The sequence below is a fragment of the Sparus aurata genome, chromosome 11, assembly GCF_900880675.1.
Source record: "Sparus aurata chromosome 11, fSpaAur1.1, whole genome shotgun sequence".
Classification (NCBI taxonomy): domain Eukaryota; kingdom Metazoa; phylum Chordata; class Actinopteri; order Spariformes; family Sparidae; genus Sparus; species Sparus aurata.
In genome coordinates this window covers 2,317,820-2,378,627 of record NC_044197.1, presented here as the reverse complement: position 1 = coordinate 2,378,627, position 60,808 = coordinate 2,317,820, and the positions used below count along the sequence as shown (strand labels likewise).

General features: G+C 41.7%; 3 protein-coding genes across 5 annotated transcripts; 1 reads left to right on the top strand and 2 right to left on the bottom strand.

The window, feature by feature from the left end:
• Positions 1 to 759: 759 nt before the first annotated feature.
• LOC115591659 (uncharacterized) lies at positions 760 to 9,466 on the bottom strand. The gene is made up of 3 exons (XM_030433835.1): positions 8,953 to 9,466; positions 6,468 to 6,521; positions 760 to 2,344 (listed from the first exon to the last, which is right to left on the bottom strand). The coding sequence occupies exons 1-3, from the start codon at positions 9,350 to 9,352 to the stop codon at positions 2,112 to 2,114; spliced, it is 687 nt and encodes a 228-aa protein (XP_030289695.1). The 5' UTR covers positions 9,353 to 9,466; the 3' UTR covers positions 760 to 2,111.
• Positions 9,467 to 9,729: 263 nt separating this feature from the next.
• LOC115591658 (uncharacterized protein C1orf87-like) lies at positions 9,730 to 42,307 on the top strand. Its single transcript, XM_030433834.1, has 7 exons — positions 9,730 to 10,010; positions 38,128 to 38,254; positions 38,363 to 38,525; positions 39,257 to 39,376; positions 39,960 to 40,205; positions 41,106 to 41,177; positions 41,258 to 42,307. The coding sequence occupies exons 1-7, from the start codon at positions 9,758 to 9,760 to the stop codon at positions 41,270 to 41,272; spliced, it is 996 nt and encodes a 331-aa protein (XP_030289694.1). The 5' UTR covers positions 9,730 to 9,757; the 3' UTR covers positions 41,273 to 42,307.
• Positions 41,873 to 59,955, bottom strand: tut4 (terminal uridylyl transferase 4). Of its 3 annotated transcripts, none has more exons than XM_030433831.1 (30): positions 59,886 to 59,955; positions 57,152 to 57,705; positions 56,915 to 57,066; positions 56,282 to 56,398; positions 56,001 to 56,178; positions 55,680 to 55,768; positions 55,494 to 55,545; positions 55,100 to 55,169; positions 54,132 to 54,258; positions 53,538 to 53,657; positions 50,395 to 50,589; positions 50,100 to 50,274; positions 49,434 to 50,005; positions 48,768 to 48,918; positions 48,314 to 48,400; positions 47,893 to 47,996; positions 47,726 to 47,783; positions 47,533 to 47,636; positions 47,335 to 47,424; positions 47,136 to 47,249; positions 46,941 to 47,018; positions 46,637 to 46,814; positions 46,492 to 46,539; positions 45,905 to 45,987; positions 45,680 to 45,795; positions 44,698 to 44,852; positions 44,403 to 44,500; positions 42,971 to 43,538; positions 42,498 to 42,668; positions 41,873 to 42,393 (listed from the first exon to the last, which is right to left on the bottom strand). In XM_030433831.1, the coding sequence occupies exons 2-30, from the start codon at positions 57,624 to 57,626 to the stop codon at positions 42,305 to 42,307; spliced, it is 4,614 nt and encodes a 1,537-aa protein (XP_030289691.1). In that variant the 5' UTR covers positions 57,627 to 57,705; positions 59,886 to 59,955; the 3' UTR covers positions 41,873 to 42,304. The 3 variants fall into 3 exon arrangements, with proteins under 3 accessions (XP_030289691.1, XP_030289693.1, XP_030289692.1); XM_030433833.1 differs by having other exon boundaries at positions 43,358 to 43,538; XM_030433832.1 differs by lacking the exon at positions 59,886 to 59,955 and adding an exon at positions 59,597 to 59,708.
• Positions 59,956 to 60,808: the final 853 nt, after the last annotated feature.

Genomic DNA, 60,808 nt, shown 5'->3' with positions numbered 1-60,808 from the left:
CTGAGACACAGCAAATAAGACAAAGTAGACAAATCGTATTCATTGTTTGTCTACTGAATTTACTAAATGTATCATGATAAATTTGATTTTTGTTGCTGTGCCTGAGCTGAATGATTACTTCAATCAATACTGATTTGTAGGTAAGTTTTACTGATTTCAATTCAAAATGTTGACCGACTGTAAAACTAAAGAGCAATCAGCAAATGTTATGTGTACACTGTAGCTGTAACATATAATTACAGGTATATCCCGTAATAATCTCACACCATGTCTGTCAGGACTTTGAAGCCAAACAAATTATCACTTCCTGGAGAAAGATTATTGATTGGTGAGTTTTGTTCCCAGGTCGTCAGTTACCGGCTTTTGGGTTGATGTACGCCACAAGCCGCCAACCCAAACCAACCTCAGCATCTGAGTATCAACTATCTTTCTCCAGGAAAGTCACATGTTCTTGCTTTAACTGGTAAACAAATGAAACCATCATTAAACATTGTAAGGTCAGATTAATCAAAATCCATAAATGTGTCTGATGATTTATTATTCTTTGAAAACAGAGCGCTTCTTACTGGTCCACTTAAGATCTTTTGCAGAAGTTTTCAGTCAGTCTCTGTTGTGTTTGTCGCTCATGTGGCGACGGCTCAGACCGAGTGTGAGGCTGACACTTATCTCCATGACAACAGAAGACGTGCCTGTACCCAGAGGTCAAAATCAGTAATGGATATGAAAATAACAAACAAGTAATTAACAGTAACACGTTCATCTATGAATATTTATTAGGTGACTTGATAAGGAATACAGTGATCAAGGTGGTGAAAATTAAAATTAGGGGGTTTTTTTGCAGGTTCAGATTCTGAGTCTTTACACTTAACGTCTGGGAAATGATCACTGCTGCAGAGTGAAACACCATTTTACAATACTGCCCTTAAATAAGTCCCATCTGTATTCCAGCACCGCTTTACTCTACTTCACCTCGAACGTGTGCACGAGTGTACAAATGTCTGGTTCGTACGTCAGTAGCAGTGTACAGAGGTTGTAATGATCACAGCATGCACAGAAAGATAAGCCCCGTCAGTCGTAGCTCCGGGTTGGTGTCACGGACCCTTCAGCAGCAGTACGTAGCCCTTAACAGTGAGGTAATAACGGTAAACAAAGGCTTTGATTGAAAAAAAGCCGTTTCACATGAAATATTAAACATTAGAAAAATGAACAAGCAATGAGCAGTTTTTGCTTCAGAGGTGACGTCATGTGGGGACATTAAACCAGAACACCGACAAATTACAAACTTTCCACGACTGAATTAACTCGGCTTAATATCTTTTACATAACAACGATGGCTTTCATACTTTTGTGTTAGATTTTTTGCAATCAGGTGTAACCAGAGCTCTTAAAGGTGATTTAGCACTTGTTCATATCAAGCTAGTAACATGAAACTACAAAACACTTTGATTTGATCACTGTGTTGTCAATTTTTTTTTTTTTTTGCCTCCAGTAACTATAACAGCATTATTACAGAAAGAGAACGAGGTGTGAACATCTGCAGCCTCTCGGTCATTGAAGGTGCTTCATACACATTTTACAACAATTACAACAAAAAGAAAATGTTCTCACTGCAGCGAGGAAAACCAAAAGTCGTCGATTTGATTGTTTTTATAAAGGTGACGTGTTTAACTTTGCTAGCAGCAATATTACAATAAGCACTGACAGGCGTGTGTTGTATATTCAGAGTGATTACATACTGTTTGTGGTTACAGTGAACTGCATGAGTCACATTAACAGTTTTCACAAAGGGGTCACTTAGAAAAAAGGAAGTGGGGGAAGGACAATGAGGACGAAAATGAAAAATAACAAGATTTTCCCCAAAAAAACCAAAGCTGCAGCCGTCCTCTGTCCTCAGCTCCACAGAGAGGAGTCCAGTCTGATCCAAACACCAGCGTCTGACGCCTCCAATGTTCCAGCACAGGCCCAACATTACACAGGTATGACGGCCCACCTGCAGGTGATAAAACAGTGGATAGAGCTTTGATTCATGAAAGACTTTTAAATCCACTTGAACAAGAAACGCGAGCAAACACGCTGCTGTATTTCTCCCAGAGAAGGTCGGCAGGTCACGGTTAAGTCCCAGAGTGCGTGTCGGGAGGTCGCTGCTGCAACGTCTCGTCCACGGTGACCACCACCTCCTCCGGCCTGCTGGGGCTCAGGCAGTTGGTGTGGTTCAGGGATATGTAGCTCATGTCCACCGGCCGAGGCCTCTCGCTCAGCTCGCTCATCTCGTTCATGTTGTTGGTGATGCAGTTAACCTCGGTCTTGTTGCGGTTGTTAAGTCGACGGGAGCTGTACACCCACTCTGCAGGGAGACAAAGTGATAACAGTGCTGTTACTCTGGAGGTCAGTGCTGATGGAGACGTTAAAGTGAAGCTCTCGCCAAAATGCAACTTAGGCTTTTTTTGTGAATGTACACGAGTCAAACCTTCATGTAAAAGCATAAGTACGACGAAAGAGGCACTTTTAAAATGTACCGTATTTTCGTTTTCGGGTCAAACTCATTTTCAATGGGAGTGCTACGGGCACTTTTACGATAGCATCAGAATCTCTATTTTTAAAACACTAAGAAGTCTCGACACAACATGAAACTTTGCTCGTAGTATCACCAGGGTCTCTACACATGAACACGAGCATTGAGAACATTGTTTGTGTACACAGACTTTACTAAAAAGAAGGTTTTTCTAACAACTCACGTTAGCAGATGTTTTCTCCACTAATTGCCGTCCTGCCAGTGGAGAAGTGTCGATCTCAGAATGTGACGTAACCTGGAGGACAGTTAAGGTGGAACGCTCCTAAAGCTTAGTTCTATATAAATGCAGGATAATTAGTTGTTTCGTTTTTAGCGGAAAACAATTTTGACCTTGAAGCTGAAAAAGGAGCCTCATATAAGAAACAATACTAAAGTCAAAAGCCGGAAAAAACACGTGAGATATCGCGTGGATAGTTGTTGCTGGAAGACAGTAGTTCATGTTGTGTCGAGCCTTCTTAGTGTTTTAAAAATAGAGATTTTGATGCTATCGTAAAAGTGCCCGTAGCACTCCCATTGTAAATGAGTTTGACCTGAAAACGAGAATACGTTAAATCTTAAAAGTGCCTCTTTCATTGTAATTATGCTTTTACACAAAGTTTTGACTCGGGTACATCCACAAAAAAGCCTTGGTTGTATTTTGGCGAGTTTCACTTTAATAAAGGCATTTCTTTCTTTGGTTCTTTCTCTTCAAAGGTTGATCAGTCGTGCTTAGTTTAGTTTACCTGTACCTGTCCTGAACCTTGTACCATATGACATGTGTACAAAATGTTACACAGCAACTTTATTGTGCATGTTTATAACCTGACTTTCATATCAGGAGGTGGAGGGGACGGTGGTGGAGTTACAGGCAACAAGACTGCCAAGCCAGTGACCGCAGTTCAAGTCTGTGTTTCAGCATTTATAAGCGTGGAACCGCTGGATGTTTCTAAGGAAATCTCCAGCTGTGTATGTGGTGACCAACACTGTTATTTTAAGCCAAAACATGATGTTTTCCAAACTTAAACAAGTGGAATCTGTGCCCAGTGCATGATGGTGGTGATTGGGTTGTGTTCACTCATTTATCCCTTCTTATCATCTTCTGCACCTCTTAAAGTCTCTCCATCGCCTCCAATTCATAGCAGCACGGCTCTCAACTGCTTTTAAAAATTGTGATCATTTCACTCCTTTTTAGTGTCTTTATATTGTCTTCAGGTGCCTTTGGGAATAGTTTTTAAAACTTTAAATCACTGTCTGGATTCCCTGATATCTCTGGAGCTGTTCTTTTCCACTTTTGGATAAATGCACGACCGAAGATCCTCAACAAAGCTCCCACAGCTGATTCAAAGTCAAGCGAAAAAAGCTAAAGGTGAATAATAAATTAAATTATATGCTTTATTTTAATTGTACTTATTTTCATCACCATGTTTTATTCATTCTGTTGTCCTTACAATTTTACAATCTTTACAATTCTTACTTTCACTGTTTTGCTTTGCTTTACGTAAATGTTCTTAAAACAGTTGCATAAATAAAGACATTATTTATTTTCCTCTTTTCCTGTTTCCTTCCTTTTCTAAAAGTATTTCACTTTCTTTCTACTCTAACTTTCTCTCGCTCTTCCTTCCTTTTCCCTTTTTTTTAAAAAATAAAATCTATTTATTTCTCAGGAATCACAATTATTGTCTTTATTTTGTCAGTTCAACAGTTCGAAACCTTGACAGGAAGCTATTACTGGTTAATATTTGGCAATTTTCACTTGCAGTGCTTCTCAAATGATGAATCTTTTACTAAAATAATTCAGTCTGAAATAGTTGCTGATGAGTTTTCTGTCTGTCGATGGATCAGTAAATTGCCTGACTTAGTTTTAGATTAAGTTTTAGCTTGTTGCCACTTTTCGTCTGCAGTCCCTGGGCAGGTAAACACAAACGCTGCAAAATATTGTTCTTCTTTCTGTCTTATTGGTCTAATAACCTGAAAATCCCCAGAACTCAAATGCAAAGAGTGTTTTTACCTCGTCTCTTGACAAACTTTTACTGCTAAAAAGACTTTTTATGGGCGGAGCGGCATCACAGAGGAACTGAGTGCTGGAACATTCACGTTCACGTTGGCAATAAACAAACAAGCTGAATGTTTAGAACGTGCAAAGAACAAGGCAGCAAACTTCATCTGACAGAAAGTTATGATGGGTTCAGCCTCTGTAATTCCATTAGAGGCAAAGCACCATAAAATTGTTTCTGGGTGAGGTCTCTGCCGCGCCGCAGCCCCGTCATGTGTGGTGGAGCCTGTTTGAATTGGGACACATCAATCATTGTTCTGTCAGATGAGGAGCTGAGATTGAGGCCGACAGTCGACAGTGTGAAGAACAGACGGATGGCAGAACGAGCGGGGTTCCTCAGACCCACACAGCTGATACCTGACCACCATTTGGACCCGGGGATCCCGCATTTGTCTCCTCACTCACATGGTTTCAGGTCTCTGAACATCAGACACTTTCTTTTCCTGCATTCTGGTGATTGTGCACAAATCTGTGCTTTTACAGTAGGAATGTCTTTATTCACGTTAAGGAAAACACAACGCCAGGTGAATTCATCGCAGGAAGTCTCTCAGGCAAGCAGCCCGTCAAAATAAATGTCCTCTGCTTCATTCATGTTTTGACTTGGGGGTGATAGACAATGCACATTCTCAAGTTCAACATGATGCAGCCTGACAATCAGTTTGCAAACTACAGTTTTTGCATTCTAAAATATTCTATATCTTAATTCACAGTTAATTATGCCTTAAACTGAACATCAGTCCAACAAATGATAGTAAAGCAAGTTATTTTGTCGATACAGATGCAAATAGATCAAAATAAAATCCTCAGGTGTGCATACAGAAATCTAAACTTATTTAATGTAGAATTATAATCAACTCTTCGTGATGATTACCGCCACCACAACTGCTATTACCATAATAATGATGCTGATAATACCTGCATAATGTGATTTTAATCAGTCGGTTTGATTTGTTGCAACCTGGATCTTATTTTCACAGATTTTGCAATTGTCTCAATCGGTAATGATACTGTAAACATCAAATGAACCGCTGGGATTGCAATTGTTGCATATTGACAATCAATAGTTGAAGCAGATTATAAAAAAACTATTTTAAAGGACGTAAAATTGAAAGTAAGCAGACCTGAAATACTGGTAATGATTCCTCGTTGCACAGGAAAACTTTGTGCTCATGTTCCCAGATTTCAGCAATAAATTTAATGACTGGGGTTTTTATTTCTGACAGAAATGAGAACTGAAACTATAATTTAATTTATCCTTTAACATCAGTTTGTAAATCTGAAATCTCCTCTGTGTGTCAAAAATCTAATCCATGGGTATTAATGTGAGATTTCATATGTGACGAATAAAGTTTCATGTGATTTCAGGTGCGATGTTGTATTTCCACACATGACAATCCTAATCTACAAGTCAAACAAATGAGTCAACATGCAAAAAATAGACAATCACATGAGAAAATATTGAATTAAAGGAAAAGGTAAAGCATCTATTTGTCCCAGACCACATTTCCTGTACATTATCTGTGGACGTGTCTACAACAGGCTGTTCTGCCGTCTGGACGTCGCACCGTGTCAGAAGAGGGAAGCTTCTCGCTCTGAGCAGTGACTTGACAGCGACCTCCCTCTGCTGAGAAGCCGCCACATTTACACCTCAGCCAAAAGCCCGGGAGAGCACACACTGTGTCAGCTGTGTGTTTGCGTAAACGTGTATGTGTGAGTTGTCATATAAAGGTGAGAAGGTCAGGTGAGGCGCAGGTAGGCCGACAGATAAGCTCTCACTGCTGAGCAGCTCTAAGGGGGTCGGCGTGTCTCTTTGGCAAAGCGAAGTGCTGCAGACTGCGACCCATGTGAAATTTGTTTCTTTACCTGGTTCACTGGCTTCACCTCCGTCACCCTCGGCAACGATCGACCTGCCTCCACCTACATGTGATCAGCAAGAGAACAGGCGTGTTAGTGACTCTGCACACAGACTCCTTCTGTGTCTTCTGATGTGATGAAGGCGGAAACAGAAGTCATACGAATGAGAGGGCAGGTGTGATGATGTGACTGACAAGAGAGAAAGCAAATAGTACTCAGTGATACAGAAACACCGAGCAGAGCAGAGCAGAGCAGAGCAGGCACAAAGCTTTCTCAGGCTCTGTGCACCGTCTTAACGACACCAGTGACAATTCAAACCCGGCTGCAGTGTGCGCAGGTTTGATTCCAGCAGCTCACATCACATGAAAACCACTATCATTGCATCATGTTTGAGGTGCACCCGAAAATAAATCCCCTGTTTTTGTTACATAGTCCGGAATCTTTATAGTTGCCATAACAATAACAATTTGTTAATCTGACTGTCAGAGCATCCCCCTAAATTTGATATTTCTTGATAAACCCCCAGAAATTCTATAAAATCCCCCAAATTTTGTGTCATGATGACACATTTTTTTGGGTGAAAGCCAAACCACTAAATTTCGTATAATAACTGAAACATTTGTTGTAATAATCACAAGTTTTATTGTTGCACTCCAGTTAAAGAAATGTCCGCAATCTGTTTTTATCCCAAATTTGCAAATTTGTTAAAAGTTCCCAAATGTTTTTGATGATAAAATCCCCAAATTCAATTTAAAAGTGCCCCCAAAACCAAACATTTGTGATGCAGTGATGTCCCACAGACTCGTGATTGCAACCTCAAAATACGTTGTGTACCCAAATTCCTGAAATCTCAAACATTATAACAAAACTATATATTTGTGCGTCCACTCAGCATCAATTTTCTGACCAGGTCACAAAAGAAAATGCCACAAAAGATTCACTAAATATGTGACGTATTTGGTTTGCAAACTGTAGTGAGATCATTCCCCAAATTATATCATGATACCAAAATTAGTTGTTCAACCCCAAAATCCTCAAATCCGGTATAAAGTCCCACGGAATAGTTCTCATTGTCATATCTCCAATTGTTCTACCAAAAATGTAAAAATTTGTTCTGAACATTTTACAATTTTGTCATAACGTCAACAATTTTGTTGCCGTTATTCCAAAATGTAATTTAGTGTCGTAAAATCCTGGAACATCCAAAATACAAAAATGCCCGAAAAATTACCAAAGTCCAAATTTTGTGTATGTCACCAATTTTTTGCCAGAACACAAAAAAAAAATGTTGAGACGCCTCTAAATCATACAGCGTGGTATCTGATGTCATAATTCTAAAATCTTAATTCAACGTATTGGTCATTAATCTGTTGTAGAGTGAAGAAACCTGTAAACTGTCTAAAAATGTTGATCATTGTCTCTAAATTTGTTTGTTACAAGAGTTTTTTTGTGGTGCCCCGAATCAAAACACATATTATAAGTAACCACAAACATGTCGCTGTTACAACGTTTGTTGTGCGCAAATCATTAACCACAAACATTAACTCTGGTGTCATGAGTCTAAAATGTTGGTAATTCTAAAGATTGTGAATATTTCTTCTCCGAGACACCTGGAAATGTGCGGGTTTGGTTACAAATTCAAGGACTGTGTCTTTAAAAACTTGGGGGAGTACATTTCCATTAATTAAGGGGCCCCTGGTGGTTGTGGCCCCTCTGAGGCTGCACAGTTAACGTGCCCCTGTCCTGATCATTGACACATTAATGAGTGAAATTTACATTTTTTCTCTAAATCAGATGATATGATGAGCTGAGGACCAGGTCAGGTCAGCAGTCTGAGAGGACACGGGGCCTAAAAATAGACTCATTGTTTCATTCATTATGTATCGCTCACAGGACTCTTCTGAAATAGAGAAACAGCCGAACTCCTCTCCATGTCTCACACGGACACTTGCTGATAATGTAGCCTGTCAGGACGTCTGCCTCGCAAGGTCATCGTCTGATCCGAGGCTGCACGGAGCTCCAGAACATCTGCAGGAGAATTACTTCTGATTTTGTTTGGTAGAGCTGATAAAATGTCATCCTACATGTTCTATTAATTAATAATACGTCTGCTGCTATTTCAAGGAATCCCCAGATCACTTCATTCATCTATTAGTGATGATGTTTGTGTTTTTCTTTGTGTGTGTGTGTGTGTTTCAGGCAGATTGTTCTGTTTTAATGGGCTCCAGGACGGGTTCTTGTGTGGCATCCAGGGGGCCAAATGCAAAACTGGGAAAATATAAATTTCACTTACGTTTTACTTCAAGTTCCTGCAATGTAAAAAGTGTCTGAATGATCTTAAAATGAATCACTGCTTATATCTTTAAACCACCATATATTTCCTTTTGGTGATCCCAGTGGGAATGTATGCACACACACACACACACACACACACACACACACACACACACACACACACACACACACACACACACAGAGACTTGAGGTCACATACCGACAAAGTCATTAACCACATCCTTGACCAGGTGTCCAACTATCGCGTACGCCACCGCCACCACCACCAGCGCCGCCATCACCAGGTACAGAACCGCTTTGGGCAGCGGGATGGAGTCTCGTGCCGGGGTCCGGTAGTCCGTGTACAGCAGGTCGCTCTCCGAGTACGAGTACTGGAAGACGTGCTCCATGCCCGAGGTATGGTTGGAGTTGAGAGGCGGGTTACTCGCGCTCATGGCGCTGTCCGGCTGCAGAGCCGTCACCATGGTGGTCGTCACGTCCTCCGCTTTGTTCATGTTCACCAAGCCGCTAGTTTTATTCATCAGAGGCAAAATCTGAGAGAGGAAGTAGCTCCAGTCCTTAATGGCACTCGTGTTGCATAAAAACATTGTTCCGACCATGTAATCACCACAGAAAGGGCTTCGGGATCACAAAGGCGCAAAAAAACAAAAAAACAAACCGAACAAAAAATCCGCTGAAGACGCGCCGGACTCTCCAAAACTTATCGCCCCTAAAAGTGACAGATTGAGGTTTTTATAATCCAACAGGTTCACTCAGATGCCCAAAGTCTCCGCCTGACAGGAGCCAACAGCGCGTCTGAAAACTTACCCAGCTCTCACTGACGAAACGCACAACGCGTCACTCATTGACGAGCTTTTACGCACGAATGAAGAAGGACTTTTACGCGTCGATTATTTTTGGTGTACGTCCAAAAGTGAAATCAAAACGACACAGCTGCAGAGTACAACAGCCTAAACCGTCCTGGTAGATGTGTCCTCCCGACATTACAGGCGCGTAAATGTTGGATGAAGGAACCAAGAATCGGTGACTGTGCCGTGGTGATGATGATGATGATGACGAGGAGGAGGATGGTGATGATGATTAGAGACGGAAAACACGATCCGGACGGTCCTGTGAGCCTGCAGGAGCCTCGACGTCTCCCCCGCTGCTCTCACAGCCGTCCGGAGCTGAGATGTGGCAATGAGGGAGAGCGGAGCACTTGTTCGCCCTCCCGTCGACTTCACATGGACCGATGTTCTTCAGACTCTGCAGCCGGAGGTGAGTTCATGTCTTTTCTTCCACTGGCTGATGTTTCTGACCTCGCTGGGTTGATTTTGTGCTCAGAGAAGGGAGAAATCCAACGATGACTGTTGATGTAGAAATGAGACCAGGTGGAGTGAGAGGAGAGAGATGGCGCTCTGTTCTCTCAACTGAAACTAGATACAGTGTCGATACTGACACAAAGGTTCAGACCAAACTTAGTAAAACAGATTAAACCCTCATCACGAAGGCAAATCAATAGAAAATAATAACACAATGTCATTAATTTAACCAAATCAATAAAGCAGAGGAGGAATGCAGCTCAATAATTGGAATAAAGTAGTTGGAGAGGTTATAATTCAGCCCTTTCCTGCAGTCACATGATTGATTATGTGAAAGTATACTGATAAAATATTAGTTTTTAAAAATATATATATATGTTGCTGTATCGAAACAAACAGTAAGATAATAAATTCAACCAGTTTCCTAAAAGAAAAACAAGAAAATACGGCAACCAAAAAGGAAACAACAGCTGCTGATGTTTCTGACCGTCAGGTTGAGATGAACTTTGTGAAATCAGTTAAAGTTTCATGTAGTCCACGCTGAGTTGGTTAGATTCATGCAGATGTCTTGGAACACTTGGATAGCACAAAACATCATGCGTTAGCTTCGAGAAAATTTGGCGGCTCATCATCAAAAAGTCTCAAAAGTTTAAATTACAGGCCGAGTTACTGAACACCAGAAGCAAACATGAACGTCTGAGCAAAATGTCTTGACGGTCTCTCCAATACGTCGGAAGACATTTCACTCAAAACCACGAATGTCAACCGCCTGGTTGCGCTCAACAAAAGGCTCAGGGGAGCATCACTGTCAGCAGGATACACTGTCAGGGAGCATGAATGTCTGGACCACATTGTTTGTGATGTGGAGATATTTCAGTGAAGGAGGAAAAAACTTTGGCCTGCAGGTGGCGCTAAAGAGGAGTCAGGATCTCACCAAACTCATTAGGAGTCATCCTCTGGAGACGATGATTGTCTCAGATTTCAGAATTTTTCATGTCAATCCATTCAGGAGTCTTTGCAATGTTTCCGTCTCAGCCAAAGAGGCGGACTGATCGTCATCCTGAGGTCACCGCTGCTGGCACGGCCTGGATACGTATATGTACGTAATCACCTGCTGCACGCATAATTAATTAATTACTTGTCTTGTCATATGTTGTGTATTCAAACAGTGGATCAGACAGTATAGGCGTCATTCACGTCTAATGTTGTTGTCAGGTGAGGTCTCCAAGTGATGCTTCTTAATCTCACAACAGGAGAACAACGTTGTCGTTTGCCAACCGAGAAGAAAAAGAGGACGCCGTGTTCAGTGAAACATTAGAAAACCATCTGAACCGACTTCTGTCTGCTGCCACGCAGCTCTGTGATTCTCCCTGTTACCTCTGTGGATCTGAACACTGTGTCTTTCTCCTTTCCTTCTCTGGGAAGATGAACTAGACTCAATTAAGATCACATCAGCCGTTCAAAGATCGGCTCAGAGGAAATGTATTGGACTTACTGACCCTTAAATCAATCACGGCATCCAGTGAGTCACTCTGGACGCCACCGTGGCCTTCAGAGGGTTTAGTCGTCACAGCTGGGGAGAAAATATTCTCAAGATTTTCAGCTTCGTCGGTCGACAGTCTCAAGATGGAGGTCGTCTCATTGTGGCTGTGCTTTTCCACACAAAGCTGCAATACAGAGTGAACCATGTCAAGCATTAACACATCTATGAATTATGTTGATGTTCACAACGATCAGACTACGTGAATTTAATGTATCCGTCACCGCGTGAGATCAGGTGATCATGGCGCCTGCTGAGACATGTTCAACCCCCGACTGATCGCAGCTCAGGATCTTTCACGACTGAAGGTAATCAGGGAGGAGCCGGCAGAGACAAACCAAAAAAGTACTTATTAAAAAATACAAAATCTGCTATGAACCATCGTCAATAAGCAGAAGAAGCTGCTCATACTTTGACTTCTTTGTCCTTTACACAGTAAGACAGACTCAGAGTGTTCAGTTACAGGATGTTTGCTGCTGAAGTTATTTTAGTCTGATAATCCATCTGGGACTGTGACTCTGGTTTATGGAGAAATATATAAGTATATTTATAACAAAGTCCCCTGAAGAGTTTGCTAATTTGTCCCGGGGGCTTTGTGTACTTCTGGCTGCTGTGTGCTCAGATATTTTATTTATTTATAGAAGAGAGATGAGCTTCTGTGTATATTTTTATTCATGAAACAGAATATATCATTTTAGGGCATTTACAAAGGTGCTCATGGTAAATTTTAGGGACAGTCCAGGATAAGGTTGTAGTCGATCATCCCTCCAGTTAATCACTGTAACCAAGGCTGTCGTCAAGGCGACTGTGAGACAAGTGGAGCAGGTTCAGGATGGAGACAGTCAGTACAGTCTTACTCTAAAGTATCTCCCCGCACATTTGCATCAAACCACATGCCTAGAATTATTTTTCATAACGTAGCAAACAAAACAGTGAAGAAAATATTAAATAACATCCTCTTGTTCCTCTCGAGACAACGACCGCACGAGTCGTCGAGCTCAAGCTTCCTCATTCATTCAGTTGAATTAATTATCATGTATAAATGGAAAAAATGTGTTCTTTCATTCACTTTTAATTTAGAGGCGAGAAGTAATTTGATTACCTGATAACCGGACTGAACCGCTACTCCATTCAGTCTGACAATGGAGCCGCCGCATACATCCAAACTCTCATATCCGATATAGAAACACTGTGAATGTAATGAATCAATACTTTACATCAGAGTCCTTGATTGTGATTTGACGAGCCTGATTATGAAACAACAGATGTTTTCCGTTCTTCGCACAAAATATATCATCATAGATATCGATACAATATGTGTTTTTATATCATTTATAATTAGCTAATGTCATTTTCACTTGACACAGAAGATGTGAAAGCAACGGTTCTGATGTGTAGTGAATATTTTGATTTAAACACAGAATGTAATTTCTGCCACTTTGGGGTTTTTGCCGAGCAGCTCTGGCGGAGAGTTTGATGCAGATCCAGACCTCCTGGAGGAATAAACACCCAGAATCTCATCAGATTCTGCTCCGACCCGGAGCTGTTAACTGACGGGATGAGAGCTCAGAGACGACTTTATAACATTTCAGATTAAAAAGTGGGTTTATCTTCACTCCTGTTTATCAGCCTGACTGCAGCAGTGATGGAGGTGACCTCCACTGGTTCTGTTCTGTAATGTTGACTGCTGAGTGGAGCTGGAAGGTAACGTGACAGAGAGGAGAGAGAGAACCAGAACCAGAACCAGAACCAGAGTCTCTGCTGAGTGCTGAGATTGAGCTTGTCGCATTACCTGTAAAGTTGCTAGTTTACAGCTAATGTACAGTGAAGTAATCTGGCTAGTGAATGAACACGGCCCAAACATGTTTAAATAGATATATTTGTGCCTTCACTCTGAACACTTCTGTACTGACACAGCGATGTTTCCACTCTGACGAGTTAATGTTTCTCCAACCCGGTAAACAAAACCACAAAATGCAACATTGGACTCGTTTTATTTTATTTAAATCACCGATAGAATCTTTAACATGAGTCCGAGTTTAAGAACTTTCCTGTGAATTTGATGGTGGGGTATAAATTATGAATTTGTGTAAGAGAGAGTTGAGTAAATCACGGGTAAAAATTACTAAATGGAGAGAAGAAAATAGCTACGGTGAGCAGACAAATCAATTTCAAAGAATTATTCCCAGTTTGAGGGAACGATTTATCAGAAATGTCTCCCTCCGACGCCGACCAGGCTCTGTGTGATGAAGAGAGACACGAGGGAGACTGGAGGAGAGAAACGAGGGGTGAGGGGGGGAGGGTGTGGAAAGAGAAATTGGAAAAGAGCATCCTCTCTGTGTTAATCAGCCGGGATTGTGACGGCAGCGGAGGACACGCGGCCGTGATCGAGTCCTGCTGAATAACAAAGAATCTCTGTCTGTGCAGCTCGGGCTTATCTGGCTGCCTGATGAAAATTACCCCTCATACTGGACTCATATACTTTAATCAGATATGACCCAAGCCAGACAAATGCTCAATTCCACCTCTTCGCTCATCCATTCTCTGTCCCCTCCCTCCCTCCCTCCCTCCTCCATCCTGCAGGCTGAATTAAGCTCTCTTGTGTCACTCGGCGGCCCTCATCCTCACAGCCGGCCGCCATGAAAAAAGTTATTTTCTCGCACTAAAAGCACCAAGGTCACCCTCTCCCTCTCGTGTCAGGTCCTGATCCTCAGAAAACCCTGAGGTGAGTCGGGTCTCAGGAAGTGGATTCACTTTCAGTAACACACTCTCCGTGATCATTATCCTCAAACCTTTGGCCCCTTTCCCTGACATTTCCTCTGAAAATGAACTTCTCCGGCCTCAGTAGATCTGCCGTTTTTATTCATTTTTCTTCTTGAATTTAATGTTCCAACACACGTGCGGCTCTGGTTGCTTTTCATTTACACCTGGACTGTGTGAATAAAAACAGGCGTGGCCTCGTGAAGCAGACTGTTCATCCATCCATCTGTGAGACCATCGCAGGTAATTAATTGCAGCGACCTGTGTTCATCTTAATTATAGCGAGAGTGTGTGCACGTCGCCTGAGGCTGCTCGTAAGAGATAGATCGGGTCACAAAAGGATCAAAATTTGGTGAAATCTGAGGACAGAAAACAGATGAAACAACTGAGGACGGAAAGCGGCGGTCGACTCGTGAAACTGTTTGGTTAAGTTTAGGAAAAGAAATCAACATTGACCTCAGGTGGGAGTCAGAAACGCAAAAAAAAAACGGGACACAGTGTTGTCGAGGTGGAGCCCGCATTCATTCCTATTGATAGTGATGTGCGGTATTAGAAATGAAGAAGGAGAAGAAGAGGAGGAGAAGAAGAAGAAGACAGTATATTCTGTACATATGAGAAGGTCCAAAGTTGTTGCATCTCACCAGACTTGTTGTCAGTAACTCTCAAATTTAAACCTTGTCATATTCTTACATCTCGTCAGCCGTCTTGTGGCTCGCAGCCTTCCTGAGTGGCCTGCAGGACGTCAGTGTGATCATGTCAGGAGCAGGTCAACTTCATCTGCTCCTCCATCCCTCCTGGAGAGTCTGCAGGTAAATAGGACACTGGGCCATATTGATTTTTCCCACCAATGAAATGAAATTGGTTTGATGTATTTCGAGTCTCTCTGTCAAGATCTACAGCATCCTCTTCAAACTGGAGGTCAAAGGGACATCTGTCCGCTAACTCGTGTTTACATTGAAGCCCGTTCCTGTAATTTGATCAGTGAAATGCACGAGCACACCAGAATAAAGCCGAACACCCAGGGTGACGTTTTTATGAATTTTTATGTGCTGGGTTTTATGTTTTTTTCTTTTTTTTTTGTAGTTTAGCATCAGAGTCCAGGTTCCCACCGACTCCTGATGTCTGCTGGTGTGCTGCTGGCAGATACACTAAACAGACTCACACAGAACAAGAAATCATGGTGTGATTCAAGACTGTAAATTAAAGTGCGCTCGGAGGATCAGACCTCATCATCAGCCTCTTTTCAGTCACTCAGCGACTGAACACACAACTTATTAAACTCACAGAGCCTTTATTAATGTGGTCGCGTTGGTGCGGACAGGTTCTTAAAAAAACAACAACAAACGTTTCCCTTCGGTCAGTAATGCAGATTGTAACACGTTAGGTGACGTAACTGTAGTAAAACATTACTGACATATTATTAGTAACGTGATATATTACTCAGTGACCACTAAAAGAAATATATTACAAGCCCTTTTTAGATAGAAAAGGCGGCACATTTGCTCCAAGGTAATGAGGGCAATGTGCCGGCCTGTCTTTCTAAAACCGAGGCGTAATATTCCTCCTTTTCCAAAAGCCGCCTCTGAGGTAGGCGTAAACATGTGACGTGACGTGAAGCTCGAAGTTGGGCTGTGACCAGTGACGACAAATTTGTCTTCAAAATAAAAGCTTTACATTGCACCCTATTGGAGTTTAGAACTGGGTTCTTAGCGGGGGGCTTTTAATTTGAAAGTAGCGACCGTTCCTAGCTTACCAACACAACAACAAGCTAACACAACCAAACAGCTACAGAGACAGAGGAGGCGCTAGCTTCTCCTGGATCTCAGCGGCTGTCCAGTTGCTCATCTTGATGTCTGTGGATGAAGTGATGGACTGACTGCTGTGATCAGCTGTTTCCTGGTTTTAAAACTCCCCGGCTGTGGGTCGCACAACAGTGCAGGTCATCGACACCTCCGCCCACCTCACGCAGAGGCCGGCACATTGCCGCCTCGTTTTTAGATAGCAGGCGAGGCGGAAATAAGTGTACTCTCCGAGGCGGGAAATTGGCGGACCAAAACAGACCCCCAATTTTCCGGCCTCTGTCTAAAAAAACGCGGACCGAGCTGCCAAAAGGACGGGCAAATGGTGGCTTGGTGCTCTGTCTAAAAACGGCTAATGTAACACTTTGCTTTTGTAACATGTTACCACCAACACTGATGAATTCATCGTGGTTTGGAGCGATAGAAAACCACAAACTGGTTTGTCCACTATGTTCAGCTCTAACATTATTCTGTTTTTTAACCCTTGTTGTACCTTTAAGTTCTCTTTCTGCCATCCGGAGCTCATCTGGTTTGAGCCCAGTTGATGTGTGACACCTTGCAGCCTCTCATTCTAGAGGAGAATTTGCAGTAAATGACGGTTGTCAGGGCGTGAAGCCAAATGATCTGTGGATCTGTACAAATCAGGATTTCATAGTCTTACAATGGCTCCGCCGTCAGTGCTGGAAATAATGTTTCAAGTCGAGAATGGTACTGGATCGGGACCTGAAAACCAAGAGTCAGATCTTATTGTGGGTTTGGAGAATCGTGACAGCCGCCGGCCTGCATCAGCCGATCGTAAAATGAAAGATGTCAGCTGACATTCAGGCTTCATGTGGCTGCGGAGGGACGAGGCAGGCGACCTGAGAACACTGTGAGATTATACAACAGTTCTGCTTCCTTATAAGTATAACATCATTTACATCCAGACCCTCATTCTGATTCACATTCTGTAAGCATGTCCGTAAATAATGACAGTAGCTGTTTGTGTCTGTGTGGCAGCACGTGTCGGATCTGAAGCTACAGATGACACAAAATCTGGATTATGATCATTATTATCCTCTGATATGACAAGCGGCAGCTACTGCCATCGCATTAATCACATCAAACAGGAGATTAATTTAAAAAATGGACATCGCTGTTTGTATTGTGATCTTAATATTTAAAATGGAAAAAGAAAGGTGAGCATGAATTTAGGAAGTGAATGAAAGCTCGGGTTAGTGGATTGTTTTTCTCTGTAAGGCCGTTTGTGTTTCAGTCGAGGTATTTCAGCGCTCGGTACATTCTCGTCCCTCTGTCCTGCTTTCACCTGGTCCAGGTGGTCGTTTTATGTGGAGGAGAAGAAGCTGACATGTGGCGAAGTCTAACTCTCTGTTCACCTTTGAACCTTTGTATCGCTGCGAACACCTTCGACCTCGCAGCAGCTGCAGCGGCGGCACGCTGAGGGCTCCGATGAAAGGAGCAGATGAAGGGCCTTAACTGATTCTGTGTTCAAGCTATTAAACATTCACTATCTGTGATATAATATACACACATTAAAAGGGCACGGCCACAGATTTAGTTTCAAACTTTGAAAGAATTGAATGTGAGGAAACAACAGAGATGTCTATGGAAGTTAGCATGCTAACCAGCTAGCTCTGGCCCGTCCTGTCTCATAAAACCACTTTGTACCTCAAGAAGCTGAAAGTCTGACGTCCGGTCAGCTGGGAGATATACTCAAACATAACCTCCATCTTTCCCTTCAGTATATGTATGTTGTGGTGAGCAGATAGTCGCTGAGCTGCAGAGACGTTCGATGTAAACATCTTGTCTGCTGGTCGGACACAGAGAGAGTGCTCCTCTTATCCTGCTGCCTTCATCTTGCCTCTAAGACCTTGTGATTACAGCTTGACCTTGTGTTGTACACTTTGGATTCACAGTAAAAAAGTACTGTTTAAGAGACCATCAGAATCAAAAGTATTCTAGTATTCTGTTTGATTTCCTGCCGTCGAGCTGCGGAGACATAAAGACGCGTCACGTCTGCTCCTGCGAGCCTCATGATACGATCATCAGTCATCCAGCGGAGGAAAAAGCAAACTGTTGGTGCTGCAGATCAGTTGGTTTGGATCATTAGGCGTGCTGAGGGGGACTCCCTGTGCCAGATGTGCTGTGCCTCTGGCGCAGCTGTGGGACAGACACATCTGAACATTAACTCACAACACTGACAGTGTCTCTTTATTGCTCGTCACTGAGAGTAATTAGCTCGGCCGTCATGGAAAAGCCTCCGGGAACGTAATGAGGAAAACGGGTGAATCCCCGTTAACGCTCAGGTAAAAACTTGCTTCTGCTCCGGAGTCACGTCCGAGGTGAGGACGCCACCAGAATACACATATTTGTAGCCAGTGGGGGGAAACTAAAATGACTCGAGTCCCTGCAATGGAGGGGATTTTACTAACAGACATGTGTACTGTCAAATTAAAATTCTACAATATTTTTACACATCAGAAAGTGCTGACTGTTTGGGTGAAATGTGTTTTACAATGAGTTATCAATTAAGCTCGTCTTAGTTTGGTCAAAGAGATAAACCTGAACTCAGACGATGTACGGTTGTATTTTATGTAGGTGGAAGTTTTCCTTTCGTGACATGTTGTGATTTGTCTTCTTGCATCGCTCCCTCTGACACGATACTCCTGCAGTGTGCGATTGTCTTTATTTTTAAGTCTTGTACCCTGTGCAGGTTTGAGATTAGAGATAAGAACACCTGCAACTTTGCATGCTGGTTCTGATAGCTGTCATCTGGATGTTTAGTCATAAATGAGCGAAGAAGTGTAAAAGAAGGGGAATAAGAATTATGCAAAAGAACTGATGAGGAAAAAGCAAAAAAAACAATGTAGATTGTGACAAACAGAGCTCACACCAGATGAACTTTACAGACAAAGAAGTAAAGGAGCAGGAGATGTTATCTGGTGACTCGGTAAGCAAATGTGATTAAAAAAAAAATGCTTTTCTGGATCATTGATGGGCATTAAAAGGATAAAATATGACAATATATTATGCTTTGTGGTGAACGTCACACGTCTGGTTCCCTGACCAGAATGCAGCAAGTCAACCCGGAGAGTTAAAGGTTATAATAATCAATCAGGGTGATGATTCAAAGACACGAGCTAGAAAAAAACCTTTTCCCTGAGAAATTGCTCGGCGACTTAAATGAACAAAGATTTGGGGGGCAGAGTACGAGACGACAGACTGAAGGATACAAGGAATCAATGAACAAAATAATACATATCACATCAGAGAGGGTGAAATAACATTTATTCACACATGTAGTCTGATCACAGGAATAATTTCATTCTCTCATTGAAATGGCTTGCGGACGTTTTTACGGGAGATATTTACATCCCATCTCTTCTCTCTCTGTGTCGGAGAGCTGGACACACGAGGTAAAGTCAGAGTGAGTGACTTCGACCTTTCTGTTCATCTCAGCTGATAGTAATGTCACTGTGATCAATACGGCATTAATGAATTCCCCTCGTGCTCTCTCCTTCCACTGGACTCCAAGGGTACCCGTCTCGGCCCGTTCAGCAAAGTCACTCCGCCTCTTCGGTCGCCTCCGTCATGAATCATTGAAGAGCCGATCTCCGCCCTGCTGCTGCATCCTAAACATGTCGGGGGGGTTTCCCCTCACATCATCCGGTCGATACAGTTTAAAATGGATTAGGTGTTAGTTAAATGTTTTTAATCAGTTTGACATGATCACCTCATTGCTCTTGTGTTAATTGAGACTTTAGAATTTAATGTCAACAGGCGAGAACATCAGATTTAGACTTAATACGGCCTCAGGATTAAAGGAGCAGTGTGTATTTTTGGTAAAGAAATTAAAACCATTATTTTAATATTTTCAGTATTAATGAGGTTATAATAGAAACCTCCTCTATCAGTGAATCAACAAGCTGTTCTCAGATCTGTCTGAAGCCAGAGAGGTGGCAGGGTCCGCCACATATAAACAAAGCAAAACAGTATAAATTGCGTTACAGTCAGTTTGTTTAATCAGTCATGAAAACAAAGAGGATTTGATTGTTTAGTTTCTTTAAAATCAGCCAGTGGAAATCTTTCTCCTCAGATCAACATTTCTTCACCAAAAACTACAGACTGCTCCTTTAAATAAATGTAATGCAAAGCTTTGAAGTGTCAACTGAAGAAACTTAAGTATATAAACTCTTATCAGAGTTGGTAAATTGTGTAAAGGTAAACATCGGTGCCAAGGCTGCCCCTTAAAACTCAACATTTTCCACAGAAAATTGCTTAATGCAATTTTGCTTTAGAGGAGATTCATTCAGTGATCTTCCCTCCCCTCGCGGTGTCCTCCATCTCAGATGTGATAATGGAAACCTCCAGCAAATGGAATTGTTTTTGAAAGCCTTTCCAGGCTGTCTTTTCCCTGATGAAACACATTTGTTTTCCGCTGCTTTCCCTCCTCAGACACCCTCGCGGGGGAAAATGGTCTTTTCGCAGCCTCCTCCTCGACGTGTCGCAGAGACAAAATCTGCTCTCTGAAAATTTAATTATCACAAATGGTGAGTTGGAGGAGCCGGGGCTTGCACTGACAGGGCGGCCCTGTGCAGTTACAGAGGGAGATTCCCCCGATGTCAACACGTGGACATCAGGCTGAACCCCTCGGTGCAGTTAGACTGAGGTTTACTGCGACTAGCAGGTCTTCAGGAGATCCAGCTAACACTTGGTGACTGTTGAAAATAGCTTTCACTAACCCACAGTTTCACATATAATCTGCATCTTAGGAGATTAGTTTCTGTAATTAAGTCCTAAATCTTGTCCGTATAATTATTTCAACATTTTCTAATACAAATCACTAATTTCATTAACTTTCTTGATACTCATGCATTCATTTGTTTGTTCTTATTGTTTCCTCTTTAGTAAAGGAGGGGCTCGATCAGAAAGTTATTCATTTCTCCCCCCCAGTTTTCTTCCTGGTGCCTACATTTCCCACAATGCAACTTGACTGCCAGCAGTTCAGTGTGAGATTCAGGTGTGTTATGCCAGCTGGACCGTGCAGCCTGTGGCAGAGACGAGCCGCAGCTTCATTCAAACTGCACATCAACAATTTGTGTTGGTGTCAAACTTCTGTCCTCCAACCGTCCGACAGTCGACATGTGAAATTTGACATCATGACATCATCAGGCGTCTTGATGACATCATGATCCAGGTCTAATGGTCCTACAGAGAAAAGTTAAAAAACAATTTAGTTCTTTCGTAAAGTTGGAGGATGTACAAGAAACACATTAAAAACAGAACATTTAAAGTCAAAGCAGTGGTGACTGACTGCAAGTCCCAAAAACACTGGAGACTACATTCCCCATGATGCAATACTGTCTTTTCATTAGACCTTCCCTAACTGTTAGATACGATGGATGTAGAAGGACAACTGGTGTAAGATTACAGGTATCTTCCCCATTGCCCACTTCCTTGATGATAAATAATAAATAATAAAATAATGATGATGATACATAAATAATAAATTAAACATTTACAGAGTTGGAGGCCGCTCGGTGAGACTGATTTTGTTGTCTACGAGGACTCGTGGACGCCTCGTCATGACTCCTCGGCTGTGACAAAACCTTCACAGTATGAAATACACTGTAACGTAGACGTTTAGAGACGGGACAGTAACTTTGCTGGATCATCCTGAGGAGGCAGAGCAGACAATAACTTTCAATTAATCATGAGATAAAGATTATTTTCCTTTGTAATTTGACTCCAGCTCATTCTCTATAATGATGCCATTCATCAGTGTCTGCAGGATTGATAAGGACTGTTGTTGTTTGTATAGCTGTTATGTAACGGCGGTGATTGCAGCAGTTTAGATTTATGCGGATGAGCGTCTAACCTTCACGTGGTCGTCGTCGCGGCGCGTCGTTCATACCGGGTCCTTCGAGGTGAACGGCGAGGTTCTCTGAGGCCGCGATTCGTCTCCGGCCATTTACCGTCCAATCTCTGCAAAGTGATGCAGGAGGACGACGGGAGGGACTGAAACAGCAAGAGCACACAGAACAGGATGTCAGGACGGTAAAAAATGACGTTGGGTAATGTGGATTTACTCACAGCAATCACATTGGCTTAATGTCATTACAGTGACACTGATGGAAACAGCTGGCAGCTTGCACGAAAATGTCACTGAGCTCAGAAACAGGAATGTGACTAAATTGGATCTCTGGCTCTGAGCTGGAGCCAGAGCCTTCAACGGTAATGATTTACCCAACAACAATTATCATCTGAACTTGATGCTCTGATGTTGAGACGATGCAGTGTGTGTTTCATTGTGTACATCCGTGTGTGTGTGTGTGTTGATGCAGAGCTATATGCGCCAAAATGAGCTGATGTCTCCACAATCTTCAGCTGATGAACAGTTTCTGCAGTGATCGCATTAGTATTATTTCCTCGTGATAATATTTGGATCATTCCCTTCAGACACCAAACTGTCACGGATGTTTTTAACAATGAGCTCGGACGATGTGTGTATGATTGGCTCTGAGTTAAGTTCCAGTCTGTGTTTCAAAATTTGTAAGGGTGACGTCGCTGGATTTTCTTTTTCAACCTCTGGACATTTTGTAGCCCTGTTTGTGGCGATCAAAACAAATATTTTAAGACAAAACGTGATGTTTTCCCATCGTGAAGCTGCAACATAATGTTAATCCTGGAATAATAAGATAGTTTGCTGTTACTACTTAAAAAAGGGTTAGGAGATAATTAAATGATAGGGTTGTAAACAAGAAAATAAAGCAAGTTTTAGTCTCTGTTTATCAGCTGGATGTGTGTTCGTGTTTGTGTGACCCCTCAGACTCAGAACACCCACCTGGTTCTGTTAAATTACATCATTTCGTGCCCTCCTGAGTGAAGCTACGTCTACTTGAATATTTCCTCTGAATATCGTGACCTGATGGAATTTACTTTGTGCTCAGTTTGAAGCTACCTTGAGAAGAAGAAGGCTGAAGTCTGTCTGCTCTGCAGCCTCTGAGCAGCTATCTGTTCCCCACATCTGCCTTTGTTTAAGAGGGGAGGCTGCCGTGAGTAAGACGGAGGATATCGAGAGTGATGGAGTCGGCCGTCAGGGTTTGGCAGGGCCGGGGAGCCCTATCTCACTCTGACAAGGCCCCTAAATGTCTGCTTGTCCAAAGGTTGTGGTTTCAATTTTCCTCCTCTCCAATCCTGCAGGGACCAGGTACAGCCGCCACAACCAACACCACCACAGATTCCAATCTAAAGTCTGATGAACCGAGGGACTCTCCTCGCCACTGTGTGTGTGTGTGTGTGTGTGTGTGTGTGTGTGTGTGTGTGTGTCCAGTATGGAAGTGGAAAGGACTGTAAATTAGCAAGCATAACAATTTAACAAAAAAAGGTGGAGAAAGTTCAGTTAAATATTGTTGCTGTTGTTTTGAGATTTAATTTTTATTTTAAAAGTTATTATGTGAAGAAACGTTTATTTCAGCTATATATCTGTATATTATGTGAATCGATCTTTGGATTTAGATAAATAAGTACTAAATAAGTACTTTATTTTTCCAACTATATAGATATTCACTTTACAGTCTTATGAAGCAGGAGCCACAATTTAAAAGCTCAATCCAGCAAATTGAGGAAACACCGATCCGACTCAGGTTATCAAAACCAAAGAGAGACAAAAAAGCCCAAAAGAGTCTGTTGATAGAAACACATGCAGCTGTGAAGCTGAGTAGCACAGGACCGATGGGGCAGGTTTGAACAGAGGTGACAGGGCGGTGTGGAGGTCAGGTTAAGATGAGAGAAACACTGCTGACACCAGATCAAAAGATCAATATAATAATATTACTAATAAAGAGCTGCCTGTCACCAAGACTGATTGACATGTTTGCTTTATAAATGTACTCAATGATTCATCACTGACCAAAATCTTTGACTCTTTGTGTGCGATGGGAATGTGTAAACTCTGCACTGACACCCGGGTTTTTATCAACCCCAGCTCAGCTTTGCTCTAAACGTAAGACCCGGGTGAACGTGCTAAAATTGATGAAAATACTTTTTACTTGAAATTATTTTGCTAAGAATGAAGGAGGGAGTGCTCCATTTTTCTCCCATTTCTTAAGCCAAGCAAACCATTTATAAAGTCCTTGAATCATTTAAAAAATGTGTTGCCACAGAACTGTTTGTCTCTTTAAAGATAAGTGGCTTTGATGGGACAGCAACTCAGAACAGTCCCTCGAATAAATCCAGTATTGATAAGATATATGCTCAAAAATCAAGAAACTCAAAACTTTAAAAACACATCTGCATATTCAGTAAAAACACTGTCACAATCCAACACGTTGTTGTTGGCTGAAAAACGCGTTCCTCTTATTTATTTGCAGAAGTGGTGAGAGTTTGGATATCGGAGGCGAAACACCAGGTTAAAAAATAAATAAATAAATGCTCCTGATGGTTATCAGCTGTTCTGAGGAAGGTGAGCAGACTGGTGATACTGACGGTGCTGAAGGAGAAACGGAGGCGCTGCTCCTCCCGCCTGGCTCCTGGCCACCAGCTCACAGCTCGAGAGGGCAGTAAAAGAGAGTTATAATGTTATTGAAGACCTCAGCTCATGTGCTTCACTGACTCTCACCTCCAACACGGTCGTAAAAGTCACTTCCACTGAGGTAAATCACTGTGACACGGCGAGGAAGTGGACAAAACCTTGTAAATGAATGCCTCTTATACGCGATTACACAGCCAGAGAACATCAGCGAGTCAACTTCAGGAAATGAGTTTGGAAACAGCCATTAAACAAGATGTCAAAGCACAAACAGGCGTCTACACACAAGCCATTACATAAAACATGACCCACACACCAACATAATTATCAATAAAAAGACGCAGCTAAACAGGAAGAGGAACCCACAGAGTCCCAAAACGACGTTCTTTATTCCACCCCCTGAAAATAAAACGTGAATTGATGAGAACAAGATCTTTTATAGTGGAAAGAAGTTTATAACGACAACGTGCTCCCACAAAATACCATCCTCTTTTCCATAAAATACATAGAATACCATATTTTTAGGTCCCAAATGGTCACATTAAAAAAAAAAAGTTAAAGCGGAATCGAAAAGAGTTAGCTACTCATCCAGCTCGTTAATAAGAACGTGCTGTGACTCGGGTGTAAAGAGCACGAGGAGCAACGCTGGAAACAAAGTGCAGTTCATTCTGCAGCAGCATCAATCTGAAGGAGAGGAGCTTAAAACTGTCATTTCAACACAATAAATAAAGAGCATCAAGTACCTCTGGATAGTCTGTAATCATACCTTCATCTCTGCAGAAATCACACTAACATCTGTTGATATTTGGAGGGTTTCTTTGTGTGCGTTCTGTCTTTGGGACGTTACGGGGACCAAAGACTGCTGACTCACTCTGAGGGGACGTTTACCTGGAGTGGTTAATGTTGGGATGAACTCGGTACGGACACGAAATCAATACGTTTAGGATTTTAGTTTGGTCAGATCAGCGTTTATAACAATGTGACACACGAGGGACGTTTAATATAATGCAATAATATTTTCTCCGACAGAGAACCAGATTCGCATTTTCAATTTTTTCTTTTTTCTTTTCTTTTTCAATGGTTTGCTTAAAATTTGCTTGACATTTGATGGAAACATGGCTAACGGCTACTTAGTAAAAAAATATATGTTACTCGAGTGCTGCTTGAAATCACACAACTACAAAAATATTTTACACATCAGTTTACTTGACCGTGGACATACTGTTAGTAACCCTAACCCTACATAAAAATATAAAGCATAAACAGGTAAATCTGGAGGGGATGCCCAATGTCAGCTATAATAAACAAATACCTCTTGAGGGATAATCAAATTTAAATGTGCTCCTACGAGCCACAGTGACATAAGATGTTAGACCTGAAGGTGTATGAGGGGCTTCTGGTTTCAATGTGTTCAAGTATGAAGACAGTTTCCTCACTCGACTGACGTGGAGCAGCCAAGAACACACAATCGGGCCTCAAGAGACGAGAGGTTCTGGATGGGATGATGTTCTCAGTGAGTCAGGAACAGATTCAGGCCTTGTCCACACTCACAAAAACGATCTTTTTTTCCTCCGTCTTCCTCAGCATCGTTTCAGGAATATTTGCGTCCACACGGATCCACTGAAAACGATTCAAAACACTGTAGTTCATATTCCAGGCCTATAGGGGGCGCTTGAAATTCAGCAAATATGGAGAAGAAGAGACGGAGCATGTGCATTAAGCTTGCACTTTGTATATAAACAGACAGTAGATGGTGAATCCGAAGAAGACAACAATGGCTAGTACAAGGAAACCAGAATCGTTCGTGTAGACCGTCAATGAGGTCAAACTGCTGCTGCGACTCTTCTGTGGCACGAACACGAGCATGTAGTCCGCCATTGTTGTTGTTGTTGTTGTTATGAGACGTCGCGGGGTTCAGAGGTCGAAGGCAAGAGGTCGAGGGGTGGGGCGATGGCGTCATCGTTTCGGAAAGTATGCGGATTTGCCATCCACACGAGAACGGGAGGGCTGCGTTTACGGATTTTTACACCCTGAGACCCGTTTTCAAAAAAGTGCGTTTTCAGGAGCCGTGTGTACTTTCGGCCAAAACGATGCAATACATGTGCATTTTCGCAAAAGAGCGTTTTCATGTGGACGGCCTCTCAGAACGAAGGTGAGAGCCACCAGGGTGCTGTACCCCACCTCTTTTAAGCCTTCACAAAAGGGGCGTCATCACACCCTGATTGGCTGGGAGGGGAACGCCCCAAGATGCTTCCACTCCTCAATCAGGAGTCAGTCTCCACCACCCTGCACTCAGGTGATCTGAATCACCTGCAATCAGTCCAGAGGGATTTTTGAAAATCAGCCAAAAGCAAAGACAGATAGCAAGTCTAAACAATGGGACTGCTACAGTAATATGTTATGTTTTCATCACAGCTGAGAAACATTTGAAGTGGCAAATCAACCCGACTTTAACGATTCACATTAAGAAAATCTAGTAGAACTTTAATATTTCAGCTGAAATTGGGCCTGACTGAATTACTCAAAGTGGTTGTAGGAGCCATAATATTGTTTACAATGTTATTTATGTTTCAGGTATCGCTGTAGTAATTGGCACAAATGTTATAAGTAGGAACCAACCAACCTTTGGGTTTTCCACCCAGACAGGTAAATAGTTTTTGAGCGCTCACGCTGTGTAAAGCTGACGCTGAGACAAGTTGTTGCTCAATTTAAGTTATAATTGTTTTGTTTACAAAGAAGAAATATTATGTTTGATCATTAAAAGAACACATGCAAAGGACAATAAATGGTTAAAGTGTTCAAGACAGAAACTGTGAAGCGTAAATCAATCAGAAGTGAGTTAATTAGAGCATCAATTAAATCATCTGGTCGGAAGCAATTCAGTGGCTCCCACAGTGGTTGTTACAGAAATTATTCCAGGTAAAGTGCAAAAAATTCTTAGTTTTTCTGTTTATGCATTTTCTTTGTAAGAGGATAAGATTTGCTTTAAATCATTTCTTTATTTTCTGGTTGTATTTATTGAGGAATCCTCTTGTTCTTGGTTAAATGACGGCGGAAACTTCCCACGTCGTCTTCTTTTGAATGTTAACAGTTAAAGTAAGATTGATGTGGTTAGCTGGAGAATATATAACGTCAGGTTGACGCACAAGATAATTAATACGGGTCACAAGTCCTCGGTTATACTCCTGTGTGTGTTGACAACAGCTCTCCACGTGATGCAGCCCTGCTCTGATAATGTAGATCAGACCCGAGTGTTATTTCCATTTTTAAACTCACTGGTCCAATTAATAAATACATGACATCAGATCGCTGAAGTGATGAGCGGACTGACACTCGCTGCTCTGATCGCTGACAAAAGACAAGAGTTTATGTGGGATAGATGAGGACACAGCATCTGGCCCTTTCACACCTCATTGAGTTGATGGAATACTAATAAAAGCCATATGACAACAGCATACTAAGTGTGTAATTAATATTCTAAAATATTCCTGCGCTGCATGTGGCAGAGACCCGTTCGAGGCTCCCTCGCTGGCAAAGTGACGGCGCTGTCTCCCGGTAAAGAGGAGGCGTCCTTGTTAACCTTTTTCCTCGAGCTGTGCCTCCGACAAACCAGCCGGCTCTGCTGGACGCTCGGAGTGCACGCGGCCGCCGTTTGTTGTCCCGTCACCTGACAACTGTCCTGACAGCAGATAAATAATCTCTTCTGCAGAGATTCTCTTCTTTCTCCTCTGGGCTGAACGGCCAAACGGAGCTAATTGACTGATTCGGAGAAGAACCAAAGGGAAGTGGTGAAGTGTCGTTCATCTGTTAAAAGAAAATCATAGTTTTTACTACCAGGGTCTAAAGATGAAGGTCAGGCAATGTGTTGTAATGAAGAGGTGTGTTCAGTATGAAGGACTGGAGCAGCGTCAGGTTGCCTCAGCGGAGGAGTTGAAAGTGGAGGATGGATGAACCGATTGTAGTTTAGGCCCCTTTTCGAACGTGAAGGACTTGTTCGACCGTGCAAACACAGCCTCCCTCTTTAGTTTGTTCAATCACCTGCTTGAAAAGTTGGTGCTGTGATATTTGTGCATATCCAAAAATATTGAAATCCAACGTGTCCAAGCGTGTTTCTCCCTCTGACCTGAAGTGTTGGCTTCCCTTCTGGGCTCGTGTTTCTATCCGACTGGTGGCTTGACGCAAGAAACATTTACCGACAGAAATGTTGACGTTGGAAGACCAAAGCTGACTGCATCTTATCTCTTTATCAGCTGGTTTCGAATTTTACTACGTTCCGATCTTCATCATTTCTCTTCTCTGCGACGTCAGAGTGTGACTTTGCTGATAGCCACCCAGACACACTCAGCACTCACACATTTATGATATGTGTGTGTCTCCTGGGTATCCTCCGGCAGACAGATAAGAGGCAGCAGGAGAAGCCCAGGATGGCCCTCTGCTGTAGATGATTGTCAGCTTCGGAAATTCAGAGCAGATTTACGTCAGTCTGCCGTGAACAGCAGCCTTCCTCTGGGCTCAACACACTCACATGTTGTGTGACTTTAATATTTCATCGTGCAAGCTGCAGCGTATCCGTCTGAGGAAGGTGACTTTATTAGTGCAGCGACTGTTGCAGAGATTAGTCTGCAGATGTTTGATCCTGCATGTTATTACAGCTCGATGATGCTCAAACACTGAGGGGTGTGAGGTCATTTTTACCTTCTTAATAAGAAAGACACTTTAAAATGTGCGACTGAATGACGTTTATTAGCTTAATGTTTAACTAAACTGCCTGTAGCCAAAAAATCTTGCAAATTAATGGAGATTAACAGAGTTAAGTCATAGATTTAGAGGAATGGATAGCATTTTAACGTTCTTACGCTAAGAAACAACAAGCCTGGCTCAGATTAAAGGTAGAAAATACACCTTTGTAATGAATGTTGTGCGTCAGAGGAAATGCATTTCTTAATTTTCTTATTTTTATCTTCAGCTGTAAATATATATAAACCTTTAACGTTACACATGCACACAGCATGGAATCAACACTTTACATCTTATTTTGTATAAAAACACTGTGATCTGTCAGTGTCCAGTCTTTGTGCTAGGCTAAGCTAAGCTAACGGCTGCTGGCTGATGCAGTCTGAGCATCCAACTGTCAAGAAGGTGAATATTTCCCAGCATGTTCACACTGTTTCTTTAAGAACCCCTCGTGTACATTAAAGAACATATTTCAATGTGTTTTTTTGACTGCTCTTAATTGGATTCTGTATTTATTTTATTTTTTTTCAAAAGAATGTGTTTATTATCACTAATAAATGAGGGTTTTAAGACCGGCAGAGCTCTGCAGGATCTCTGCGGCTCAACAAGATACAACTCCTCCATATAAAAGCCTTAATTAGCTGCTTTCATCTCCTGTTTGCGAACGACTCCCAGTTTGTCCTGCTTGTTCTCAGGCCTTTGATTAAAGAAGATATTAAAGTGGTAAAAAAGTAAAGATGTCAGAAGATAATTAAACAAAGCAGCTTTTGTAAATCCAGCCGTACTTTGCTTATCTGTGAGACGCTGGGCAGAGATTGGACAGTTTACCAGTCAATCTCACAAACATTCACACCTATAATTTTTTATATCCAGTTAACCTGCATGCCTTCAACAGTGGGAGGGAGAAGCAGCTCACATCATGAGAAGTTTCTATCAGGTGTCTCATTCCCACCTCATCAAATACTGACGCTTCGGGATGGCGGCTGACCTGACCTACAATCGGAAAGCATCGGCATTTGACTAGGAATGAGACTCTCTGACAAATCTGACCTTTCAAGATATAAAAATATAGAGAGAATTATAAATATTTATATCATTATCTGTTCCAACTTACAGCCCGGTTCGCCCCCAAAGTCTCAAATACATACGAAAAAGAGAAGTCCAAGGGGGGGCTTGTGTCCTGTATGTGACACAAGAGTCAAGATGAATTTGTTTTTAAGTTATGTGGGTAAGTTGCTCACATTTGCTAATTGGCACTAAACACAAAGTACAGCTGACAATGACTGGAGTGTCTTTAGTTTTACACATATTTGTTTATAAACCAAATTATGGAGCAAATTAGAAAATTGGCCTCATGGTGGCGCTAGCTGAAAAGTCACAGGATCACATGTGATTGGGATTCGTCCTCCGGGAAACCACGAATATCTGTAAAAAGCTTTTCGGCAATCCAGCTGTTGAGTTGCTTCAGTCATTCATTCACCTTTTGGGGCATCGAGTCTATCGAAGTGAAGGAACGAATAAATAAAAACAGAGATATTCTAACAGAACGGTGAAACACCACTGTCAAAATAACTTATGGATTTCAGAACTTAACATGGCTAAAAAATGAAAATAGTCAAAACTACTGACATTAATAATAAATCTACTCCTTTATACCAGTAAGAACGCAGTGAACCTGTAGGTACAATACCAGAGCCGTGAAGCTGACACACCTGAATGATATGCAGCCATGTTTAATACAATCAGTATTGATTATGTTTGACTATGTTTGAAAAGTCTAAACGGCCGGAGCGAGAAAGTCTATAACATACTGAAACCTCTGATCATGAATGGAAGCTGGAAGCAGAATGATATTTATGGCTCTTTTTGGCCTTTCAGGATCCGTTTCAACAGTTTTACACCTTAAATTCTCTGACTGAATGAAACGAGTCTGAGCTTGTAAAGCAGAATTGTGACCTGAGCCTGCCGGGTTGAAGATTTGCCGTGTTGGAGGATATTTTGGTGTTTTTGTCTGGCTTGCCGCCTGCCCTGTTGCCATGGACGATATTATCTGCTAAGCTGTCTCGCCCTGTCAGCGCCTGCTGCATCATAGTGTGCGGCCTGTTGAAGAGAAAAAGCAGGTCACTTTGAAAGCTACAGGCCCTCCCTGTCCACCGCAGAGGGGTCAGGAAAAAGCAATTTGCATTTTAACACGAGGAACAGTGCGAGTGGAGTGTCGCTGCTGCTCGAGCTCCCTGAAGGACGGAGCAGAGCCCTCCTATCACATCTGACACCTCCTTAATAGAGAGGCACGGCTCCGCTGCAGCCTGGATTTATAATCCTGGACTGATACATGCCTTTTGATTTATTACTTTTCAGTTTTTATTGTTCGGTTTATGCGATGAACATGATTTCAGTTTATTCTGCTCAGAGAGAGTTCATAATCTAAATAACAGTTCTGTAGATTTGACTGGAACCAGTACTTTGTGTACTTGAGGGATATATTTCCTCTTTGACCTCCAGCGACATGCAGCTGTACATCTCTGCAGTTCAGTGTCAAGATATAATGAATTCTCATACGTGGAATAACTGGACTATGATCAAAGGTATTTTTGTTATTACCAACAGAATCTGGGTGAGATTCTTTGTGGTTTTTAGTAACTCGAGCAGCAATGTTGGTCCAACACTTGAGACAACTACTGAATAAAATGCTGTTGACTCTAGTCAGACACTAATATCCCCAGAAGGGAAATCCTTGTAACGCCATCCTAACTGTTCACAGTGTCAACGGGAGGTAGAGGAACGGTTGTCCAACACCTCAGTTGATGTAACTCAGTTGCTAGAATAAATGCTGCTTATGAACGCCAACGCCTCGTTAAAAATGTCCAGTGGTTTCTCGCTTACAGATGTTGAAACACAGTCGTGTACTGAGTTCTCTCTCTCTCTCTCTCTGGCTTGGCAACCATCTCATCCTGCAGGAACAACGTTGATATGGACTCAACATATCTGTGGTTTGCAGTTTACTCTGGTAACTGGGCTGGATCATGACACCTACAGACCAGAGTAGCCTCAGCCTGCCTTTATAAGCGAACTGAACAAGAGGGCTCTCATATGTATGTTCGCATGGGCATCAAGACTTTAGTTTGACAAGATCAATTCATACTACATAATGTAGGCCGACAGAACAAGACCTGGACCTGATTAATTATTATTTAGGTCACATAGAGGCATCAGTGTTATAACGAGACTGTTTCATAACCAACTACAACTCTCTTGTCATAATAATATCAGTTGAGTTCTGTCTGAATGCAACATTAGCAAGCAAACATTTGCGTATTAGAAAGCTAACATGTTCAAATACGGAACAGCATCTTTTCATTCAAGATCGTGACACTTGCACCGAGGCTGACGATGTCACTCTGAAGCTCCAAAGATGTGCAGTGCACAGACAGTAAACCTTTTTGCTGGTGCAACCTGCAGGACAAACGTCTGTTTCCTCTTCCAACTGCTGGTGAAAAGCAGAGTTGTCTATGCATTTTTCGTTTACCCAACAAATTAGTGTTCTTAAGCAGAAAGAGCCTTACAGCCTCACATGTTTGCAGCGTGGCCACAGAGTGTGTTTTGGCACCCAAACATGTGACCATAAAGCTGCTGAAGGACAGCATAATGTCACATATTTCCTGTGCAGGTATGTCGAGCAGAGGGCATTTATAAAAATGTTAAATGACACTGCCATGTGAGCCAGAGGAGGGACTGGTGATGGATGGCTCGGAGCGCAGCGGGTTGTTGGACATCCGGGACGTGACGCTTTGATCAATGTGTCTCTGCACACAGCCGGTCAGGAGATGTAGTGCCTGCCATGTTCAGACCCCATTGTTTAATCCAACATATCATTTGCACGCAGGCGAAGGTTAACGAGACAGAGATAACCCATTAAATTATCAATTTATCATTCTGAATTTTATCTCCTGTTTTGTCCTTCTCTCTCCCCCCCAAAAGAAAAATCACACACACTGATACAAACACGGAGGTGCAGCCACTTACAAGCACATCTACAAACACAAACACTCCAACACGTCCGATAAAACCCTTCAGGAGTTGTTCCGTGTTTTTTTTATTCCTTGTACTTTCCTCCTTGTGTAATTTGTCTGCTTTTATCTCAGCTGAGGGATTGAGCTGGCTTTCGGGTGCATGTTTGGATAGCCCGGACATCCATTATCAGTCCGAGGCAAACCCGATTTAGAACCTCAGTAAAAGAATTACTCAGGAGGAGAGGAGAGCGCCGTGATTCTGTCACCTTCTCTTCCACCCTCGGCCCCCATCGCTGCTCTTTAATTGGGCTGCTAATCAATTAAGGCCTGTGTGCGAAAAGACCGTCTCAGCCGAGTGCATAAATGAGGCTGACAGCGGGAGCTGTGAGATGCAGAGAGGTGACTTAACAGAACACATTTTACCCCAGCGTGTCATATCCTGCTCATTATAGCTGATGCTACACAAACATTTACAAACTTTACCCACATGCACAGAAAGTGCTCCTGTTTAAATGTCTGCAGTCATTCACCTTGACCTGTTTTCACTGCAGACTATAGAGCGTTGTTAATTTAGGCCCTGGATAATGATCTTTAGGTCCACACAATGAGTCCAGCCTCACCAGACAACATCTTGTTAGCTCAGCGATCTTTTAAGATGCCACTCATCACCTTCCCATGCCCCTAAACCTTTCAGAATCTGATGACAGTTGGTATTTTAGATGTAACATTAAGTATGACGGTGATTGAAATGAACTCATCCATGCAGCATGTGGTCAGACTGAAAACAGTCCTGAGTTAAAACAGCACAGAAGGCTTTTGAAGACAATAAAATCATCTTGTTCAATCAACTTGTGAGCAAACAGCTGCATGTCTCTCCATCCAGCAGTTACAGAGCAACATAATCACTTATACTGAACTGTGTTTGTGTCACCGGATGAACTGAAGGCTGTCTTTTAGCTCAATCTTTGGTCTCCACCAACTCCTGAAGCAAATGTCTGGCTCTTCAACAGTGTGTCCAACTGTGTCTGTCTGCTGTTTGGTCTCATGTACAGTAGTTTGTGGGAGCTTGAGTGAGTGTGAACGGTTGACAAGACAATGAGCTGAAACCATTTTGTGGAGCACCCTGCGTCATGTAGACTATTTGGTCCCAACTGCAATAACAATGAAGCTACAGTCCCGACTTATCGTACCCGCACGCCAACGCTGCTCTATACACACATGAGCTCAATCTGACACTGCTAGGACTTTGTACTTGCAGCGTACAGTCGGTTTAATATTCACTCAAACTGATTCAGTCGTTTGTGTTCGCACATACAGCTCATCTGTCCAGAAAATTTCAAGGTAGGAGCGCATGTGTGAATGCAGGATGTGGGATCTGTTAGTCGTTCCAAGCGGGATGGTGCCGAACATTTTTGGACAGTCTCTCCTATAAAGTGTACAAAAATGGACAGAAGGTGTTCTTATATTCTCATATTGCATCATTACAATATTAAACCTCCTTGCACAATCACAGAAACACTATTGTGTATTATCTCTTCATATTTCCAAAGAAATGCTTTTTAAATATTACCACAAAAATAAGGAATGTGCACATGAAAAGAAACACATGAAAACAGTTAATTGTGATTCTTGGTGCTGCTGCCTCCCTGGACTGTTCGTATGAGCTCAGACACACTGGACATCACCACAGAAGCACCAGACGGGCCTTTGAGGATTCTTCAGTTGGTCTGGTGTCGACGCCTCTCTCCTCGCAGCGGCAAACGTCCTCGAGCTGTTTTTTTGTTGCTGCTCGTTTGATCATCGAGATCTGGACTCTGAGTTTGACTTTCACACCTCGGCCACGGCAGGACGTTTTAAAGAGGCCTGTGACGTGTATGGACTGACAATGCCGTGAAGAATGAGCGGCTATTTCCACAGTTATTAAGACCGTTTAATAACTTAATTCTTGCAAATCAAACGGAGAGAGGCTGAGCTCCACTGGCTGTACCTGGCGACGTGCCAGCGGTCCACCTCCTGCTTTATTCTATGAAAAGATTAGAGGCTGCAGAACTTATTGACTCAGATTTCTCCTCCAGGTATAGAGTAATTAATGTAATTAGGTCCTCTATCTCCGCTCAGGCCTCTTATCAAAGCTGTTTCCTTATCGCATCTGGAAATTTAATTAGAAAAATCTTTCCAATTAATGATTTTGCAAAATTAAAGTGAACTTCAGCTGGTTGATTCCCTTGTTAATTGTTGGCCAGAGGCATATAAAGAGAAGAGTTGGACAGCTGGACAGAGGTGGAATGGAATAACAGGATGTACATTACTTAAGCACTGCACTTAAAACTCCAACACCAATCAATATCTTTTTATATTAACAGTGAACCAAATACCATTCAGTGAGGAGCAGAACCCACAGAGGATTGGACGCGACCTGTTCAGAATCAAGTGGAACATTTAGCAGCTAAAGAGACAGATTTCTATCTCAGGAACTGGTAGAGACCAGACAGGGAACATTTAGTTAGACTGGCATTCATCGGACTGATGAAAACACGATGAAGATGACGGTGAAGATGATGGTAATACGTCTTATCTTTTAGACGCCGAAGACAAGATTCATGCAGCTTCAAGTACAGGGTTATTACTTCTCAGTTGTGGAAGAAGAATTCAGTATCCCGTTCTCAAGTAAAAGTGCTAATGAAGGTACTCCAAAAGAAGTGAAAGTCCGGCATTGAAACTTTACTACACGGGGCAATTTGTAAGATATAATAAAGAAAATAAATGAATTAACTTTATCAAGAGAATGTGAGGAACAGCAGGGTTGAGTCGTGTGAAAGACACATATGTAAAGATTTCCACTTAAGTTAGCATGCTAACCAGCTAGCCCCGGCCTGTCCTGTGTTATAAAACCTCTTTGTACCTCACAAGCTGATTGTCTGATCCTGTAGCTTCAGTCTGTGACCACCAAGTTTGTCTGATAAGTGAAAAAAAAAAAAAAAGAAATGTTCTGAATGTTTTTACGCTTACAAAACTGAACAGATAAAACTGAACACCTTCTGAATCCAAGTTTAGATCTTTTACCAAACTAAGACGAGTGAAATCGCCTCGTAAACTCATCGTAACACGCATTTCATTTAAACTTGAGATAAACGAAAACAAAACTCACTGAAGCAGTCCGAGTTCGTCTCTCCACAAATCCTCCATTCACATTCAGGATGTGAAGACTGTCGTCAACTGCCGATGCCCGACTCTGCAGCGTCATGCATCTCATGTCCTCGTCCGTCTGACTTCAACCTTCGCTGAACTCTCCCTGTGCAGGCAGATAACTAATTCGCTGATTGGGATATTTGATGATCGCCACTAATTGCTAAAGCAAAAAACAGGAACAGGAAAGAGTAAACTGAGCAGCAGTGTGAGAAGTTTATGTACCAATCACATTTCTGGATTAATATTACTGCTGCAGATGTTTAAGTTTGAGCTAATTTAAATATACTAAAGCAGTTTAACTGCTTTGACGACAATGGTGTGAACCGGGGGGGGGGGGGGGCAATTGTTGAAAAATGCATGCTAAAGTGCCCTCTTGGGAGCCAAAACACACGCTAAAGTGCCCTCTTGGTTGGCAAAACACACTGACATGATAAAACATGATAAACTGCCCTCTTGGGTGGTAAAAACACGTGCTAAAGTGCCCTCTTGGGTGGTAAAAACATGTGCTAAAGTGCCCTCTTTGTTGGCAAAAATGTGTGCTTAAGTGCCCTCTTTGGTGGCAAAAATGTGCTCTAAAGTGCCCTCTTTGGTGGCAAAAACGCACGCTAAGGTGCCCTTATTTTCGCCCCTGCCCCTCAAAAAGTCTGTGCATGCCACTGATTGACAACATCATGTTACTGATTAGAAATACTTACTTTTCAAATATATTAAAATAAAATACAGAATACTGTCATGAGAAAGAAGATTAATTCAAATAAAGGCAATTTTTTAATTCATGAATTAAAATAACAGTCCATACAAACTGATATTATTACATTTTAGCCATTTAGGAGCCTCGACATGGACAGACAGGAGCATCGAACATCGATCAGTTAGTTAATGATTAACCTGTAACTGGATGATGAGGCAACCGACTATCAATTAAAGAAAATGGTTAAACATTTGCATCCCTAGTGTAATTTCAGCAAAGCATCATATTATATAAGGTCATCACATGTGTGTAGTGTGGCTGTCAGAACGTAATCTGAGTTGTCTCTTCATCTGGCATTTTGTTTCACATTTACCTGCTGCTCACCTCTCTCCTCTACCTGTACACACATTTTAATAATGCCAGCAGAGTGCAAATGCGGCACACACACACATAAATCCCAGGTGTGTGTGTGTGTGTGCTGAAGTGCCTCCCAGGCCTCTGCAGTGTGCTGCAGGGTGGAGGCAGAGCAGTAACCATGGTGCAGAAAGAGTAAACAGGAAACTTGACACACACACACACACAGTACAAGAAATATGATCCACCTTGTTATGGAGACGTAAACTGGAAACGAGTGAAAACTAGAAAACAGAAATGGAATAACTGCACGTGTAAGTAGAGAATCGTTAAGCAGACAATGCTGAGTAAAGTGAGGAGAATCTGGTTTTTTCTTCAGGTGAAAAATAGGTTTGAGGTTTGAGCCATGCAGCCGTTGATCAGCTGTGTGATTGATGCCTCTCCTGCTCGCCGTCTCTTCCTCCAGGGAATCCTGATCACATCACCTGCATCATGGCTCAGAAAAACACATCTGGAGCGAATCCCATCCCCAGACTGGTTGTCAAGATCGTAGGCAGCAAACAGGTCAAGCAGTTTATCGAGGAGCCCCGAGAGTAAGTATACTAACAACAGAGGCTCTCACAGTGTCATTAACTGCAGATCAAAACATCCCGGGTGTCGAAGTATAAAATCCCTCACCTTCACATGTGTTTCCCAAACAGAGAATCTGGAGACGTGTCAAAGAAAGAAGAGAGTCGTCCAGTTGAAGCTGCATATGATGGTGATTTCAAGAAACCTCCAGAAAAACAGGATGTGATGGTGTCCAGCTCTGACAGGAAGGTGGAGAACAGAGTGGACTCTGCACTTTGGGCTGTCATACAGCAGGTACACACAGCATACTGCTTATATATCATAGCTTCTTAATGATCTGAGGAAATAATAACAACTTATTAAAAAAAAAAGTCTTCAAGTAAAAAGTGTGACAGGCAAAAAAAAAAACAGTAAACAAAGTGAAATATTAATTTGACTGATAAAAAATTATAATGTGATGGTGATTATGTGGTTTCAGTCTTTTGTGCACAATAATTGTACAGTGAAAATCTGATATCGTAACAGCTCTGGTTCACATTAAAGGTCCAGCTGCACGTTCTGAACTGCTTATCCTATTCAAACACGTGCAAGTAAAAGTCCTCCAGTGAAATAATCTTTCTAAACGCAGAGAAACAGTGTGCCAGAGGTTTTTATTGTAGTTTTGTGATTGTATCTCCTGAGATATAGAAGGGAGCGAGGAGGCAGGAAAGAGAGTTTCACCCAACTAACACTGAAAGGAAGAAAGAACAATATTCATACAGTTCAGATAAAGTGTTGCAAACTGAAATACCTCACTGACGCGGCAGAACTCGGCAGTATTTGTCTCTGAAATGGAGCCAAAATTGAGTCTCTGAAAGTGGAAACACTCAAGTAAAGTATGAGAACATGTAAACTGTACCTAATGTGAGTAAATGTACTTCTTCTGACCTGTGTTGTTCTAAGGGCCGCTCTATAAGAGTGTGTGAACACAGCAGACTGGACCCCAAACTGTACATGCAGATGGACTCTGCAATGTTTCTCTGCAGGTTCCTGACAGACGGTGTGTGACAGCGCCCTCTGGTGATCGCTCCAGGTCCTACATCCACCCAAAGACTCGTCACAGCTGTGAACCGAGAGCAGCTGCAGTTCTGGAGATATCAGAGGAGGTTCTTCTGTGAAATACATACGTTATAGATGCAGAGTTTAATGCAGTTAAATCATCAGGAATAACACGCAGAAACAAAACAGAGGCGGAGTCTGACCTTCTGAATTACACACAGGAGATACAGAGCTTTACTGGGAACATGAGGAGAGGCAAAAAAATCCTGCGTATACAGAAGATAAAATATTCTTTGCTCTAGAATAAAGTAGTTAACACATTTCCATTAAAAAACTAAAATTAATGATCCACCAAATAGGAGGTTTGGGCTTCCAGGCTTCCTTAAACCTTTGAATTTAATCACTGATTCTCTTTGATTAACAAGATCTGATGTCAGAACAGTTAAATAAACCGTTACAAACTCTTTGATTGAAGAACATTACAGATTCACGTACAGGCATTTAAGGTATAAAATAAGGTGGTTGTTTCCTAATGAATACAACACAAAATGGTTAAAATGACCTCAGACTTCTTTGTGTTCCATCTTCCAGCTCCATGATCCACATCACACAGTCATAGTGCAGCTCTGCTGTTAGACTGGACCGTTGCCACCATGACTGGAGATAAACTCACTTTTCTTTCCCCTGCAGAAAGGTGTGTCTGAGGACGCAGATAAGGCCGAGCTTTCCTTGGCTGTCAGAGAGGAGCTGTCTGATTGGCAGCTCTCCTCTCTGAGATCAGCAGAGGACGAAGTGGCAGCTCTCGATCTCACCTTCAGTGGGACGCTGCATCGATCTGAGATAACTCACCTGTTTCTGAAACATGATGTTCCTCTGAAGCTACCAACGTTTTCTCTGCTTCTCCAAATGTTTTCTGATACAAATGATCCAGAACAGGTACAGTCGCAATAACAGTTCAACTTCACACTTGGAAAACTGATTTTTCACTTTCTTTGTTTGCTTTGTTCTCGACAATAACTGGATAGATTTCTGGACAACTTGTCAAAGCCCTGCTGGAAAAACCAGCCTAGACCGGCACCAAAACCAGCACCAGAACACAACTTATGCTGGTCTTGCTGGTGCTGGTGCATGCAGGTTTTTCCGCAGGGCTAGTGCAGACTCACACTCATGTCGAGGTTGCTTCAAAAGGATTTTGACAGGCTTACATGACTATCTGATGACCCACAGAGACTTTATACCATTCATTACTGGCGTAATGGTGTAAATGATGAACAATTTAAAGCAACAAAAACTTGAATGTCATACAAACCATGTAAAATCAAAGATGGTGCGGGATTTCTTCTTCTTCAGGTGCTGCTCAGCAGCAGTGAGATCTGTGCTGCCACCTGTGGCCATAAACAGCATTACAACAATACTGCAGGATAAAATGGTGGTTTAAAGAGTACATAGTCACAACTCTCCACCGCCGAAATGCATATTGACACTTACACACAAAACAAATACAGAATCTTTCAGGTTGAGCTGTGCATGTCAACAAACAAGCATCAGCATTTTATCCTAACACAAGATGCACGTTCTAATAGACATTAAAATAAAACAAATTTTAAAAAAAACTCACTTGGAGCATCAACTTACCAGCCTGTAAAGTTAACCTCATACACGTTAACATCATGTAGCCTTGTGCAGTTCCAGAGTGACTTCAGACATGCTGTTTTCTTTAAATAAATCCAATTACCGCTGTACATTCTTCACATTTAGGGCGACTGTTTCACGATGTCTCACCTCAGAAATACTTGTGAACAGCATTCATGTTAGTTATATGCTTTGTGTTGTCAGATTCACTACAGAAATCTCCTACAATTTGTTAGAAGTTCTGCATTCCCCGATGAACTCCACAAAGTCAGTGAGGTAAATCCAGATAAACGAACATATCAGATTCTGTATTCTGCATCTGAACTAAAGAAGTTCTCCTTTCCACCTCCCTGCAGCTCCAGTCGACCTGAACAAGGACAAAGCTTCTTCACGACTATCACATCGTAAATCTGAGCACGCTGAGAATCGATGAGGCGACAGAAACCAGAGCCAAACTCCTCTGGCCGCAGCTCAGAGGACGAGAATTCATTATAGAACAGAAATTATTGTGCATCATTGAGAAGAATAGTCTTCCTATATCATATATACGATTATCACATTACATTCATTTGGCACACATTTGCTTGCCGTCCTTTTCTCTCTGCGCTGGCCTGCTCATCAGTGTCAGATGATATCCAACAAGTTATAACCGATCCACCAAACAGTCAATCGTCTATCTATTAATTTACACATAGTGGGGATGAAATGTCAAAGGCAAGCCCACAGAAATGTGGACTTTTACTGGAAAGTGGCCATAAAGGGTTCAAAATGTCTGCGAGGGAACCCTCGTGCACATGATGATTTGACGTTGGGATGGTCCAAATCTCTCACAGGCTCGCAATGAACACACATCAAGGTCGGTGTGAGTGGAGGTTCTGATTGGGCCACTGTATCAGAATCATTCAGGAGTGCCTACAAACACGCTCAAGAGATGAACTCACACGACACAACACAAGTTGTTTGCTTTTTTCTTTATTTTTTTTGAAGCTTTTTTTTTTATATTTAAGATTTTTTCCCTTTTTTCTTGCTATCCCTGCTTTTGGCACTACATACTTAGGGTGACATGTTAGATTGTTTTTAAAACAAACGTCTATTCAAAGCCTTCATCTTGTTGCAAGCAAAGTATGAATACAGCTAATAAAAATAAAGGTTTACATTTTTCCTCCTTACTTTACACATAAAATAAAAACACTTTTTTGGACCCCCTCAAAAATGGGGGTATTAAAATATTTGACATTTGTATCACAAATCAATGTAATGAGACAAAAAATAAAACATAAAAACTGTACAAAAATGATAAAATTCATTTTAAAAATTCCTGTGATCAAATGATGCAAAGAGTACATAAATCTGATTTTGTTTTATGTTACTGACCATCAATCTAATTAAAAGGAGATGAGAGTTCACTTCTTCTGTTGGATAAAATTCAGATTTACTTGATGTCGGACATGTGGGACCAGTGGGAAGTTTGGATTCTGATGCATCACAGAACCTGATGAAAGCAGAGAGAAAAAACAGAAAGTCAGAACAAAAAGGAAACGTACGATTCTCTGTTTTTCACAGCAGCAATAGAAATCATAGTGTATCATGTCTGACCTTGGGTCACGAAGGGTTTGTTCGGCTGGTAGCCTCCGTTGCCCTGCTGGATGAAGTTCTGGGGCATTCGGTAGGGCCAAGATGGAGACAGGGCATACTGTGGTGCTTTATTGTGCTCCCATAAGCGAGAGGCTTGGCTCACACCTACAAACTGGGCCGGATGGCCGGACTCTGTAGAGACAATATCAAACATATTCACCAAGACGACAAGGGACAATAGAATCTGAGAGCAAAAAGTTCTGTGATACTGCATTTTATATAAACCACACAGTGTCCCTCCACCAGTGATGTGAGGATATTAATATTACTTGATTTTCTCTGGATAACAGCGTAGAACAAATGTTGAAAACACCACAGACTGGGACCACAATAATTTGATAGTATAATAAAATGACTCTACATTAAATTTGTATTCCAATAGCGAGAAACAGATTCACACACAGACGTGCCCCCACACTTCACCCGGTGAATACCTGACTTGACCACAGTGCCATTGCCCATGAGTGACCCAGGTTGTGCCAGGTGGTTGTGCCAGTGTCCGTCCCGTCCTGGCCCACCGATGCCCAGCTGTCTCCCCGCCGGCTGGGCGAAGATGATGCTGGGGTCGTTCAGGTTCATGGGGCTGGGATTGCCCCCAGAGCTGGTGGGACTCCCGTTCCCCGTAGCTGAACGCAGGGCGAATTTGAGGCCGGGTGGGGAGGGGGCGGTGGGAGAGGACGTGGTGAGCACCGGGCCGTGGATGGGCCAGGAGGTGGAAGGGAGGTGGACCGGGTGATGAGGCTTCCCCTGGGAGTTGTGTGACTGGTGCTGGTGGGTGGGAAGAAGCCCCAGTGCGGTGAGCGTCCCTGGATGGTACTGGCCTTGATGGGACGTCGGGAAGCTGAAAAGAGACAGGGGGACCTGGGGATGTGCAGGCTGCTTCAGGGGACCAGCAGAACTGGTCTTACTGTGGGAGGGCTGAGGGGAACTGGAGGACTGGGACGAACTCTGAGGGACAGCTGTAGGCTGGGGGGAGTAGGGCGGAGTCTGCCGACTATCGGACTATGAAGTAGAAAACAAATGAAACGAGCATTAGAAGTCAATAATCAGAAGACAGTCATACTTTTATTTAAATATTCAGTCACTCAACTGGGAAAATACAATAGATTCTGATTTTCAGCACCATCAACAGATTTAAAGGGCCACTTCACTTAAATTGGCTTTGATTTTATTGGCCCACATTACAAGATATCACTGGAAGCAAACAAAGAACTATTTATCATAACAAACTTCTGTCTTCCGATTGGTGTGTTGATTTAAAATCTTGACTGTAGAAATCAAAACATTCTTCCCACTGTCAATCACTTGCACTTATCTTATCGATAGCTGTGATTCCATCAAATTATTTTCATGAATGTGTAACATTAGAAAAGGCTGATGGAAGCAGCAAAATCATAGAAAATGTAAATGTCCTTAATGGGAGATGGAAACAACTTTTCCAAACAAGATTCTGACATGACAGACTTTTAATTGATGGTACTGATCAGCAGTTTCAACACCGAGGGAGGAAGAAGCAGTCGTTTCTTCCAACCACGCTTTTAAGGATATTCTCGTAACACGTAAAAAAGATGGCTGGCAGTAGCAACAGGTGCGTCTTAACCTATGAGGAGATAAAATTATTCCTCTGTTTTGTTTCTGGTTCTTCTACTCAGCCATGTGTGGTGAAGCCTATACTGCTAACTTCACCAAACTAGTTTTTTTGTAGCCTCTTTCATTTGCTCCAAACCAGTTTATGGAGGTGTGACCAATTTGTATTTTCCTAAAATTCGCCTGGCAAATTAGATGGAACCAGGGCTGATGACGTTTCAGTTTGTTTGTTTTTAGGGTGAACCTGGCACAGTTGTAATGTTTAACTGTTGTACTCACACATTCAGAGGGCTGTCTGGTTCTTCCAGGACAGTCTGCAGGTGTCTGGGGAATGGGGATGGACTGGGAGCTCACCATGGTTCGTGCCGCGTGAGGAGCTGGGGTGAATACGAGCACATAATAAACACATTTATTTCCATCCCCTGATGGTCGGAATATAACTTGTATCTATTCAATGTGTGTCAAGACAACAAATCAAAGTTTACAAAACTCTAAATGTATGTTTCAAAATATGCATATCAGTGAGAATAACAGAAATACTATCATATTTTGTGTCTTTTCGTTCCGGGGATACCTGGTGCTCCGACGGTCCTCTGTTTGAGATGGCGGTATTCGGGACAGTCCCTGCGTACGTGACCCATGTCCCCACACTGGAAACATCGCCTGTCCTTCGGCTCCCGCTCCTCCTCTTTAATGTCCTCGTCTTTGTCGTTTTCCTTCTTCTTAATCCTGGCAGAGAACAAGTTCAGGGCACAACGAGAGGGTGAATAAATAATAAACATTCAGCACAAACACACACTAATGAGCAAACACACAAGAAACAGTACAGGCTCTCCGAAATAAGAAAAAAAAAGATATTGTTTCCTTTAAAAACACCTTTGAATGTCAATACATACAGTTACCTTTAAAAACAGCACCTATAGAGCAGCTTAGCCTAACTGTGTTAGCCTAACTTACCCTGCACGTCCCTCAGCTGGAGCCTCAGGAGTCATTCTTTTACTGTTGCTGGCCTACTCCTTTCTTTTCTTCTCTGATTAACTCTCCACTGTCATCTGTTCACTGCATCCCTCTTGTAACTTTCTCAAGGCGTTCCTGATATTCAACGGCCTAATTCTTTGTGTTTGTGCATTGTCAGGTCATTGTGTTGGAAGTAATAATGCTGACAGCTCAGACTAAATCATACTCAGGATGATTTTTTTAGCTGACGTACGTTCAAGGAAACTGCTGTGATTAAAAAGAGGACAGGAAAATTAATCGTCATCACTGTGTTTCACTTCACAGCTGCTGTAAGCAGGAAACACTCAATTTTAAGTTTACTAACAACCTGCAGACCTGTAAAACAGAACTGGAGAGCTACAATGATGCCGTATGCCTTAAATAAATATAAATAAAGTTAAACTAGCTCTTTCTTAAATGACTATCCACTCTGCAGCCAGGAAGCATACGTTTTAACATCACTGTGTCACTTTTACCTTCTCATTTCGCATTTTAACTACATTACAAATGTAACGATAATTCACAGAGAGAAATGTTCTGATAAACCACGAGGGGCCAACCTGCGTCTCTTCGGGCAGTCCTTCATGTAATGTCCGATCTTCCCGCAGATCCTGCAGCATCTGTCGTTGGGCGCCAACTCGCCGTCTGTCAACACCTTTGAGTCAAAGAAGTAGTCCTGCAGCAGAGCACAACAGAAACAGCATATAGTGAAGACAGATTCAGACAGCGTTCAAATTCTGAATCTTTTGTACAACTTTGTTGTTGTTTAGTCACGAGGGACGTACCACTTCAGAGCCGGGGACGGGGTAGAACGGAGTTCCAAACAACTTTCTGCCATTTATAAACGCCTTCATGATGAAGTTTGTCACTAGAGGAAGCCAAGAAGGAATGATAGGTTTAGAGGTGGCTGCAATCACATAAGTAATCAAGTGCTCACTCTTATTTTTAAATCACACAATATGACATGAACTCCCTGCTTTTTTATTCAAATACCTAACACTCATAAACTGATGAAAAGCCTCAGCTGTCAAAGAGCAAATGTCTGCAGTAATGAAAAAAAACACATCTGACTCAGTACCACAAGAAAATAATTGTTTGCTCCAACTAGGACTGCAACTTATGATTAGTTAAAATTTGGAATAATCCGTTGATTATTTTCTTAATCAATGAATTGGCTGTTTAGCCGAAAAAATGTCGATCAGTGTTTCCCAAAGCCAATGACGACATCCTCAAGTGTCTTATTATGTCAGCAACCCAAATGTTCAGTTTAATGTGAGTGAGGAGAAGGAAACCAGAAAATATTCACATTGAAGAAGCTAGAATCAGAGAATAAGGACTACTCCCTTAAAGAAATAACTCAAACCAAACTTACTTTTTCGGGAAACTCCTGCACCAAGATTATGATTCAAATCAAAGGGATCTGAGGAGAACAAACAGAAGAGTGAGTAGAAGATAAGACAGACTGGAATGTAAAGAAGCTGGTAAAAACAGAGGGATGAGCAGATCTGTGTGAGCACCTTCAATCGCGATGCATTTACTGGTCCACTGTTTCTCAAAGGTGGTGAGGCGTTTCCTTTGACGGATGCTGATGACGTGTTCTTTGAAGTCAAACTCTTCTGTGTAAAAGCGCAGCAGGCCCAACCACAGCTCTCCCACTGACTCTGTGTTCGGCTGCAGCTCGGAGAGAAGCCGGCGCTGTGAAGAGAAAAGAAACTCTTAGTACCGACTCGATTCTGATATGACAGGATTAACATTTTGACTACATTTTGATACTGTCCTATAATTCCACACTGCTCCAAGTTAATGTTTCGCTGAACTCACCAGATCCTCAAGGTCATCGCAAAAGAAAGCATTCCAGCCGTCAACCATCCGCTGGGGAACAGTCGTCCCATCGAAGATCTAAAACAACATCACAATGTGCTATTAAATTCATTTCAGTCAAAGCTAATCACTCCTTTATGTCAACTGTTCTGAGTTTCAATTTCATTTTTCATGTCATTAATCAGTGACCGATACCTCCTGCAGGACAGGAATGACTGGCGGCTGCCTCTGCTGCAGGAAGTAGAGCACCATCAGGATGTAAGCATAGGACGAGAGGCTTCCTCTGGACGCATCCCCGATGTCGCAGCGCTGTGAGCACAGAGGGACGTAAGTCACACAGCAGGAGGCAATATGGAAACAATTTACAGGCATTCTAAGTGAAGAGTAACTTCACCTTAGCGAAGACCTTCATTGTATATCCCAGGAATTGCACCCTTGGATCCAGTGCTGCATACGTAGCCAGCATCCTAGTGTTGTGTTGAGCCTACAGAGACGACCCGTCCAAAGCAAATCATTCAGCAGAGTCAATAAAAAAAAAAGGCACGTTTAAGCATTTTATAGAACATTGAAGGCAGGATCTGCTAACACTCACCAGGGTGTTATAGAGGCTAATATCTCCCTCCAGACCGCTCTGTCTGTGTTCAAACTTCACAATAGGCACTTTAGCTGTTGTGATGGGCAAGATGTTCCTCAGACCTGTGATGTCAGCAGAAAAAACTGTCAGATTCAGTCCTTGACACCGAGATATAGACAGATAAATGATTATTATTAAAACAATCATTCACCTGTATGCTTCTTGAGCACTTTTGCAAGCCCTTCAATGATTTCTTTGCAGTTCAGCCTCTGTTCAGACGGATCACAAATTTAATGTAACAGTGAAACGAATTTATGAGAGTCACTAAATGTCAGTCCCAGCGAGGAAGTGAGTTGTATAAAACATTGGTCCACCTACCTCTGCAGTCTCATGACCCTCCAGAGTCATGCAGATGTCAAGGTCACTGTCGCGGAAGCCGAAGCCGTTCTTGGAGGAGCCAAACAAGCACAGCTGAGCTTTATCTGTGGATTCACACACACACACACAAAGGAAGGTATTTTAATTATAAATTATTCCAATGGTTGTTTAACAGTAAATGACTTCCAGTTTCCTGTGAACTGTGGGAAGGTTTTTAACTTTAAATACGAAGCATCAAATTTGTATGAACAGAAAACAGCAACAACAGCAAATTTACACAGCAAAGAGGAGAACTTTCTAAAATTGTTTATATAAAAATAAATAAATATATAAAGAAGAAAAAAGTTCTAGCTCTCTCACCACTGGTGGAACATAAATAAAGGCTCTGGTAATTACTTGAGAGTTTATGCTCAATGCTCACCATTGTACTCCTTCCTTATAAACCTCTCCAGGCCAGCAAGGATCTGCTCCCTCTTCTGCTGCTCAGCATGAGTAGGTGACAGCTCATCTACAAACAGCAGAACAGAAATGTAGTCACACAGAGCTGTAATGGTTAATCGATTGATCAATTAGGTAAATTAAACTAAAGGATTCATGCCCGATAAATCGTTGCAGAATAATTCTAAGCAATTTGACACGCAAATCATTCAAACATTTAATCGTCCAAGCTCAGAAATTTGGTAATTCGCCACTTTGCAATTTGTTTTTCTTGGTTTCAGTCATCGTGAATGGAATCTTTGGGGTTTTTGAATGTAGGTCAGACAAAACGAGACGTTTAATGATATCGCTCTGTGCCATTGCAGGCAAAGTTTTTCACAGTTTTCTTCTAGAATAATATAAAGCAAAATAATAATATAAAGTGAAAGAGAACTTACAGTAGCACAACCTGCAGAGCCCATCAAGGATATCCCTGAAGCGGTCGTTCATAGGAGGAAGAGGCTTCAGCTCGATCTTCTTAAAGTCTTCAGGACACTCGTCCTTCAGGTGACCATCGCGTTTGCAGATGCTGCACACAACAGTTGGAGGCTGGAATGAAAAAGTTCAAACAACATAGATTTAATGACCAATAATCTCATGACAGCCTTCACCACCACAAAGCAAGTGCAAGATAATGACATAAATAAAAGCTTCAAAATGTTGCATCCACCGTGTCCTACTTACAGCACATCTCTGTTACAAAACATTTCTGTGGGGCAATGTGTCATGGTGCAAAAGTAGCAAAATAAATAAAAATGACTGTGTTTTGTTCTTTACCAACCCCTGAGGTGTGTCATCACATGCCAACAAACCAATAACAACCCATCATAAAACAACGACGACACGGAGAGATGATGCTCCTTTATATTACATATTTTTTTTTTTTTTTTTTTTAAATTGGCTTTATAACACACAACTCAGAGGATATATATCACACTATAAACATACAAGGTTTAGTATTTTTTCTATATTTTACAATTGATAAAGTATTACTTATATTTTTCCATTGAAATATCTGGAAAATGTACGGAAACATGTATACAAACGGGGAACTCCATGATTACCTTCCCACCAGTGAATATCATCTTATCGAACACATAGTGCAGATCCTCTGACGCAACAGATCCATCCTCTGAAACACTGCTTTCTTCTTCCTCTTCTTCTTCTTCCTCCTCCTCCTCCTCCTCGTCCTCCTCTTCCTCTTCCCCCTCCTTGTCACTGTCCAGCAGTCCGTTGGGGGATAAGGAAGTTCTGTTCCCCTCACTGAGATCCATTTCCATGAGGCTGGCATCCAAAGTTTTCTCATCTTTCTTTGTGGACAGATCTGAACCGTCTTCATCATCGGTGTCAGACTCCTCGTCCTCCTTCAGCCCACGGTGGCCCCTCTGAGCAACCTGGCTTCTTTCACCTTTCCCTTCGTCTTCTTCCTTGTTCACCAGCGCAGCCTCCCTCCTCTCCACTTCCTCCAATTTGGCACTTTGCTTGCTTGCCTTCTTGCGTCTCTGGCGCCCCCCCGTGCCCTTTCTCTGGGGGCAAGCAAAGTATTTGTAGGCCGAACGGAAGCGCTCCTGGATGTACTCAAACACCATTTGGCTGTTCAAGCTTCGTGCAACGTTCCTCTTCACGGCAAAAGGATCTAAAAGCAGAAGATAGAGACACACTGTGTGAATTTGTGATATTTCTCCAGAGCTGTATGATGAATTTTCTGACTAAGGGCTTTTATTTTTTACCTTCAATAGCGAGCCTGCGACGTGGCCAGTTCTTCCCTTCCCTAGAGAGGAGCTCCTTCAAGCGGATGCTGATGATGTACTCTTCAAGAGCAAATTCCAGTGTGTAGAAACGCAAGAGCTCCAACCACAACTGGCCCAGTGACACACCTTTACCCAGATCCAAGGTCAGACGGGTCTTTAAAGTGACACAGGTGGTCAGAAGCAGTAACATCAACACTTTCCTCAATTTAAGTTTAGCTCTGAATAAAAGGCAACGCTGCTTGCTCTATCAATTTGATGCTGTAGTGACACTCACCAAGCCTTCTGAATAATGGCCTTCATCAAGTTTTTTCTGATCTGGTTTAGGTCGGCCTTCTCCTCTGGCCTCGTTGCGGTTCTCCCCTCGTCCATCCGTGGAGCTCGGAGGTCTGCGCTCCCACCGGACAAATGTGTCCAACGCGATTCCAGTTAGATGATACTCGTCCACACGCTTCACATCAAAGCCTTCAATCTGAGTGAGGAGAATAAAGTCAAACATAACAGAGGGAAAATATCTGTAAGCAAAGATATGACTTTTTATATGATATGAATTTTGAAGCTGCTTGTTTACGAGTTTTAATGTTTTATTGTAATGTTACTGGACTGGAGGACTTGCTATGGTTGGTCAACACACAGCTTGTCATCAGTCTGAATCAGCGATTAACTTGACAAGTAAAATGATTTAATTGCCAAAAGGTATATTGTCCAAAAGTTTGAGAATATGGCTCATATTAGGAAAAATAATTGTTTTCCATTTCCAACAGAAATGTGCTTATGTTCATCTAAAAAAAAATGATGCACACAAGCCAGCAGGACAGTTACAGAGTTGCTCCCTGATGGCCGTGTTTCCATCTCAACCAGACGTGGACTAAAAGGCATTCTGGGCCTTTAGCGACGGACATTATAGAGTCAAACAGAAAACATGGAAAGAAGAAAGACGTAGTGATTGTGCAACAAAGGTCACGGACAAACAACTCTGTGATTGCATTGTACTCATCTTAACCACTGGACACCACCAGTCTTTTACACACACATTTTAAATGCCTAGCCCACTATGTGTTTTTGGAGAAAAGCTCCTAGATAAACGTTTTACATCACTGCATCTTTTTCTCTGCTATCCAAGCAGAAAAGATTAAGATTAAATGTGGTAAAGCCTCCTTAAAGTTTAGTTTTAGATTTGACTGGCTTCTGTAATTGTGTTTTGTTTTTTCTTTTACATAACTGCAAATAGCTACCACGGGTAGCCTGTTGCACAAAAGTAAAAGGTGAATCTGTGTTGCTCAGCAACAGCAACATGCCTCTAATTACAAAAAGAAAAAACTTGGGGTGATTGGGTGAAGAGCTGCAAGATAGAAAGCAGCGCAGCTCATCACACTTGTGATACTCTATCCACTAGATTCTGACTGGGTTTTTTTTAAAACTTGTAGGCATGTAAAGTTACTCTTTCATCCAAAAAACAAGTTAAAAATGTTGCTTTTCAATTTCTGGCCTTGCACAGTGATGTACATGTGTACTACAGTGGCGCCATTGCTTGGTGTGGTTAGAGGAGCACACCCAGCAGGGATGTTAAATAAGCTTTAAACTTGCAACCTGAAAGGGAAGCAGAACACTGTTTATCAGCCTGGTGTCAAGTTATCCTTTTAACGTGCAACTGTTGCCAACTTTAAAGACATTGTCTAATTTTCACAGTGTGATCACACAGCTTATCACATGATCATCTCTCTGCGAGCACCTCGTGTCACAAAGAGCCTGAAGTTCTGAAGAAAATAATCTTCACCTCAAAGTGGAAAAAACCTGTTCCCACCTACACTTGTCTAAACATAGCAGAGGAGTTCTTCTGGGCCTTTAGCGGTAAATGCTATGCACTACAAATACAATGTATACTTTATTTCCAATAGTCAGAAATGATAAATACAGTCTGACTTAAATTGTTTTTTTTTATATCTTGGTGAGCTATAAATGTGAATTTTACATCTTCAAGAAATTAATGATTTTTAGCAGCTTCACATAATGTCCCACAGTATTATGCGATTGCATGCAGCGTATTGCTAAAAACAAAATCTACATCATCATAATGACAGTGGAGGGATGATTTTTCACTTGTGTCTTTTTCTTGAGTTAATGTGCCTCCTCGCAATAAGACAGAGACCCATCAACATCCTGTGTTCGACCTGCGTTTCCTAACACAGACTTGAGCTGCGTGGGAGTCTTTTTTGCAAAACATGACACAAGATGCAGATAAAGAATGTGGATCATCCTGTGCATTATATAAAATGGGCAGACACTGTCTGCAATGCATCAAGAGGTGTCAGTGTTTAAAATTTCCTCTGCTTTGTATTGAAAGAGAGAAAAAGTTACTTCCCAGGTATAAAAACTGGAAAATGCACCAAAAATAATTCAGGAGTAGATCGGTTGGCACAAACATATGAATTTTCATGCATTTATCAACAATAACATATCTCATTCACTTATTAAGTTTAAATAATTTAAGCATACTACCCAAAACAAGATGTCACAAATGAGCAAATCTGTATTTGGTGCAGAGACGTGAGCAGTTTTCAAGAATCATATTTCTGCTTTTAGAATCTGGACAACGAGGCTTTGGTGTGAATGTGACTGAAGGAAAGTGGATCTTACATATTCTTTTTACAGATGATGCTATAATATGCTGCACAAAGACCTTTCATTACACCGGCTTTGTCTTTTAACCTGAAAGGAAAAATGGCAGCCCAATGCCACCGCAGTGTGTTATTTTAGATAGCATGCTGGGCTCCTGAAGCAGCAGAGGTGAGACATCTAACACAAAAAAACTGATATCCATTGTGATGTATAAGGCATTGGACAACAGTTTTCTTAACAACAGGAATAATGTTGCTATAGAGGGTATACAGAGGTTGATCTCATGCTCTCCTCGTAGGGGAACGATCACCCGGACCTCGTTGTCTACCCAATTTGTAGACATTTTCAGTAGCTGCCATCTGCTGCTAGCTGCTTTTAAATCTACCATTTAATGGATCGCACACATACCGTTTTGATAAAGGTCACAACCCTGTCCTGCCCTTCCTCTACACAGGCTCATTTGTTTTTTTTGGGTAGACATCAGGAGGGCTCAGAGGTGGAACAACAATGACCCATTCTCTCTTCGTACCTTTTTTACAAAATGGCAGAATAAAGGCTCATTCACAGGCACATTCCAACCTTGAATAGCCTGTATAGAAGGGGCTACAGTCTCCCAAAAAAGGTTCAGGTGTACAGGTTAGATGCATAGTAATTTAAATGATAACAATTGTCTTTAACCGTGCATGAGTTTTTTAAAACAGGTCTCTGTACTTCTGTACCAGGGTCAAGGTGCCAACCATGGACGCTTTTCTCAGCTCTTATCCAGTGAGAGTGGATCAGACTGAAAAACATTTGACCTACCCAGCGGCCCAAGTAGACGGGGAGGATCGGCTCTTTCCTCTGCTGCAGAAAGAAGATGACCATGAGTGCGAAGGAGTATGAGGGGATGCCACCTTCAGCCTGGCAGTCGATGTGACACAGCTACAGCGATAAATATGCAAGAAAAGAAAAGCTTTCAGTTCAAATGCATTATTGTCTTAATCCAAACTGTAAAACTTTGTTCAACTATAAAATCATCATCCATGAATATAAATGTTAAGTCCATTAGAAAGAACAACATGTTAGATGTTCTATTATCAGCATCTGGACAAACAGGTGATGACGCTTGTTTGTGCAGAGATAGACCTCTGACTTTATTTAACAAGGAAAACCTGAACACACTTACACAACCATTTCCGTTGAAAAGTATTTATTTCAGGTCTGTCAGTTTTAATAACTAATATGTCCAATATCAGTACATTAGTTTTACATAAGTTTTAGACTGAGGGGCTGGTAATAATTACTAATTAGTAATGAAAATAGCTAAAAATAAAAATAACTCTTCACTAAAACCCATTGGAATATCTTTCTCATTTCCTTTTTCAACTGAGGAGTTGGTATCAGCTACAGCCTTACCCTTGCCCAGTAGCGAAAGGCCAAGACCAGCGGAACCAATCTAGGCTCGAGTTTAGCCAGGGTTGCCAGGTGATTGGTGGTGAGACAAGCGACGTCATTACCTGCGCTCACTTTACACAGCAGGCCGCTGCACAGAAATATATGAAAAACACACAGAAGGAAAGTTGGTACCAGACAGTAAATTAGTGCTGGATTTGCAGGTAAGTGGGAGCTGATATGTGCTGTAATAATGTGAAGTTAAATAAGAGATGAGACATAATTTTCACATTATAACATTTCTCTCATCTGATCATCACTTTAAAGTCACAAATGTTTAGAAATAAGACAGGGATTACTAACAGGGATGCACTGATTGTGACATTCTGGGTTGATGCCCAATTTAAAAGTAACAGTTTGGCTGACAGCCGTTGCCCATAATGATGTTTTTTGTGGGCCATTTGTTTATGTCCCCTTGTATTCTCCCCGTTCACTGCCAGGGAAATAAAAACCAAACTGTTTTAAAGTTATTCAGCGCCCCATTACACCGTCTTTGAATGAGCACAAACTCAAGTACACAAGTTTATAAAAATCTTTTAATATAACCTTCCTTCACATGACAAGGCTATACAACGCCATACTGATGTATAAGCAATTCTACAAATCACATAGTCTTACAAACTGATGGAAGGGAGCCAATACCTCATGAAACCAGCCGAAATTAATGTCAGATCACAGATAAACATCGGCCACTGCCATCGGTTAATGTCATCTTACATGCTAATAGACCGATAGCAGTCAGCAAGGTCAATATCAACCAATACAAAAGGTTTTCTGATAAATCAGTGCATCCTCAATAACTCAATTAAACCTAAACTCCCTCTCTAGACATACAATTTAAATATAAATGAGAGTAAAGTGACAGAAAGATACATATACAGACATAAAAATTATTTGAAAAACTGCATTTGTGCATTTAATCCAACACTCACCTTACAACATCCCGACAGAACACGGCAGGAACTTTGGCATGAAAATCTGACTCAACCTCTGAAAATTCAGCTGGAGAGGAGAAGGGGAAAAAAACAACAACACAGGAAATGACCTCGAGGAAAGTTGCACAAACCCGATTTCATTGCAGGACTTTTACAAAAAAGCTGAACCACACAAAGTAGAATTACTCAGGTCCAAGACCAAAGCAGATTTTCAAGTAATGTTGTTCTTGTCCTGTTGTCAGTGTAATTTGAAAATTCTATCAAACATGTGAAGCACAAGGCCACACTAATATCTCCACACAAACCAGAGCAGTGGGTTTACACAACTTATTGAGAATAAATCGCCTTACAACTTCAGAAGAAAATGTATGATGCACCAAGCAAAACTTACGGCTGTTCTTGATGATTTCCAGCACTTGAATCAAGACCTCAGGTTGTGTCATCTGCACGGACAAAAATAATTAGAGAAAGTGAGACCAACAACAATAAGGTCAAATGTTGCTGCTGATTTACAGTGCCCTCTATGTTTTTAGAGAACATTTATCATCATTCCATCAAATAGCAGATGCAACCTTACCGAGGAAGGGTGGGTGACATCAATGTTGATATCGCTCGTTTTGAAGGCAAATCGGGTAAGACATGAACCATAGAGACGGAGAGAACAAGCTGGAAAACCAAAGAAAACGTATTAGATTATACTGTAATTATACAATATATGGAGAATAACTTAAACTCAGAAGGTTTACAACTGAAAACAGAAGTAAATTACATACTGAGGATCAACAAGGGCTCATTTTAGTAGGACTTAAAATTCTAATGTGTCTCAAGGCATTTCCTCTTTTTACACAACTCACTGAGGTAAATATAAACCAGGCTGAGTGACATCACAGGATACAACCTGAGAGGTGTTTCTTGATGATCTCCTCCATCCTGACGACCACGGCCTTCCGAACCTCAAAGTCCTCCTCCGAGATCCCGTGCTGCCTGGCTGTTTCTCGGACGCACGCGTCTACGGCCCTCAACTGGGTGGCGGAGGCGGGCGGCAGGGCGCGCAGCTCGTTCTCCTCCTGTTTTTCCTGATACACCAGAGCCAGAACGTAAACAACAAAATTCAAAACCCTTATTTCTTCAACACAGTATACAGGGACGAGTGACGGCACAAAGTTTAAATTTCCATACCATTATGTTCTTCTTGTGTCTCTTCTCTTTGATGTGTTTGTGTGCTCCTTGTATGTTCTCAATGTGCACAGAACAGAGCTTGCATAAGTATTGATAGTTTGGGTACTCGGGGGACTGCTGTGGAAACAAACACAGAGGCAAAAGCAATCAGTTTATCCATGTTTTTAATAAACTTCATTTCATCCACCACTTGATGATAATCGCAACCATGACACCCACCTGCTCTTGCTAGAAGGAGATCAAATCAAACAGACATATGGTACAACAGACTGTGGATGAATTAATGGGGCAAAGATACGAGACAAAGTGAAATATTATCATCCTCCTTCATCAAATATGGCAAACTTTTCCCGTACATCAGTGTTTCATTTTGGTTTATCATAAAAAAGCTGTACAACAACTTGTGCTTTATAAAATACGGCGTTAGTTTTACTTAATCCTCAACTGAATTAACTCGATAAAAGTTTAAAGATTCCTTTAAAACATATAAATAACAGTGCATTGATCTGATATCATCCCATCAAACTATCCATCTATTACAAACTTATTCTGGCTGGACCCATAACGCAGCAGCTGTGATGAGCTCAGCTTTACATTTACTGCAAGTCCGACATGACTGGATTGTTTCCTTACTTTCAACAGCCGGTGGATGTAGTCTCTGTAGAGGCGCTCCTCTGCTTGCCGGAGGCCCAGCTGTTGCTCTGTCAGCGGTCCTTCCTCCACAGTGGGCCTCACCTCTCTGCCCTCTTGAACAGACTGATGCATCAGTGCAGCAGCTTTCACCCCTACAAAACAACAAAGACTGAGCAGTTAACCAGAGATACTTTCGGTGCAGAAGATCATCTCAGGGAAAATATCTTACAAACTCACCATGGGACTTTTCCTTTGTTGGAGTTACAGTGGAGCTCTTGGCCTGCTCAGTGAGGCCTCTCTCAGGTGTACCAGGGACCGCAGGAGAGCTGGTCCCTCTGTTTGCTGAGGGGCTGCTGTCAGCAGAAAAAGACGCCCTGTAGTCAGGAGCCTGTGCCACCAGCTGCTGTTGCGAGCTTACCGCTTTTCCTTTCCCTCTCTCCCCAGAACTCGTCCTGCCAGTCAGTCTTGTCAGCCTAGAGGGCCGTCCTCTTCTCTTGTCTTGGGGGATATCTGTGAAAGTTTTGCCTGGCCCGCGACTTCCTATGTTATGTTCATCCTTTGCTGCAGCGAGGTGTTCTTGCCTGCGGGGTGCAGACTTGGTACCGTCTCTCTGGGCAGGAGCGTCTTTATTTGACTTCTCGCTGGACAAAACTTTTGCTCCTCTGGGTTGAGACTGTTTGCCTGATTTTACTGGACTTCTGGACTCATCCATCCCTCCTGTCCTGCTGATCTTGTCCCTGGTGGAGTTAACACCACGGTGAGGATGACCGGGGACAAAGGCCACCTAAAGTCTAGGTAAAACAGGGACGAGATATCATAGCTTTCAGTCAAAACAGCAAAACTACTCCACAAAAAAGCATTGTGATAGCCTGTTGTGTCTTTCTTTACCATTCAGGTGAGATCAAATGACCAAACACATTTGTCAACTTAATTTGCATTGCACTTCCTAGGACTTATATACGTTTTTCGTACAGAGATGCATTGAAATAAATCTACAAAGAAGAATATTCATATTCTTGAACATGCAAAAGAAGAAAAAGAAAATGGAGACAAGGTTTTACATTACACATCAGCTCAGTTAACTTAAATGTTTAAAAGGTCACAATCAGAATGTTGACTATATGAATAATAATTAATTATTAATGTTCTACTACAAATTTTAGTAATTGTATTGATGCAGCTTTTGAGTTTATTAAGATGAAAACAAAGCTTGAAGACTGACTATTGTTACTTAATTTTTGTATGATTCCCATTTGAAATAACTAAATAACATTCTATTGATTTGTGTGCGACAAATAATATAAAATAAAATAAAAAATGACCTTTTGTTCTCTTTGTCTTTGATCATGAAGCCAGAGTAGTAAACAAAACATTTAACATTGGCACTTAAAAAAGTTGCCTTGGTTGGTAGAGGAATTCTTTCACTTTCATGTGGACAGTTTCACAAAAGTTTCATCTCCACATCATTACTAACTGTCTGTGCCAAAATGTTTCCCATATCAGCAAAAACTATAAAAGCAGAATTAAGTTGTTGTTTTTTTTATTAATCCACAGAAAAAATATATATCACAAATTTAATCTTTCAAGTGCATTTTTCACAGGATAAATAGTAAGTAGTATATTATAGGATTTGATTATTTCCAATTATTAGTTGATCTTTTATTTTATCCATTAACAAATGAATGAAAGTAATGAAAGTAAATATTAGCACCAGCCCCAAACACTACAAACCTACTGGCTGGGCTCTACATCATTCCTATATAAAGAAATGACCTTAAGCTTGTAAGAAGCTGAACTGTCAGAAAGCGGAACAGTTCTGGAGTTTAAAACAGGGACTTTTAAGCACTGAAAGAAGAGGGACAGCTACTGCGTCAGCCAAACATTCAAATGGGTTGCCATTGGTAATAGAAAAACAAATATCACAAAACAACATTTAACTCTTAAAACGGCTGCTTCTACAACTACTTTCTGATAGATTAAAATGTACAGGAAACCAAGCGTTTTCCCGCAGCAGACTGTCAGACTACAGAATCAGAAATTGTCGGGATTGAATCAGGCATGTACAGTATGGAGCTTGACGCCGTGGCCGTCCCCCAAACTGTCGCTGTTTAGAATCCCTGATGTTTAAAGGAAGGATACAATTATGGCTCATGAAATACTTTTAAAAACGAACAAAATAAAAATTATTTAAAAGCCAGTGCGACGGCAGAATGAACAGGAGTGATGGGAGACCTTTTCTTTGTTCCAGTTAAAAGCTGCACAATATTGTACAAAATACATGTTTTGGGGCTGATATTGTGATTGCAATATGGTTTACTATGAGTGGGAATCAGCAGGACATGAGAGAATGTGCTGTTTTTTCTCATTTATAATCATAGTAAACTGAATATATTTAGGTTTTGGAGTGTGAGGTCTAACAACAAAGAAAGTTGAGGACTTAATTTGAGGCTTTCAGTGGTATTTTTCAATATTTCAAAGGCTAAAATCAAAATCAAAATAATAATGTAACGTTACCGATCGATTCAAAATAGAAGTTAAACCCCTAATAGAGTTTCTCATAAAAATCTGAAAATTCCTACCACAGTACATAATCGAAAAAAGGTCTATTATCAGTCTCTTGTTAATGACCCTGTAAACACAAACACAGAGCCACAGCGAGCAGTGCAGTGATGGTAACGTTACCGATGCTGAGTCGAAGTCTGTTTTCTGAGAATCTCGTAGCACCACCCTCCTCCACGGGAGGTGATAGAAATGAGTTTCGAGTAATGTCTTGTAATGGCTAGGTGTTGCAGAAGAATACTTTCACTTGTGGCTAAAGTTAATGTTCGGTTTAGTTTAGAGAAAAACGAAACTGAGGGAAGAAACAGACTTCGATGTAACACCGGGACTTAACGTTAGCTCAACTTCCACAACAGAAACGAAAAGGGGGGTCATCACAAACGCAGAATTATTGACTACAATAAATGCTCACCATTTAAACCAAAATGTGTTTCCTGTGTTTTAGCAATGACTCGCGTTGACTTCCAGAGACTCTTTGCCTTCGACTTTGCAGTTAGCTGTGTTCGCAAGCTAACTAGCGTTAGCCGCTGTGCCCGGTCGTCCGGCTGAGCTAGCTAACGGGAAATAAATAATACTGGCACACATGTTGCCACACAGCATCAAGTCATTAAAGACAGAAAACAACACTTGGACCGCTGCAGCGCAGAGGAGCGCGGGCGAACTTACTTTTCGAGCTCTAAAGTTGAATCCGGATTATTGTTTAGCTGTCTCCATGGTTCTGTTCTAAATAATGTTTTTCAAACCCCACGGCCCTGGTCAAAACAGCAACATTGACGCCATGTTAATACATTACCCCGCTGCATTGTGGGAGCGCCAGTGACGATGAAGAGGGGCGTGTAATGTGCTGCGTTCTAACACGGCTCGGAAACTACAGTATCACCCAAGTCTTTTGTTTTGTTTTGTTTTTCTTTTCATCACCCAAGTCTTTTTTTTTGTTTTCTATTTTGTTTCTTTTCTTTTCTTTTCATTTCATCACCCAAATCTTTTGTCTTTATTTGTTTCTTTTGTTTTCTTTTTCTTTTCATCCCCAAATTCTTTTGCATTCTCCTTTCTTTCCTTTTGTTTTCTTTTCTTTTGTTTTGTTTTGTTTTCTTTTGTTTTCTTTTTCTTTTCTTTTCAGAGTTTGGAGGGTTTTCTTTTAAAACACATACAGATTCAGTTAGTAATTACCTAATTGAAATGTAGACCTAGTCAGTAACGTAATCCAAGTATCACAATATGAAAGTAATATAACATGACTACTTTCCATCACGTTTGCATAACTCCTTAATCCTTTTCTTTTCATTTCCTTTTCTTTGTTTCTTTTATGGGGAATGAAATGACGTGATTGGAAGT

Coding starts and splice junctions, on each gene's coding strand:
- LOC115591659 (XM_030433835.1), bottom strand. CDS start 9,352: ATGGTCGGAACAATGTTTTTATGCAACACGAGTGCCATTAAGGACTGG. Junction 6,522..8,952: donor TGTGGTTAATGACTTTGTCG/GTATGTGACCTC, acceptor GATCACATGTAG/GTGGAGGCAGGTCGATCGTT. Junction 2,345..6,467: donor AGGTGAAGCCAGTGAACCAG/GTAAAGAAACAA, acceptor GTCTCCCTGCAG/AGTGGGTGTACAGCTCCCGT.
- LOC115591658 (XM_030433834.1), top strand. CDS start 9,758: ATGAAGGAACCAAGAATCGGTGACTGTGCCGTGGTGATGATGATGATG. Junction 10,011..38,127: donor TTCAGACTCTGCAGCCGGAG/GTGAGTTCATGT, acceptor CTCTTCCTCCAG/GGAATCCTGATCACATCACC. Junction 38,526..39,256: donor TTTGGGCTGTCATACAGCAG/GTACACACAGCA, acceptor GTTTCTCTGCAG/GTTCCTGACAGACGGTGTGT.
- tut4 (XM_030433831.1), bottom strand. CDS start 57,626: ATGGATGAGTCCAGAAGTCCAGTAAAATCAGGCAAACAGTCTCAACCC. Junction 56,179..56,281: donor GACACAAGAAGAACATAATG/GTATGGAAATTT, acceptor CTGGTGTATCAG/GAAAAACAGGAGGAGAACGA. Junction 50,006..50,099: donor TCGCAGGCTCGCTATTGAAG/GTAAAAAATAAA, acceptor TTCTGCTTTTAG/ATCCTTTTGCCGTGAAGAGG.